Raw genomic sequence first — 72,089 nt, 5'->3', positions numbered from 1 at the left:
TAGCATCTCCATTTAAAAATCTACATACTTTACAAGTTTTGTTGGTTTCAGAATGTTTCAGCGTAACTGTCTTGTTGATATTTGTAAATAACAAAGAGGAAGTTTTCCTAAAAAAGAAGAGGTCTGAGAAACCAAAGCAATTTGGACATGATCTTATCCACTGTCTCATTTGTAGCCTATGTTTTGTGAGGAGTTAATCATTTCAAATTAAGTATTTGTTCCTGCTTGCTTGTTTTTAGCTATTTCTTTCATTAATGGCTAAATCAGAAACAGGGCTTCAGTAGTTTGTCCTTGCCTTGTCTTTTACTGCAGTAACCCTTGACATTTTGGCTTAAAAAGTCTGTGAATCTTTCCCTGCTGCTGTAGATCCTTGTTTGTTCCAGAAGATGGCAGCATGACATCTGGATACATTACCTTTAAAGCCCAGGCAGCCCTTCATTGTTGTTGCGGGTGTTTCTCTTTAACTGTTATTTTCACTCATTCTTATCACGAGAGTACTATGTGTCTAGTGAAGAAAGTAGAGAACTGTACACAATTAAATACTGTACATTCCCCTGGTGCAAGCATCCTACAGCCACACCTTCCTCTTCCCAGCTTTCTGTGTAAACACCCTTAACAACTGGCCTGTAAGTCTTCCAGATCTTTGCCTGTGTAAACACGAGTATGGGTTTTGTTGTTTTCCGATGGGCTCGCTGTACTGTGCCATTCTGCAGCTGAATTTTTGTATTCAACAAAATACCCAGTACGCTTCGGTTTTAGCACGGAGATCCTTAGCTCTCCTTCAGTTGTATCTTCTGAATATCTAGTATTTAGTTAGCCGTCTGCTTCCTAAAGGATGCTAGTTGTCTCCACTTTATTGTTACTGAAAATAATGCCACAGTGGGCTTGTGTGAAAATGTCCGTAAGGTAAATTCCTTGAAATTAAAACTAAATGGGCATCAAGTTACGTTCTGTAGTTCATACCTGATAAAATCCTTTTATAAGGATTTTGGCATCGACCCCTTACCTCCTGTTAGACTCTTCTCCTGCCACTTTAATGCCACTTTGCTTCCATTTTCTCTCACTGCCCTCACTGGCACGTAAGCTGTGGCATTGAGGGTGAGGAATGCCTCATTCATGCTTCAGATAGAAAGAACTTTTTTTTTTAATGTTTATTTTATTTTTGAGAAAGAGAGAGAGAGAAGGGCAGAGAGAGAAGGAGACACAGAATCGGAAGCAGGCTCTAGGCTCTGAGCTATCAGCACAGAGCCCGACGCGGGGCTGCAACCCACGAACTGTGAGATCATGACCTGAGCCGAAGTCAGACGCTTAACCAACTGGGCTACCCAGGCACCCCGAAGGAATTTTTTCTGAAGTCCGGTTTATTGAGGTGTAATTAACTGTAGTAAAATGCAGTGAAGCTTACCTTTTTTTTTTCTTCAATGTTTATTTATTTTTGGGACAGAGAGAGACAGAGCATGAACGGGGGAGGGGCAGAGAGAGAGGGAGACACAGAATCGGAAACAGGCTCCAGGCTCTGAGCCATCAGCCCAGAGCCTGACGCGGGGCTCGAACTCACGGACCGCGAGATTGTGACCTGGCTGAAGTCGGACGCTTAACCGACTGCGCCACCCAGGCGCCCCGAAGCTTACCTTTTTTATTTTTTATTTTTTTTTAAATTTTTTTTTTCAACGTTTTTTATTTATTTTTGGGACAGAGAGAGACAGAGCATGAACGGGGGAGGGGGGGAGGGGCAGAGAGAGAGGGAGACACAGAATCGGAAACAGGCTCCAGGCTCCGAGCCATCAGCCCAGAGCCTGACGCGGGGCTCGAACTCACGGACCGCGAGATCGTGACCTGGCTGAAGTCGGACGCTTAACCGACTGCGCCACCCAGGCGCCCCGAAGCTTACCTTTTTTAAATGCACAGTTTAAATGTTGGCAAATTCATGCTGTCATATAACCGCTACCAGAGTTAAGTAACGGTACACTTCCATCACCCAAGAAGACTTCCTCTTACCTCTTTGTGGTCAGTCCTCCTCCCTCAACCCCTTATCGGATTTCTGTCCTTTGTAAGTTTTGCTTTTTCCACACTGTCCTATAAATGGATAGAAGAGTTCTCTCCTTTTGGATCTGTCCTTTTGGAAATTTAGCAGAATGCTTTAGATGTTCATCCATGTTTGATGTCCTAAGTACTTGATTCCTGTTTATTGCTAAGTAGTATTGTTTAATGGATGTACCGAGTTTCTTTACTCATTCACCAGTCAATGGGTATTTGCGTTGTTTGGTTTTAGACTATTACAAATAAAGCTGCTATAAACATTCACATGTGGATTTTTTTTTTTTATAGACATGTTTTCATTCCTCTTGGGTAAATACCTAGGAGTGGGGATTCCTGGCATGTATGGTTGGGATATGTTTAACATTTTGAGAAACTGCCAGGCTTTTCCACAGCGGCTGCACCTCTGTGTATTCTCACCTGTAGCACGTTCAGTGCTCTGCATTTTCACCAGCACCTGATGTTGCCTGCCATTTCCATTTAAGGCCTTCCGATATCTGCGCGGTAGTAGCTCGTTGTGGTCTTGATGTGTATTTCCCTAACGACTAGTGATGTAGAACATCCCTTTTTGGGCTTATTTTCCATCCTTATATCATCCTCTTTAGCGAAGCATCTATTCACATTTCTTGCCCACCTTTTTTTTTTGTAGCTGTTGATGTTTTCCTACTGAGTGAAAGAGTTCTGTGTATATTTGGATACAAATTCTTTATTGGCTATGTGTCTTGCAAATATTTTTTTCCCCGCTCCGTGTCTTGCTTGTCTTTATTTTCTTAGCAGTGCCTTTTAACTTTGGTGTAATCTAAGTTAGCAGTTGTTTTTTTTTTTTTCTTTAATGGCGCATGCTTTTTGTGTTTTATGTAAGAAATCTTCGCCTAATTTAAGAACGCAGGGATTTTCTTTAATTTTTTTTCTAGAAGTTTTACAGTTTTAGCTCTCAGGTATTAGATCCACTTTAATTTTTGTATAGTGTGTAAGGTGAGGGGTTTTTTTGTTTCATTTTGAAAAAAATTTTTTTTCATGTTTATTTATTTTTGAGAGAGAGAGAGAGAGACAGAGCATGAACAGGTCAGGGGCAGAGAGAGAGGGAGACACAGAATCCAAAGCAGGCTCCAGGCTCTGAGCTGTCAGCCCAGAGCCCGACACGGGGCTCGAACTCCCGAACCACAAGATCGTGACCTGAGCCGAAGTCGGATGCTTAACCAACCGACTGAGCCACCCAGGCGCTCCTGTTTCATTTTGTTTTTAATGGAAATTATTAACCATTTGTTGAAAAGATTATACATTCTTCATTGAACTTCAGTGACACTTTTGTTAAAATTGGTTCACCTTATATGTGTAGATCTATTTCTGGACCTTATTCTGTTCCATTGATCTGTGCGTCTGTTCTAAAACCAACATCACAACCTCTTGATTACTATGGAAAGCTTTTTATGTTTGTGTCTCTTACCATGTTTTTTTGTGGGGTTTTTTGGTTTGTTTTGTTTCTGTTTTTGTCATAGTTTATGTTTCAAGTTCTTTTGGTGAGGGAGGCCAGTAGAAGTAAAAGATTGACCTACCAATACTACCTGTAGCCTACAATTATACCCAGACCTGCAATACCATTTGGAGCAAAGAATCCATAATAAGCTATCAGAAATGTGGGAAGGAAACCAACTTCCTTGAGTCCGTATACATTCATCCCAGTGTTCTTGCAAACTAGTTTGCTACTGTTCATGATTCAAGATGGTCACCCTGAACCACTGTGAGACTTGGTCATTGAGAAAGCATTCTTTTTGAACACCACCGTATAAAATCAGCCAGAAAACAAAGTGAGTGGAATTAAAATAAGGGTCAAAAGCGTTTGCTAAAAATTACTAAATTATACGTCTGATTCATTTCTTCTCATAAATAAGGATTTTACTAAGTTTGGCTTTAGTATAAAAACTGTCACTACCCTTACACTTGAGAATTATTTCGTAACTTGGGAAGATTTCCCTGCAGCACCTCACCCCAGGTAGGCAGATTGTAGATTCAGTAATGTGTAGGCCAGGCATTAATCTCTAGTGTGATCACTGCCTTCAAGATGCTCAGTTTTCTCTAAGGGGCTGAAGTACGGTCCAAGGTGATTGATTACGAAGGAACGTCCTGGTCCTCTCAACCCTGAAGTGGCACCAACTTGAGATCAGGTACATTTGCTGTCTTTCTGGAAGAAGAGACGCTTCAACAAAATTCACTAACAGGAGTTTTAGAGGAATGGGGATCCAAAAAGGCATATTGTATTCAAATGTAATTATTGTCATTGTTTTGTGATTTTTGTAACTGTTGGCTGAGATGAGGCAATGTAAGTTGGCTTCATCTCATACACGTGTTTGTTTTAGTATTTTTCTTAACTTCCCGTTATGTTCTAAGCTATGAATAAATCTGGACAAAGCGTGGATTCGACACTCAGGGTAGAAATTGTGAATGTATGGGGCACCTGGGTGGCTCAGTCGGTTGAGCGTCCGACTTTGGCTCAGGTCATGATCTCCCAGTCTGTGAGTTTGAGCCCAGCGTCAGGCTCTGTGCTGACAGCTCAGAGCCTGGAGCCTGTTTCAGATTCTGTGTCTCCCTCTCTCTCTGCCCCTCCCCCACTCATGCCCTGTCTCTCTCTCTCTGTCAAAAATAAACATTAAAAAAAAAATCAAAAAAAAAAAAGAAATTGTGAGTGTACATAACGGTCTTCAAGAAACTTCTCGTAAATGCGTATTCATTTCTTTTGTATCACCAGATTTATTTATAGTGTGTCTAAAGGGTTGACTCTGGCCTTGAACAGAATTGAGGTGAAATTAAGTTATAATAAATAATTGTACATACCAAAAAAAAAAAAAAAAGTGTTTTTTTTGTTTGTTTGTTTTTGGCCTTAAATTTATTTAGAGATAATTTCATAACCTTAACTTGGCTCTGGAATGGACTGTGGACTGTGGCCTAACAATTTCCAGTTTGCCTACCGTTGCACTGGTGTGTTCATTTTTGTATATTCTTTGATGCTTCGCTTTGTTGTTGTTGTTGTTAAATCATGATACAAACTACAAGTAACATAATAGCCTTGCTGAGAAGATGACCAATTACCGACATTCTCCTGATACGTATTTTTGTCCCACATCTTCAACCAAAGTCATACTTAGCCTGGTGGTGACCTTAATGTTAAGATTTACTAGGACTTGGGAAAATTTTAGGATATTGAGAAGCAAGTATTTTCTGGAACTGCTACGTGTTGCTATTTTGAGCATTGCAAATATCACTTACATGAAAATAAATGAGCACGTGCATTAAAGAAAAATAAAAGTTTGCATTTTCTGAGGGGCAGGTTGGGATTTCCAGAATTTCCAATAATCAGTTTGTAAAGCAGCCTTTCTTAGGGCTTCCTTTTCTCAATTATCCACAGCACACACAGTGTCTGATAACTTGTTTAATTTATATTCTCTGTGATAAAAGTGGACTGTGGGGGTGCAAACAGCTAGCATTTGGTTTTAGATATAATTTAAGAAAATTCCAAATATATGTATGTATATATATGTTTTTTTTTTTAAGTTCCAAATTCCTAAGTATTTGTGAATTCTTAAGCTCTGAGATGTCAGATAGCTAGCTGTTCTATTGATTTACTACATATAATATTTTTTTTATTCTCATGGCTTTATTTACCCACTTAAAATTTGCTTTTTTTTAAAAAAAAATTTCTTCCACTTGTTTTCAGTTAAATGTGGTAATTTGTTCACGGCGTTTTTATTTTTGCTGTTAAAAACAAACTACATTTTCCAGTGTTGTGGTATGTGGTAAACACGGAGTAAATGTCAACTTTTTCTCTATTTAGGCATATCACACAACTGCTAAGTAGCATCAGGTGTTTGCAAAAATAGTTTCTTCCAAATGCATGGCCCAAACAGTGAAATCGGTTTTTGTTTGTTTGTTTGTTTGTTTGTTTTAAGTGTAAAATCGGAGTCGAACAGTTGAAACTTTTAACAGAGAAAGAGAGTAAAGGGATTTTTCGGATCAAGTAAGTTTAGTTCAGATGCCAGGCACTTGGATGTAAAGTGTGTGATTTTATGCCTAACATTTGAACAACGGACAATGTGTTTGTTTTCTAATTGTTCAGAACAGAACCAGTCATCCAAAACGACCAGTCTTTTCTTGTTTTAAGTACACGTTGGGAATGAAGATTTCAGAAGTATTCCCTAACTCAAACCTGAAAAACCTGGTGTTAGTCTTGGGTGATTTCCAGTGACCCTGTGACTCCCTTCTTCCTGCCCCCTGTGTAGATTTGGAACTGGGCAGCCATTTTTGTTTTTGGAAGGGAAAGGAGACAGATATAATGAATGACTTTTATTGTGCAATATTTCAAACTCTCTTGAATGCATTCGAATGGGATGGAAAGTGTTCTGCCCTATGTCATAGCCAAAACAAACAAAACATATTCCCTAAACCTGGATGTGTGTTTCTCTCAAACTGGCAATAGTTAGAGCTCAGCTCTCAAACAAGAATTTGGTTTGACAATTTTTAGCCCTTGTTCAGCTGGATATTAGGATAGGTCACAGCCAAAGCAAATATCGTGGAGAAAAATTAATACGCATATTTACAGCTTGCAGGTGGCATTTTCTTAAATGTTTGGTATTTGTGTTAAGTAATTGCATTTGTAGTAATACTTTTAAATAGACTACTTTTTCTTGCTGATATTTTTTAAATGAACTTCTCTCCGATAATTGTAACTCCAAATGTAAATAAATTCTGTAGAGGTCCCTGAAGGGTGATAAATGTTTGAATTTAAGTATTTAAACATTTAGAAAGACCACTAAGAATCTGAGAATTCTAGGAATATCAGACCCAGCAACTATGCAATAAAACCCCCTTGATGGTAGCCTTCTGTGGCCCCCAAAGAATTCATTCTGGTGAGTATCAATGACTCCTTTATGATGATGCCTCCAACACTGTTTACTGACTTCAACCCCCACTTAGGTTGTTAAGTATTCCCACCCTTTGGATCTGTGGGGACAAAGTACTCCGCACAGTCAAGATAATTCATTTTGTAATGCACCATTGTGCTTCATGACCCTGGCAAAATATATTTTTTATTAGAATAATAACTTTAAATTTATGGTCACCCATGACCAACAGGCTCTTGGTTTGTGCCTTAACCAAGAAATACTGGAAACATAAATTTTTGAGCCAGGCAGTCTGCCTCGATAAATGGTAGCAAAGACTTCATTCAGTCCACCTTTTAGGTTCTTCCTTTGTTGTATAAAATTCAAACTTTCATCGAATGATCTGTTGGACAATATCAGACATCTGTGCGAATGGAAATAGGCCATTGGACAATTTGATTGGCCATTAACTTTTCATACAGTAAACACTACAGACAAAAGCTGCTTGCCTCTTGCATGCCAGTTACCAACGTTGCACATTCCTGCAAAGATATCTACTTCCCAAACACGGCAACGTCCAACCATATTCCTATCAACGAGCCTGACCGGCATGTTGTGAACATAAATCATTTTAAGGAGTGGGTGCTCAGTGTTTTGCAGTGTGTCTGAAATGGTGGGAAAAGGAAAGACCTCTGTGTTGGGTAAGTGGGACCATGAGGTCCATGGCTCTCAGGCTGTCGAGAAGCAAATGTGAGGTTAGATTTAAGAGGGGAGGGGACAGGGGGATGGAATGCAAGCTTCTTGGTAAAAAAAAAAAAAAAAAAAAAAAAATGGGCTCTTTTCTATTTTAAATGTTGCTCTAAGTTCTTCCACTTAAGCATTCAAACTTAAATGTGGATGCATAGAGTCCTTTCATTGGGTAGTGTAGGCATAACTGGACACACTGATGATCGAAGTTCTACTCCCCGCCCCCCCCCCCAATCTGATGAGGGCTGAAGGATTCTTTTTTTTTTTTTTTTAGAAAAATAAGCTTATTTTTAGGTTTTCAAAAATACACATTTCTCAGTCAGAACCTCTGAACCTCTTAATGTGTACCGCGGCTCCCTTTCCTCTCAGAACCCAGCGTTCCTTTAGATAGAGGTAATCTGGGCCCACAGACTTGCGCTCATAACCCTTAATCGAGGTTTCAACACCCTGTGGGACATTTTTGTCTTAAACCCACACTGTAGTAGAACATACAAAACAGCCTCCTGAGGTATCCTCCTAGATTTCGAAGTACATGGCAAGACCTATGATGTTGCCGTCTTATAAAGAAGATGAACAAGAGGTGAGGGGGTTTTCTCCGCTGACAGAGACCAGTAATAATCAGACCTGGGAAAGAGCAGAGGCCTTCCGATGCTGGGCCCGTGGCTCATTTCACTTGCCTTCAGCTGCCTCCCCCGTCTTCCACCTGGCCTCTTCAGGAGGTCAGGCCATTCGGGTACTTGTTGGCTGTCCTTGTAAAAATTTAGTTAGAAGAGCCCTTGAAAGCAGTAGCTGCCATGGGGTTTTGAAGGCATCCGGAATCTCACAGATAACCAAAACTTGCATCCCTCTTCCTCAAATTAAGTGAATGAGGAGTGTTGATTTCCCGTTTCTTCTGTAATATATTTGGGCGGAGAGAGGGGCTCGGGAACAGGAAAGAAGCCAGAAGAAACAGTGTTCACGCCGGACAGAGGTCAGGACCGCATCTGCGCTTAGATGCCAACGCTTTGAACACGCAGCCCTCTCAACCCAGTCCCCGAAGTATCTGCCCAGCGCCCTGCGGCTGTCCTGTAAACGTCTGCGTGGATTTATATCCTGTACTTCGCCAAGAGGGGAAAATAATCCCGGGCATACCCCGAGCACCTCCCAGGCCTGTGTCCTTCTGACATTTCACTGCCTCCCTGGCTCGTGCCCTGCCATGTCCACAAGCAAAAGGGCTGTTGTGGCCGGGCGAAAGCTGTAACAGTATTAAGATGTTTTCCTCAACCCTGTCCCCAGAAAGATACTCTGTTTCCAGAAGATTGTTCTCCCCTGGGCATTACATCATGAATTGATTCAGTTCTTGGAGGAAGAAATTGGACAAAATATAATAGATTACCTCCTGGGGAAACATACTTAGGTTGTTAAGTATTCCCACCAGAAAACTAAGAAACTGCTTATATATTACTACTCTGTCCACATTTAACCTTTCACCTTATCGCAGCTGAGCAGGGTGCTTTTTTTCTGTAAAGGTTTTTGTTTTAGCGGGGGTCAGGGAGAACATTCCTCCTCTATTTTTTTAAGGAATACAAGTATCCTTTGTTTTTGCCATCACCCAGACCTGACTTCAGTTTCAGGAGCCACAGGGTATGGCACCAGACCCTGGGGCAGGCTGGGATACAGCAGCCTCCAGAGGGGGTCCCTTCAACGAGCAGGCTTTGCCTCCAGCTGGGGTGCAGGGAGCCACTAGATCTACTTAATTTTCCTTAAGGGCTTTTGGCCTCTGGGGCATCATGGCCCGCAGGAAAGAGGGCCTCGCTTGTCCAGAATTCAGGAGGCATCACCTCGGTCGTGTGGATAGTGTGGCCTTGCAAGCAATCCGTGTGGAAGAGAAGGATCGCGTTTCCTCCTTTCCTGGGAACCGGTTCTCCGAGAAGGATGTTTATGATTGATGAAATAACTCCCATCCAATAAATAGTGCAGTAAAAAATGCGGGAGCTCTTTTCTTTTCCAAGTTCACAAGTTTGGAGGAGAGAAGGGGCGGGGTAGAATTGGCCATGCACGGCTGCTGGCCTTGGATCCTGGTAACTTGGAATGGTAAGCAGAGTGCATGGAGGGCAGACGAAGCGGAGGGACCGGTGATAAAACAGCAAGCCTTTCATCACCACATGCCCAGCTGGTGACTGGGAGCCAGTCAGCATCCAGCGCCTAGTTAGCAGATTAGAGGACCGTGTAGGGAGCTGGCGGTCTCCCCCGGCGGGAGCGCTGACAACCGGGTTGGTAGGGCCAGTTTCCTTTTCCGAAGCAGAAACGCTCTAACCATGTCAGCGAACCTCAGTTACCGCCTTGTCTCATAAGTCTCCCACCAGGGGATTAGTGCGGGCTCCCCGAAGCACTGAAATCTATTCCTTTATCCCTCTATCCCAGTGAAGGCCCTCCGTGGCCCCAACCACACCCCCGACTGTCAGCCTCAGAGGGCTTGGTCGGTTCCACTTCTCAGACGCGCACCTGAGGAAATCGCAGCCTCTGTATTTGCAGCCATGGGGGGAAACTGGCCAACGGGTACACGGACCTCTAGTATTTTTGCAACTTCCTGTGAATCTATAATTACAGTTGACCCTTGAACAACAACATGGGCGTGAACTGTGCGAGTGCACTGACGTGCGGGTTTTGCAGTAAATACGGTACTGGAGCTCCCGCGGTGCCATCGGTTAGCGCGCGGTACTTATACAATAAATACAGTACAATAAATGTATGTCATGATTTTAACATTTTTTTTCTCTAGCTTCCCTTATTATAAGAATACAATCTATAATACATATAACATACAAAATATGTGTCAATCGACTTTACGGGATCAGTAAGGCTTCTAGTCAACAGTAGGCTATTAGTAGTTGAGGTTGGGGGCAGTCAAAAGTTATGGTTTTTGAACCGGAAGGGGGGCTGTTGATGGCCCCTAACCCCTGTGTTGTTCAAGAGTCAACTGTAAGAAGTTTAAAGAAAGTAAAGTGCTCAGGGGCACTTGGGTGGGTCCATCGGTTGAGCCTCCCGTTCTTGATTTTGGTTCAGGTCACGAACCCTGGGACCGGGGGATCGAGCCCCGCCTCCGCCTCCCCGCTGAGCATGGAGCCTGCTTAAGATTCTCTCTCTCTGCCCCTCTCCCTCGCTCACGCTCGCTCTTTAAAATTAAAAAAAAAAAAAAAGTGGTTAGAATAGTAACAGAAGTGTCCACTAGTTACCTCATCTGCAAAATGGGCATGTCAGTGGTACCTGCTTTATGTGGCTGCTGCGAAAATCAACTAATACAGATGTTTTTGTTTTTGTCATTCTCCTGTACTTTTCTTGTTACAGGAGCTCATCTTTCTCGTGTGTTTATCCACAGTGTTATCACTGTAGGGTCTTCCCATGGGCCCTCATTTTACGTGGTCTCATTACTATGCCCACATTACAGATAAGGAAGCTGAGACTTTAAGGGACTCCTGCGACTTGCTCAAGATCACACAGCTATAATGGCAGACGTCGGAGTTTGTTGTGCTGTCGATTCCATTCTCCTTCGATGGAAATGCTGTAAATAAGCAATGATTTGCGGGTGAGAATTTCCTCTGTGCGAGACTCGCTCATGTTATCAGAAGTGCCCCCGGTGGAAAGCTGCTGTCCTCTGCCTCAGGATCACAGACACGAGGGCCCCGTTTGCTCCATGTGGGGGCATCTTCCCACTTCCGGTCTTGCTCTCACGTCCTCAGCCCATAGCCTCGTCCGACATGTCCTCAAAAGGAGATCAACCACTGCACCCCCCTCCTGTACTCCCCACTCCTGCTTTAGATGTTTCTGTATCAAATGAGGGTTAGGGCGGGCATGTGTAAGCAGCAAGGTTGTGGGCTGTGTCATCCTGTACGGAATGCACTGGCTGTTGCTAAAGTCTTATATCATCTTATTCAAAACTCTTAGCCTTTCCCTGGTGTTTAGCCATAGAAATCAAATACAGGGATGTTTTCATCACCCAAAACATATTCACCTATGGCCTCACAGTAAGGGGTCAGGTGTGCATTTTAGCCAAAAACTGGAGGAAGCTTCTAGAGGTTCCCCCCCAGAGTCTGGCCAAAGAACAGAGTTTCTTTCCATCAAGGGGGTCTTGTCCATCCTATATTAGGTTCTGGGGATAGTTTGAGTTACATAGACACTCTTCCGTCCTGCTGGGCACACTTTATCCCCAGGAAGAAACCTATCTGAGCTGTGGGCGGTTGTTGCCATTTCTGTCCAGAGGGCCAGGATTCGGAACGGGCACAAGTCCCGTGTGGACGGCTTGGGGCAGCAAGTGCCAAAAAAAATGTTCATTAAATGGCAGTTAATTACCAGACAGTGAGTAGAGCATAAATATAGTTTAGCCGCGAGGCTGACTAAAGTTAAGGGGTCCCTCCAACTCATTCCTCCAGTTCAGATAGTGGTTCCAAGAAATCTCGGGGTAAGAATGGGAGTATCCACGTCTGGGGGATGCTACCCTGCTTCTGCAAAGGGCATTGGGAACGGATGTTTTTTAAATTTTATGACCCCATATGTGTGCCATGGAACTGACACCATAAAATGTCAATTATAAACTTTTCGAGATATATTTTATGCTTGTTTGGAAGCCTTGAGATATACAGTTGTATAAAACAAACACAGGACAGGGGCGCCTGGGTGGCGCAGTCGGTTAAGCGTCCGACTTCAGCCAGGTCACGATCTCGCGGTCTGTGAGTTCGAGCCCCGCGTCGGGCTCTGGGCTGATGGCTCAGAGCCTGGAGCCTGTTTCCGATTCTGTGTCTCCCTCTCTCTCTGCCCCTCGCCCGTTCATGCTCTGTCTCTCTCTGTCCCAAAAATAAATAAACGTTGAAAAAAAAAAAAAAAACACAGGATATTACAGAATGAGAGAGATGAAAAACAAAATAGGGACTATTTTTTCCAACCTTCTCACTTTGCGTCTATCTATGAGGAAACCGATGGTCAGGGAGTTGGAGCCCCCTGCTTACCACTTGCTCGGATAAGGTCTTTTCCCTCTCTTTGGGGGGTTGTAGGATATCCTATCTCCTAAAAATGTTCTTGTTTTTTAATGCTTATTTTATGTTTGAGAGCGGGAGAGCGCAAGCTGGGAGGGGGCAGACATCGGGAACAGAGGATCCGAAGCTGGCTCCGAAAAGGAGAAGAGAGCCCGACGCCGGGCTTGAACTCACAGACTGTGAGATCCTGACCTGAGCTATAAAGCTGGACGCTTAACTGGCTGAGCTGCCCAGGCGCCCTCACCTAACCATTTGCTAATCTTCTCGAAATGACAGGCACTTGGGCTTTCTGTCTATTGGATATTCACCACAGCAATAAGCTCACTGCTGGTCACAGAAAGTGTATGATAGATGCTTGTTGAGGGAGTAAGAGGCGAGGGGCCGGCTAAGGAGTCCCCTGCAATCATTCCAGTGTTTCTCAAAGTGTGGTCCACTTTAAACAAGTCAGGGAACTTATTTAAAATGCAGGTGACAACAATCTTGTTACCTGATGACAGTGTCCCTTTTGACCCACCTGCTTCAAACAGCCTTTGGACCCCAAGACGCACTCATCTCAAGCTTTTTAAGCTCTCTGCTTCCTAATGGTTTTGTAAGCTTGGCTTAGTCCTTTGATGCCAGTTGCCAGTGGGACCTCTGTGAGTCAAGAGCATGGGGTTTGGGGGTGGCTGGGTGGCTCAGTCGGTTAAGCGTCCGACTCTTGGTTTCCGCTCAGGTCATGATCCCACGGTTTCATGAGTTCAAACCCTGCCTCGGGCTCCACACTGACAGTGTGGAGCCTGCTTGGGATTCTCTCTCTTTCTCTCTCTCTACCCCTCTCTACCCCTCTTTACCCCTCCCCAACTTGCTCTCTCTCTCTCTCTCAAAATAAATAAATAAACTTAAAAAGGTACATGGGATTTGAAGTGAGATCGGAGTTTGAATCTCGTGCCCAGTTATTTGCTGAATTAATTACTTAGCCCCTGGGAACCTCTCGGTTGCTGCATCTGTAAAATGAGGTTAGTAATAACATTTTCTCTTGCAGTAATTGTGAGGATGGAATGATGTAGTGATCACGTGTAAAGTTCTGTGTTTAGTGCGCGGCATGTGATAGGGATTGAAGAAGATAACGTTAATTTTTACCTTTTTAAAGGTGTAATTTCAGACTTACAGAAATTTCAGACTTAAGGAAAAGTCGACAGAAATACCGCAAATAACCTTCACTAACATTCCCCAAACATTAGTATTTTACTATATCTGCTTTCTCCAGATAGAGATGTATAGGTATATTTATATAGATCTATGTCTGTATAGAAGCAGATCTTTGACTTACGACAGGGTTACCTCCCAATAAACTCATCCTAAACAGAAAATGTCTTAAGTGGAAGATGCGTTTCGTTTTTGTTCTTTTTAATGTCTATTCTTGAAAGAGAGAGGGAGAGTGCAAGCAGGGGAGGGGCAGACAGAGAGGGAGACGCAGAACCCGAAGCAGGCGCCAAGCTGTCAGCGCAGAGCCCGACCTGGGGCTCGAACTCACCGTGAGATCATGACCTGAGCTGAAAGCCGGATGCTTAACCGACTGAGCCACCCAGGCGCCCCAGTGGAAGATGCACTTAATGCACCTGATGTACTGACCATCGCAGCTCGGCCTCGCCGAACTGAGACGTGCTCAGAACGCTTACGTTAGCCTACAGTTGGGCAAAATCATCGGACACAAAGCCTGTTTGATCTTAAAGTGTTGACCGTCTCATGTAGTTATTGAGTACCGTCCTGAAAGTGAGGAGAGACTGATTGTATGGGTACAGGGATGCTGGTGTGTATATCGATGGCTCACCCTCATGGTGGCGTGGCTGACTGGGAGCTGCGGCTGCCCCCACATCAGGAGACAGGATCATGCCATTTATCACCAGTCCAGGAAAAGATCCAGATCGAAAATGTGAAGTGGCCTCTGTTGAATGCATATCACCTTTGCACTATTGTAAAGTCAAAATACCCTGATGTGGGGACGATAATATCTATATCTATCTATGTATCTATGTATCTATCTATCTGTTTATCTATCTCTAGATCCATATTTATCTATCAATACATCTATTTTTCTGAACCACTTAATAAGGTTGTAGGCATGATGCCTCTGTACCCCTAAGTTCCTCAGGGTATATCTCCTAAACACACAAGACAACGTGGCCCAATGATTATATGAAGGGGCCGTAATTCATGTGGAACTTCCACGGTTCCACAGCATTTCTCTGACTCAGATTCCGATCAGGATCCAACCGTTTTTAACTGAACATGTATTACGTGCCAGGCATAGGGCCAGATGCTTCGGAACATAGTGCACTAAATTCTCGCAACAGCCCACGAAGCAGATGTTATTAACAGCATCGTGCAGATCGTGGTAACCGCAGAGATTCGTTAGTAAATTACCCGCAGGAACTTAATAAGTGGAAGACCTGGGATTGGAACCCAGCTCCGAGGACTCGAAGCCCTGTGTTCTTTCCAAAATTACACTCAAGTGTTCCTGGTTCTAGATTGCTGGCCACATTCTCTTATAAAAATGGGGTTGGGGGGGAAGAAAAACAAGAGCCGCTCTACTGGGGCCCCTGGATCAGTGTGCGCTAATGTGGGCCAACCGGTCACGTGTTTCTGTGGTCTGAGCTATAGGGCTTTGTTTTCACAAATTCTACTGCTGATGAGCTCTCCAGAACTCTCTTTCAAAGTAATCGTAATCCTTCTGCACAGCTTTGTTGCTGGCCAGAAACCAACACTTCATCTTCAAATACCTTTAGTCAGGTCTATTTTCTCGGGGAGTGCTGACGATATCGTTAACATTTTGGTGGTTAGAAACCGGAGATGTCATCTGTTGGCATGCCTTTGGCTCTGGCTAGGCTCTAGGAACAATCGAGGGCCGTCGATTTGCTCTGGTCCTCAGCTCCATGTAGTGGGCTGGGCTGACTCAGTGCTCTCATGCCTCAGCGCGGAGAACAGTAACAGCACAATCCCCTGTGGGGGGGACACATCCTCTGGAGGTTTTCAGTACGGAGGAGTTCCGGCGGGACCCTTTCGGTACAGTGTTAATTTACTTCAAATAAAATTCTGTGCTGTAGTCAGCGGTCCTGGCTTCCGGTCACGTTAGACGTTTTGAGTGCAGTGGGAAAGAATAGTAATTCACAGACCATGCAGTTTAATAGAGAACTCCAAGGAGCTTGGGAACCACCAGTTGGGCATTGTTTTGGTCAAGATGAGAGAATCTGGGACTATTTGGGGTCCCTGCCTTCAGAGCTTGGAGATGGGGAAGCAGTGCTCTCTAGAGGTTGAGAACCCAGGCTCCATTGTCAGACTGACCCGGGTTCAGATTCTGTTCCACTGCCTAGCCGTGCGACCCTGAGCAAGCTAATCTCAGATTCATCATCGAACACGATGGTGATGTCCATCTCTCCAGCGTTCCTGTGAGAGCGAACGTGAGTAAAACAGCTCGTACAGACAGTGGCCCTTAGAAAATTGTCAGAAATGGCGGCTAATGGTAATAACGATAAACTTGAGTGCGGCCAACCCCAGTTTTAATATTCTTTGCCTTTCTCCGCTCCTTCTTTCTCCTTTCCTGTTCTCGCCTTTATCCTTCCCACACCGTCCTTTCTCCTTCCCCCTACCCCAGCCCCACTCTGGATGATCTGAAGGAAGACGTTAATTATTAAAGAACATCTAGTTCTTGGCATTCTATGTAGAAGAAATCAGTGATTTTGAGGACCCTAAAGAGAACCGATTTTGTAAAGGCTTCATAAAAAGTCAACAATCAAACAAAAGCTTTTTCCCCTCTGAATCATTACATTCTGTTGTTCCTGAACATCTGGGCAGAGGGGCGGGCTGCCTTCACTGGGGCCTCAAAACACTGCTCCTTGGGCTGTAGCTATGTCTCTGTTTATGCCTCATTTGGAACATAAGCCATCATTCCAGGATTCTCTTTCTGGAGCTGCCACTAACTATGTGGGTGAATTATTTTCCAACTTTGAACTTCAGTTTTTAAAATGGAACAAGTCAGGCGAGACTTGCTGTAATTGATGGAAGTCGATGAAAATACCACTCAGATTTAATGCTTAATCGTATACTCTTATGTCGTTTCCTGTGTATCCATCTCATCTTGACAGCCAGCTCTTCAAGCAGGGGGACAGTGTCACAGTCCACAGGAAAGAGCATAAGGTTCAGAAGTAGAGGCCCTGCGTCCCAGGCCCAGCTTTGCAACCTACCAGCCTGTGTGACCTTGGGTGGGTCGCTACACCCCCGCCATCTGTACTTTCCGTTGCTATAAAATGGGGCTGTTGTGCCCTTTTATTTTTTGTTTTTTTTAATGTTTATTTATTCTGAGAGAATGCGCACATGCGAGCAGGGGAGGGCAGAGAGAGAGAGAGAGAGAGAGAGAGAGAGAGAATGAGAGAGAATCCCAAGCAGTCTCCGTGCTCGCAGCACAGAGCCTCACGCCGGGCTCGAACTCACAAACTGTGATCATGACCTGACCGGAAATCAAGAGTCAAATCGTTAACCAACTGAGCCATCCAGGTGCCCCTGGTGTATCCTTTTAAAACACAAGGTTATTATGAAGACTAAATAAGATAATAATTAACATAGCACTCGGTAAACTTAAAAGAGAGGGTCATTTTCGTTCATTGTACTGCCCACAGAACCTACCACCGTGCAAGTTAAACAGGTTTGGTGTATGATTAAAACATTTCATTTCCAATGCAAAATTTTTATTTATTTATTTTTTTTTTTAAATTTTTTTTTTTTCAACGTTTATTTATTTTTGGGACAGAGAGAGACAGAGCATGAACGGGGGAGGGGCAGAGAGAGAGGGAGACACAGAATCGGAAACAGGCTCCAGGCTCTGAGCCATCAGCCCAGAGCCTGACGCGGGGCTCGAACTCCCGGACCGCGAGATCGTGACCTGGCTGAAGTCGGACGCTTAACCGACTGCGCCACCCAGGCGCCCCCCAATGCAAAATTTTAAATGCAAAAAATATGCTTTTAAAACTAGTGAAGGCCTTGAGTAATGCTAGGTAAATAATATTGTATTGTTCTCTAGGTGCCTTAAGATTTATGTGGTAAGAATAAATATCAAAATTAAACCTGAAATGAAATACTAGTGCTTTGAGTGGGATTAATCCTGTGACGCTCTCTTCGCACAGTACATAGTTTTTGAATTTGCATAGATAAATTTTAAGTTATTTTCTAATGATAAAAAATGATCTTGTGGATAATAAAGTATAAATGCAAAACTAGTTGTATTGCTTAGAGTTCTCCAGAGAAACAGAAAATATGTATATATATATATATATATATACACACACACATATATACATATATATGTACATATATATATACATATATGTACATATATATGTATATACATGTACATATACATATATATACATATATATATATATATAAAGAGATTTATTATAAGAAATTGGCTCATGCAATTATGAACACTGAGAGTCCCAAGATCTACAGTTGTTAAGTTAGAGACCCAGGAGAGCCAATAACGTAGTTTCAGTGTCTGTCTGTGTCAGGAGGTAGAGAAGGCCAATATCCCAGCTCAAAGACAGTCAGACAGACAGGTTCCCTCTTACCCAGTCTTGTTATTCTATTCAGGTCTTCAACTGATTGGATGCGGCCCACCCACATTGGAGAGGGCAATCCGCTTTACTTAGTGTACCATTCAGATATCAGTCTCATCCAAAAACACCCTCACAGACATACCCAGATGTTTGACCAATAGCTGAGCAAGTCAAGATGACACGTAAAATTAGCCATCTTACCAGTATAATAAACTATTTGGGAAATGCAAGAAAGAAGGGGGAAAATAATTCCCCCAATCCCACTACTCAAAGATAACCATTATTAAGAGTTTTGACATGTTTCTTTTCAATCTTTTTTCTTTGTTGTAGTGTGCCACAGATCAGTTTTTTAATCACTTGTTTTATATGACTAGAGATTTCACGTTGTCTCTTCTTATTCACTTAGGAAAGTATCTAAAATTTCCATGTCTCTGATTTTTTCACTTATAAAACAATTATTATGAGAAAACCTGCTTTGAGGGGCGCCTGGGTGGCTCAGATGGTTGAGTGTCCCACGTCACCTCAGGTCATGATTTCACAGTTTGTGGGTTCAAGCCCCACATGGGGCTTTGCACTGACATCAGAGAGCCTGCTTAGGATTCTCTTTCTCCTTCTCTCTCTGCTCCTCCCACACTCTCTCTAAAAAATAAATAAACATTAAAAAAATTTTAATAAAACATTATAGGGGCGCCTGGGTGGCTCAGTCGGTTGGGCGCCCGACTTCCGCTCAGGTCATGATCTCGTGGTCCGTGAGTTCGAGCCCCGCGTCGGGCACTGTGCTGACAACTCAGAGCCTGGGGCCTGTTTCAGATTCTGTGTCTCCCTCTCTCTCTGACCTTCCCCCGTTCATGCTCTGTCTCTCTCTGTCTAAAAAATGAATAAACGTTAAAAAAAATTTTTTAAAAAACATAAAAATTATCTAAAAAAAGAAAACCTGCTTTGAATATATAGGACGCTGTTACTATAACCAAATAAAATAAGTGTGATGCACAATCCCATGTCTCACCCTAAGAAGAGAGAAGTGACACCTACATTAAGGGAGCAGAGGTGGGGTGGGGGGAGGTGTTAGGAATACCTGAGAGACACCCCAGAATCCCATCCTCCTTCTCCAAGCTGATGCCTACCTCGGAAATGTCCCCAGACAGCCAGCCGGCCTATTACTTTCGCCCCTGATCCAGCACTGAAGGTGTTAATAGCCCATCTCGCCCGCCCTGTGTCCCAAGGCTGAGGTGTGAGTGACTCGGGAACCCCCAATAAATTAAGGGTGGCAACCTCTCCGAGGAGGGAGAGGTGGCTTGTTCAGCATTTTAAGCCTTTTAGTTGGTGTCCTTTATCACCGATTGATTTATTGGATATTTGTGCAGCGGGCAGGGGGATTTGAAATATAACATAAGCGCTTCCTGAGACGTCAGTACTCTAACGTTAGTGGGCTGAACAAGGATGTAATTCATATCTGCAGGTGCTTACTCCAGTATCAAGTACTTCAATAACATCATGCCTGTGGAATCCACTGTTCCCAAGTGCCCTATTTGTATTCTGATATGCCCACGTCTTTTCCTATGTGTGTTTTCCTTTCTTAAGGAGCTCTCATTTCCTTCAATAGGATATGTTTTATTTCATCCCTTTTCCTGCATTTACTCATATTAATGTCACCGCACTCACGGGTAATAGCCGGGCTTGGAAATAGCCCGCACAGCCACGTAAATACTGGCCCGCGGTGCACGATTATGAAAGAATGACACGGGACGCAGTGGACCCAACAGTTTCTTCTGGGGTTCCAGCTCGGTGTGGCCCAGGGAGAGAACACTTGAGGGAGCAAGTCAAGGAACGTGGTGGCCTCTCACTAGAGCTGGCAGGGTTGGGCGTCGGGATGGAAAATTTAGAGTTTGGGATACTTTGTTTCCACTTGGGAAGTTCTGGGTTGATCCATAGAAGCATAGCGCACTCAAAACATCCTTTTGGGTTTTTTGTTTATGCCTCTATGGTAGCGTAATAACTGCATGTTTCCAATTGGCCAAAGCAGAAGACTTTGAAACATTTAAGCTCCTAGACCTGCAGGTGAGAGAGGGCTGTCCTTTGGGCCAGGTCCATTCTCTTTTTCTCTCTTTTTCTGGCTCTTCGCTTATGCATCTGGGAGACTGATTTGTGCGGGCAAGGAGTCCTGCCTAGGGGAAGGAAAATCTGCTCCGGACCTCGGGTGATTTTGATTTGTTTTAATCTTCTCTCTAGCCTCCAAATTTTCCATATCCATTTCCACTTTGCCTGCTACTTACCTACAAGAAAATGTAGAGAAAAAACCTATTTTTGGAGGCTGCTGCAGGATACAGGATACATTATAAGCATGTATAAAGTCACAAAGGATTGTGTTCAAAGTTACTTGTTTAGAACACAAAGTGAATTTTCCTCCAGAAACTATTGTGCAATGTGGGAGGCAGATAATTACTACCACTCCTCTAGTATTAAAATTCTGACAAGTTTATCGGGGCGCCTGGGTGGCGCAGTCGGTTGAGCGTCCGACTTCAGCTCAGGTCACGATCTCGCGGTCCGTGGGTTCGAGCCCCGCGTCGGGCTCTGGGCTGATGGCTCAGAGCCTGGAGCCTGTTTCCGATTCTGTGTCTCCCTCTCTCTCTCTCTGCCCCTCCCCTGTTCATGCTCTGTCTCTCTCTGTCCCAAAAATAAATAAACGTTGAAAAAAAAAATTTAAAATGCTGACAGGTTTATAGATGCGTTAATTCAAGTGGTATAGGTATACTCTTCCCTATAGCTGTTAAATTCTTATTTTATCTGCGAATATAAATGTAAGGTAGAGGGACCTTGTCCCACGGTTAGGAACAGCGACTCTGGAGGGAAGTCTTGAGGGTACGAAGGGGAGGCAAGGGCAGCCATTCATAGGCATAGGCATGGGCTGTTATAAGTCAGCAAACATATGTAGCGTGTTATGTATTATCTATAATACGTGTATATAATGACATATATGACATATGTTATATGTAACATAAGATTAATTTATATCTATATAGATACGTAGATATAATAGTGTGTGTGTGTGTGTGTGTGTGTGTGTGTGTGTGTGTGTGTATCTCATAAGATACTGGCTGGAATACCTGGGGTTTGCTGTGGGTGGTCAGCTTCCCATTTTAGGCTGCGGGTTTAGAAATATTTCCTTTTTGCATGAGCTGCTAAGGTGTCTGTAGGGGAAAGACAAAAACAGATACTGTGAACTTGAGCCCTGCCAAAGAATTAGTCCTGGGATCTTGGAAACTTTAGGGGAAATATGCTTTTAAAAGACGGGGTCTTGAGGAATTTTAGGACAAATATTTCTTGGTTGCGGGAGAGCCAGCTTAGTAGAACCTCGGTTTTGCAAACTCAAAGATCTTTTCCTTCTTGGAAAGGATAGTTTTCAAACAAATTAGAGTCTCTAAGAAGAATAAGCTGTTCTGCAGAATAATGTAGAAGGTTGTCTTTGTGGGTAAGTCGTATCTCCACAGATTATTTTCTTTTTTAAGAAAAAGTTTCCCCCCCCCATATGGATTTTGATAGCTCCCTCACTGAAAGTGATTATTGGTTCCTGATAAAGTTGTTCCTTGGCCAGAAGATCAAGAGCTGAGAGAGAGAGACTGAGAGGAGACCAGACTGAGTACATAAAACCTTCCGTGCGAAAGGCCCACGGGAATGTGATTCCAAACGAAATAATCCAGCCTTGAGCTGCATGCCGATAGCGCATTACTGGGCTCCACCAGATGGGAGGCATTGAGGGTGAGCTATCTTGAGGTCAGGGGGCTGAGTTTTCCCTGAGGGTGAAAATCCCTATGGTCAGTTACCCACCAAGGAGACAGATCCAGGGGTGGAGAAGGAAGATGGGGGTGGTATCGTGGTATAAAGGAGATGAGGCATTGAAGACACGAGTTTTCATGGAAAGGAGCGATGCTAGAAGTCACTCTATCTCCAGTGGTGGAGAGGACTCCAAAGGAGGTTGGATCTAGGGACAGATTTCAGGCTGGTGGACAAGAGGTGGAGAGTGGGGGCGAGCAAAGACCTAATTATATTAGGGGGCAATGGAGGCATTGAGTTTGTCCTGGCAAGGTGCCTTCTGTTGACTGAGTTCACCATAGGGTATGTTCTGAGAGTCGCTTTGAGTGTGTAAGTCTTGTATGTCATTTGTTAAGTGTATTTCATATTTGTTGTTGTTATTATAAATGGTATTGTTTTAAACTTCGTTTTCTAATTGTTCCTTGCTACTATGTGGATATACCATTGATTTTTGTATATCGGCTTTTCATCCTGAAACCTTTCCAAATTCACTTATTAGTTCTAATAGTTTTCTTGTATTCGTTCTAATAGCTTTCTTACTTTGGTTCATAAAAAATCTTCTACGTCTCTATTTAGCTTTTCCGTCTTTCCTCTAGCATCTTGAATATGTGGAATATAGTTATAAAATTTTTATTGCTCTTTTCTACTGATGCTATCCTCTGAGTCATTTCTGGGTCAGTTTCAATTGATTTTTTTTCTTCTCATTATGGGCTGTTTATTTCTTTAGTATTTTTGTTTGGCAATTTTTGGTGGGTGCTAGATATCATGAATTATTTGGCGATGGATATTTTTGCATGCTAACCGATAGCCTTGAGCTTTGTTCTGGGATGCCGTTAAGTTGCTTAAAAATAATTTGATCCTTTTGGATAAGCCTTTTTAAGTGAGACCAAGACAGGGTTTATTTAGGATTAATCTTTCTTCAGTTGTGAGGCAAGACTCTTTTTAGTATTCTGATGCCTCATGTGCTATGGGATTTCCCACTTTGGCTATTTGGAACAGGTACTGATCCTGGCCGTGTGTGTGCTCTAGGCATTGTTCCCTCCAGTCTTTTAGAGTGGTTCTTTTCCTGGCCTTGGGTAGTTTACTCATACATGTGTGTGTATATGTGTGTGTGTATCCTATACTCCATTGTATACTCAACTGAGTACTCAATGGAGACTGTCTGCAGACCCCCAGAGTTCTCTCTCTGTGCAGTACCCTCCCGTACTCTGGCCTGCAGACTCTAGCTGCTTCGACTTCTCCAGGCTCCCAGCTCCATATTCTCAAATCAGGGAAACTGTCAGGCTCACCTTGGATTCCCCCTCCCTGTGCTGCACGCCAGAAACTTTCTCCAGGCAGTGAAGTTGGGGCAATGATTGGCTCACCTCATTTCTTTCCCACCACTCAGGGATCATGGCCCTTTGTTTTCTTACATCCTATGTCTTGTGAACCTTTGCTTCATCTGTATCGTCTGGTGTTTTAGTTGCTTCGGACATGAGGGTAAATCTAGGCCCTGCTACTCTATCTCAGCCAATAGCACGAGTGCACACCCACAGTCTAAAAGCCGAAGCCCACACAACTCCATCAAGTTTCTGTTGGTGAAAACCAGTCATATGGCTCCACTTGGATACAACAGGGGCGGGGAAATCTAGTTTCCGGCTGAAAGATTGCTTCCCAGCAAGAACTCTGCACTAGGAGGGAGAGGCACGAATTTGGGTGGCCAGCTAGCTGTTGCTACCACAGTTTCTTATCCTTATCTTGCAGATGAACAAGCTGACTCCCGGTGGAGCGAAAGAAGCTTGAACCAGCGAAATTAGTATGTGGTCGCAATGGAGTCGCACTCACAGCTCCTACCGGCTTGTCTCCTAAACTGTGTTTCTGTTCTGGAGATTCTGAAAGCCATAAAATCAGCTGACCTCATCCACTACCAGAGCCAGGAGAAGCTTGGATTGTGAGAACAAACCTCTCAGTATTCAAAGTGGGATTGCATATGCGGCGAAAGAGATTTTTAGAGCGAAACGGAGTTCAATTTCTATGGAGCCTAGCTTTGTTTTCTTTGTTTGACTAAAACCTCAAGTAAGAGAGGGGAATGTAGTGGGAATAATTAGCCACAACGGGTGGTATAAATCCAAGGAGAAAAATAATTCATCAACTTTAAAGCAACTCATTTAAAACTGTGAGTGTAGTTTATTTGACCTGCATTTGGGAGCAAATATTAATGAAGAAGTAAAGGCAGCTTATGGCTTTTTCAATTCTTTCATTTCCCACTAGATGTCTTTGATAGAAACTAATTATCAATGCTCTTGATTTAATTTGGAAAAAAATTGGATGAAGGTTTTCGTCTAGTCCCATGTCAGTGTTCACAACCCAGGAGAACCAAAATTAACCCCTGATCCTTCCCCAGTAACTGCTCTAGCCAGTGAGGTCCAAGGAGTCCACTTTAGAAAACAAGAAAAATTATGATTACTATTATGGTGATTATTATTTTTTAAATAAAAATTTCTTTTGGGAATGCGGGAAGACTAGAGGAAATTTTCCCAGTGCTAAAGTTGCTTTTATTAAACCACTAAGCAGATACCACAAAACTTTCATTAATTGAAACTCATTTTTATCCCATATTCCACTTTCAAGAAAAAAGAGTCAAAGGCAAGAAAGCAAGATGCTGTCAGCAACTTACCTTAAATTCAACTTTCAAGGCCATACTTAGGATTCGTTACCTGTATCTCAGCAATGTTATACTTTGTATATTTTCTCTGCAGTCTATTTTGTCATAATCATGTTCTCCAGGATTATGTCTTTACTGCTTTTTTGGTAGACTGAGATTGGGATTCAGAGTGTAGGCTCTGGGTTTTAAACCTAGTACCATCATTATGTTTTGTGATATCATCTGTAGAGTGGGAAAATTATTGATACCGACGCTACCCATAAGGTGGTTTAGATGATTGAGTTGATACATATCACATGCGAGAGTAGTGGCTTGCCAGCTACTCTATGGAGGAAGTGCTCAATAAGCTTTGCTGTCATTTATTATTGTTATTCCTAATGATATCTTTAGATGGCACTTTTCCTTCTCTATATGCATAGCTTCAACTTTCATTTATATGCTAATACTGATAGCACTCAAAAGTAAATAGAAAATTAATGTATGTATCTAGAACTGTGACTCTTTGTTCCATGGCTTAACTCTCTGCTGGACTTTTCTTTCCATTGACCTTCACGCCCGAAGGACTCACAATATCATTTCGAAGTAGTCATTTGTATAAATAGGGTCTAACATCTCTTTAAATTCCACCACAGGACAGTATAACGGTGCCTACAGAGAACCCATGTCGTCCGTCTTGACTATTGCTGTCTTCTTCCAGGGAAGCCAGTATCCATTCATCCAGCAGATTAGGCCTCCCTTGCAAGTGGAATCCCTCCAGGCCCTGGATGACTCAAGGCCTGAGCGTCCCTCTCCTCATCCACCAGGAGACTTCTGTGACTTACTCTGGTAAGAAACTCACGACCAATAAATCCATCATGCCACTCCTCTCTGTTATTCTTGGTTACCATCCAAGATCCTTTAACTTCCTCTCTTCTTTATAGCTGTCTGCTCCAACTCCCCAACCCACCTTCCCACTGCTCTGCTTTCCAATCCTTCCATGGTCCCATAGGAAGCAAGTTCTCTGCATCTGCAACCTTTAAGACTCCCTCTATTTCCATTCCTTAACTGAGACCAGGCTCTCCCCAAAGGACACTGCTTCTCTTGGTAGCTGTCTCAAATGGATAATTCTCATTTTCTGACTCCACACATGCCCCTAGGGGAAAGAAAAGCCCTGCTTCCTTCCAGCCTTTGCCATAAGGCTCTCCCCTCTGGTTTTATCACTAGCTGTCCTCTGGACAAAAACCTTCGTTCAGTGAAGACACTGGTGTGGGACTCATCCTCCTAATTTCCACTCTAGGGCTGGCTCATCTCTGAGACCTTTACTCTATCTCTCATCGGCCACCCTTTCCATAAGCACACCATGTACCCTATTGCAACCCACAACTGTTCCATCCCAGAAAGAATAAGTGTAGACGTTCCACTGTCGACCAGGCCTCTTAATTTCACACCGAGCTCATGCAGTTACTCCTAATCCACACATTCCTTGATCATATGGTCTTGCTGTTATCGTCCTTCCTTGAGTCTCTTGAAGCCCAGCTCATCCCCTACCCACTGGTCACTCCATTTCCCACCCAGCTTAGACTAAATGGTTCACTCTTTCCATATTTCTCTTTCCAGTGAACTTCCTTGCCCCCTTTTCTTTATTCTGTTATGCCCATTCTAAAAAACCCTGGATCACTCAAGTGTCTGACTTCAACTTGCGTAGACCAGAACTGCTACATTGCTAAAGAAAATAGCATTATCACAGAGGCCGGCACACTCTATACCTAGGCTTTTCAGCCCTGTGATTCACTGAACTGATGATTTCAAAACTTTTTCATCCTTCTCAGTGACCTACAGCACCCCACGTTTCAGGCTGTCACCTCCTACTGCTCTCTTGCCTAGACCTGTCCAGCCACGTGGACCTCCTTGCAGAATCTTGAACATGTCCGTGATGGTCGGTTTATGTGTCAACTTGACTCCGCTATCATTCCCAGTTATCCAATCAAACGCCAATCCAAGTGTTGCTGTGACGGTATTTCGTAGATGTGATTAAAACTCATAATCAGCTGACTTGATTGTCTTAGATACTCTGGTCGGACTCGATTCGGCGAAATCTTACAGCAGAAGGCTGTAAGAGCAGAACTTTTGTGGCCGCAGCTTTAGCTCATACCTGAAAGTTCCGGCCTCCCTTTCTGACAGCCTGCCCTACAGATTTAGGACTTGCCTAGCCAACTTCCACGGTCACAGAAGCCAATTCCCTGGAATAAATCTCTTAACATATATCTGATTCTGTTGGTTCTGTTTTTGGGTTGAACCCTGGTGTGGATTTCCTCGCCCTGAAAGTAGAGCAGGGCTCTACTAATACCTAATAACTAAAAATGTGGAAGTGGTTTTGGAATTGGGCAGTAGGCAGAAGCTGGAAGAGTTTTGAAGGTCATGTGAGAAAAAGCCTCGATTGCCTTCAATAGATTGTTAGTAGAAACACGGATGTTAAAACTATGCCTGTGAAGGTTCAGAAGGAAGTGAGGACGCCTCGCTGGTGAAGAAAGTTCATGTTGTCTTGGAGAATACACAAATTACCATAAACAAATTGTTGGTTGAAATATGGACATTAAAGGTGCTACCAGTGTGGACTCTGAAAGAAATGAGCAACATTCTTTGGAAACTGGAGATAAAAGGATCTTTGGTATAAAGCAGCAGAAATCTTAGCAGAGTTGTGCCATACAGTTATGTGCAAAGCAGAAATGTTCAACAATGATTGCAGATATTAGCCGAGAAGATTCCCAAGCGAGATGTGGAAGGCGCAGCCTTTTGCTAAGCAAGAACTGTTAAGAAAAATGAGCAGGATTTGTTAAGATTTGGGAAATTCTCAGACTAACTAGATGGCAAAAGATGCTAAAATTAGGAGATTTACTGTCAAGAAAGCTGTGATCCAGAGAGAAAGCCAAGGGTGTGACTGGATTTAGTTTGTGCCTGGGGTCATAATTTAGAGTATTGGGTCACACAGAGGGTTCTTTGAAGAGATTAGGTGTATGACTCAGCTACGTCCACAGAAGCCAGGAATAGCGGAGATTAGCAGGAAAAGCCTGTGGAGGGGTCTGTGGTCTAATGGGTTTCTAATGGATCCCCATGACATACACAGGAGACCCGTAAAGTTTCTGAGAATGTCACTCCAGCAGAAACACCACCAGCTTGAACGGAGAGGACAAAATGAAAGAGGGTTATAGAACTCCCAAAACTCTATAGAAAGGAAGCGGGCTGATCAAACTATTTGGCTACAAACACACACTACCCTTCATGAAAAAGGAAGGGTGGCTTGGAAAGCAGAAGCTTGGGTCCAAAGCACAGAGTCTCAGGCCACAGGATCTTGTTTACAGGCCTTGAAAACGGATGGAGTTTGCCCTGCTGGGTTTCAGAATTGTCTAGGACCAGTGATGCCTTTTTTCTATCCATTTTCTCCCTTTTTGAGTGGGAGTGTCTGTATCTGGCAGGCCATGACTATCCCACCATTGAATTTTATTTAACACAGATAACTTGTTTTCTAGTTTTACAAGTCCACAGGTAGAACATTTGCATCATGATCGATCGTATCTAGAGTTCACTTTGTACCTGACTTAGACAATGTTTGAGATCTTTGCGCTGATGATATCTAGATAAAATTTTAGGCTTTGAATTGACGCTCTAATGGATTGAGACTTTTAGGTATGTTACAATGGGGGTATATGTATTTTGCATACTGGATGGATGTGAATCTTTGGGAGCTAGAACGTGGATTGTGGTAGGCTGAAGAATGACACCCAAATAGTCTACGGCCGATCTCGTCTGATCTCGGAAGCTAAGCAGGGTCGGGCCTGGTTGGTATTTGGGTGGGAGAATGGCCCCCAAATATATCCTAATCCCTCAAACCTGTGAGTAGTACTGTACAGGGCAAAGGGACTTGGCAGATGTGTTGAGGATCTGGAGATAGGGAGATTATCCTGGATTATCTTGGTGGGCACTAAATGTAATCACAGGTGTTGTTATAAGAGGAGGAAGAAGGAGATGTGACTACAGAAGAGAAAGTAGATGTGAGGATGGAAGCAAGAGGTTGGAGTGAGGCAAGAAAGGGATCATGTGAGAAGAAACTCAGGCAGCCTGCAGAAGCTAGAAGAGGCAAGGAAGCAGATTTCTCCCAAAGCTTCCAGAAGGAACTGGCCCTGCTGACTCCTTGACTTTAACCCTGTGAAACTGATCTTAGACTTCTGTTTCCAGAATTGTAAGAGAATAAATTCCCTGTGTTTTTTTTAAAATGTTTATTTATTTATTTATTTTGAGAGAGAGAGAGAGAGCATGAGCTGGGGAGGGGCGGAGAGAGAGGGAGAGAGACTCCCAAGAAGGCTCTGAGCTGGCAGCTCAATCTCATGAACCATGAACCCCATGAACCATGAGCCCCATGAACCATGGGGCTCAATCTCATGAACCATGAGATCATGACCTGAGCTGGAACCAAGAGTCGGATGGACGCTCAACGGACTGAGCCACCCAAGTGACCCCAAATTCTGTGTTGTTTTAAGGCACAAAGTTTATGATGATTTGCTACAGCAGCCACGGGAAACTTATGCAGTGTCCAACATGTTTCTACCTTAGAACTTCTGCACTTTTTCTTCCTCATCAAATACTCTTCCTCCAGAATATCCATCTAATTCCTTCATCGTACTCAAATATTTTCTCACACTTCCTATTCTCGGTGAAACCTACCTATACCTTTCTATTTGATGTTGTAAGCGGCTCTTTCTCTCTCTTTTTATTTGTAAGCTGCTCTCTACCTGCCCTGGTTAGCACTCTTCACCTCCTTCTCCCCTCTCTTTCCTTACAGTGCTTAGAACCCTCGAACATACTCTATAGCTTATTTATTGTGTTCATTGTTTTTTATCTGTCTTCACATGCTGGAGTATGAACTCCACAATGCCTGACATCTTTGTTTTTGTCATTAATGTATTGCAAGTACCCAAGACAGTGCCTGGGCAGAGGAGGTGCCCCATAAATATTTAAGTGAGGAAATAAAACCTCCTACCCAGTCACTTCATAGCTCATCCTCAGTAGATCTCGCTTCCAATTTCATAGGAAAAATTAGAAAGCATCAGAGAAGGCACCATCTATTTTTTTCATCACGCCTATTCATGGTTTTCCCGCCTTCCTGCCTTTTACCAGAGCATCGGAATTTCCCCTCCTGTTGAAGGCAAATCCCTCCACCAAGAGCATCTTGGTTTCTACCTACTGCCACCTCTTGAGGAAGATGGAATATAAATTACCCTCCTTCCTACGTTGCCCTTCTTTACCTCTCTCTTTTTCTTGGCTTTTCCCTATCAATATTTACATGTGTTCATGTCTCTTCCTGTCTAAAAACATCAGTAGTCTCTTCACCCTTGTCCTCTTCCTCTGTTCACTTCTCCTTCACTGCCAAACATTTAGAGTTGTGATTATTGTTGTCTCTACTCCTTTCATACCACCCATTCATTCCTCAACCCTTTGCCGTCTGGCTTTCACTCGCAAGCCTCCAGTGAATCTGCTCCTGCCAAAGTAGAGGATGATCTCTTTCTAAATTCATGAGACACCCCGTAGTCCTTATCTTCATTGAACTCTTGGGAGCATTAGGCAATGACTGCCACACCTTTCCTCGTCATCCGTTCCTTTTTGCAAGAACTGCTCTTCTGATTCTCTCTGCTTCTCCGTACTTTCTCAGATACCTTTTTTTCCCCCTCCTTTTTGATAGACTTTATTTTTTGGAACATTTGTAGGCTCACAGCAAAATTAAGCAGAAGCTACAGAGAGTTCCTATTTACCCCCTGCTCCCGCACATACCTAGCCCCCCCACTCCCCCATTATCAATAGTCCTCACCAGCGTGGGCATATGTGTGACAATCGATGAAACTGCATCGACACGTTATCACCCAAAGTCCATATAGTTTATATGAGAGATTACCCCTGGTATTGTGCCTTCTGTGGGTTTGGACAAATGGATAATGGCATGTATCCACCATCGCAGTATCATACAGAGGAGTTTCATCGCCCTAAAAGTCCTCTGTGCTCTGCCTATTCATCCCTCCCTCCCCTCACTCCTGGCAACCGCTGATCTTTTTCTGTCTTCATAATTTTTTGCTGTAGAGTTGCAATCATACAGTATGTATGTATGTAGCCCTTTCAGATTGGCTTCCTCTTCAGTCTTAAGTTTCCTCCATGTTTTTTCATGACTGGATGGCTTTTGTTTTTGTTTTTGTTGTTTTTTTTTTTAATTTTTTTTTCAACGTTTATTTATTTTTGGGACAGAGAGAGACAGAGCATGAACGGGGGAGGGGCAGAGAGAGAAGGAGACACAGAATCGAAACAGGCTCCAGGCTCCGAGCCATCAGCCCAGAGCCCGACGCGGGGCTCGAACTCACGGACCGCGAGATCGTGACCTGGCTGAAGTCGGACGCTTAATCGACTGCGCCACCCAGGCGCCCCTTTTTTTTTTGTTTTTTAAGCACTGAATACTCTTCCCTTGTCTGGATGCACTGCCGTTTATTTATCCATTTACCTTCTGAAGGGCATCTCGGTCGCTTCCAAGTGTTGGTAATCACGAATAAAGCTGCTATACTGATCTGTGTACAAGTTCTTCTATGGACATAAATTTTCAACGGCTTTGGATACGTACTAAGGAGCATGACTGCTGGCTCGTCGCAAGGATATGCTGATAAGGGTATGTTTAATTTTGTAAAAAGAAAAAACCCGCCAGTCTTCCAAAGTGGCTATTCCATTTTGCAGTCCCACCAGCAGTGAATGAGAGTTCCTGTTGTTCTACATCCTTACCAAAATTTGATATTTCAATTACCTTTTAGATTCCTCTCCCCACCCTGCCCCCACCTCCAAATATTGTTGTCTCCCAGAGTTTTGTCCTAGGCTAGCTTATCTTTTCATGCCACACATTCTTTGAAGCACACAGCTTCGAGGACCGTCTATAACTCACATTATTCCCACATATATTATTTCATCAGACATGTGCCAGCTGGTGTCACAGGTGCTGTGGCTAGAGCAGAGACTAAGCTGAACACAGTGCATGGGTTTTCTACCTGGGTTGGGGTCGGGGGGGGAGGCAAAACTTAAAAAAATTTAAAAGCTAAGTAAGATGATCTGGAATAATAGAATTATGTTTAAAACGAACTCAGAATAACAGTAGCCAAGGTAACTGGGCAGGTGCAGGGTTGGGAGGCTACTTGGATAGAGGGTCAGGGAAGGTCTCTTTGAGGAGATGGCAAAACATTAAAAACTGAAAAATTATCTAAGATCCTCCCTCAAGAGATGTCAAACATGGCAGTTCTCTCATTTGAAAATGAGATCAGCCGAGAAGCAAGTTCCGAACATATTCCTGGTGAGTTTGCTTCTGTTGAAGCCAGTGCATTCTAGCTTGGTATAAATACAATATTTAAACTTAAAATAATGTGAGTCTTAATGTACTTTTTAAGTTTTCGATATTTTTCCAACTACTTTAATGTGCTGGAAAAACATTGACCACTCAAAAAATACATGAAAATGTAGAGAGAGGAGTCTAGCCTCAGACTCCTGGATGGTTCTGGACAGTACTGGAGCTGAGATCTGAATGCCATGTAGAAGTGTGGGGAAAGACGTGTGCCCGGGTCTTCTGGGCCCTTGTAGACCAGAGGAGGAAGTGTGGGTGTTTTTTTCTAATTGCCTTAGGGAGTCATAGAAAAGTTTTGAGCAGGAGAGTGGTGTAATTTTTTTTTTTCATTGAGATACAGTTTGACATTTAATATTATGTTAGTTTCAGGTGTACAACATAATGATCTAAGATATGTACGTATTGTGAAGTGATCACCACAATAAGTCAGGGAGACATCCATCACCACACATAGCTACAATTTCTTTTTCTTTTTAAAAAAAAAAAATTTCTTTTTTAACGTTTATTGATTTTTGAGACAGAGAGAGACAGAACATGAACGGGGGAGGGTCAGAGAGAGAGGGAGACACAGAATCCGAAACAGGCTCCAGGCTCTGAGTTCCAGGCGGGGCTCGAACTCACGGCCCGCGAGATCATGACCTGAGCCGAAGCTGGACGCCCAATGACTGAGCTACCCAGGCGCCCCTACAATTTGTTTTTCTTGTGATGAAGCCTTTTAAGATATATTTTCTTAGGGGTGCCTGGGTGACTCAGTTAAGTATCCGACTTCTGACTTCAGCTCAGGTCACGATTTCCTGGTTCAGTGAATTCGAGAACCCCCTCTTGGAGCAGAGCCTGCTTTTGATCCTCGCGCTTACATTCTCTCAAAAATCAATAAACATTAAAAAAAAAATGTACTTTCTTAGTAACTTTCAAATATGCAAAGCGGTGTTGTTAAACATAGTCATCCTGCTATACGTGTACATCCCACGACTTATTTATCTTCTAACTAGAGGTTTGCACCTTTTGACCTCCTCCACCCGATTCGTCCACACCTCCTCCCCACCCCCTGCCTCTGGCAGCCTCCTATCTGTTCTCCGTATCTACGAGTTCCGGTTTTTTTTGTGCGTTTTTGCTTTTGTTTGTTTGCTTAGATTCTCCATATGAGTGAGATCCTACAGTATTTTGTCTTTCTCTGGGCTGACTTATTTTACTCAGCATAATACCCCCCAGGGTCCATCCATGTCCTTGCAAATGGCAAGGCTGCCTTCTTTTTTTCTGGCTGAGTGATATCCCATTGCATTTATACACATTCTCTTTATCTACACCTCCACTGATGGACACTCGGGCTGCCTCCGTGTTCTTGCCTGTTGGGAATAAGGTTGCCATAAACATGTCGCCAGGTCTTTTCGACTCAGTGTGGTGGTTTTCTTCAGATGAAGAAGTAGAATTCTGGGATCACGTGGTATTTCTGTTTTTAATTCTCTTGAGTGACCTCCACCCTGTTTTCTATGGTGGCGGCACCAGTTTGCACGCATCACACAATTTCGTGGCAATTACGGTCACAGCGTTTACTTGCCCGCAACGCCACTCCTCTGGGAGCTCCATGAGGACCGAGAGGAAGGATTTCTCACTCGGTATGTATCCCGGCACACTGGCTGAATCTCTCCATAATTTCCCTTTCAAATTCTGATGGGAGAGTGAGGTGGCTCATCACCTCGTGGGTTGACTGTTTCATGCCAGGTCACCTCACCGGTTGGGATCAGTCTCTGGATTGGCCGACCTTGGGTCAGGTGCCCATTTCTGGTGCAGCTCAGGCTATCCCTTGCTCAAGAAACGTATGATGTCACTTGAGGACTGTGGATACTGAAGTCTCCTTACAAATTGCTGGTGGTCTTGGTAAGCATTCTAAGTGACATATCCAGGGATATAGCAGCTTTGGAACAGGGCACTGAGCTCAATTAGCTCACCGTCTCTTTATGTCATAGCATTTATTCTTTCCAAAAGGGAGGATGTGGTTGGCTCAGGCTGTTTGCATTGAGTTGAGAGGACGCCCACTGAGCACTGTTTACCCACCAGCTTCTCAGAGGTGGTTGCCCTTCATCAAGCCTAGAGGATGGGCCGCCTGTTGTTTGCGTTGATATATCTGGTTCTGAACAGCCCGTGTGGGTGAACTTGACTAAAAGCACACATACAAGAGTGAGGCAACATAAGTAGTGGGAGAAACCCCCTGGGAGCTTACTTCCATCGCCTTGAAAGGAAGCAGTACAAGAGCTGAACTTTCTGGAACTCTCTGGTCCACTTACGTATCAGGCATCATTGGAAAATGAGAGTTTCTGTATCAGTGAGCCTTCCAGACAACTGAACACACTCCATTTGACATGCAAACCCAGAGAAAAACTCGAAGCATCTTATGAGAATAGTTCTAAAAGGTATCTGATACTCTCGCCTTTCATCAGCTAAGACCTTGGACATCATTTAACTTTTTAAATGATGCTTTGATGACTTGGTTATGTGCATCAGTCATGGTCCCAGGCCCACAGGGCCTACTGGGCTGTGAAGAGTCCTTTGCTCCAGCACCAAAGGGCCTCAGCCTGCTGACTTTTATGAGTTTGGGGTATGCTTTTAATCATTATCCAATATCTTTTCTAGACTCTGTGTCTTACCCTAACGTCTTTTCCCTGCCGCATCCAACTCTCTTAGGACGTGCTGTTCTGAATCTATTGTTGGCTGAGATTCCAGAAATCCAAGGCTGGGAAAGGTGGCTGTTGAGTGTGGGTAACCACTGAGTGAGGAGATTCTCTTGTCCACGAGAATTATGACTTGCCTGCCGAGATGCATGGCTTCCTTACTTCCTCACCTACTTTCACATCACGTCTTAGATTCCCGTGACATGCATGTCAACTGTGTGCCGATTCTTCGAAGTGCTAATTGAAAATCATAGAGTCAAAATTTAGGTTTGAAAAGATCTTTTCTTTTTCCATTTTTTGTATTGTGCTAAAATTGTACCTAACATCACATTTACTCTCTTAACCATTTGTACGTACACAGTTTAGTGGTATAAACTGCATTTACATTGCTCCGCCCCCATCGTCACCATCCATCTGCAGAACTCATTTCATCAGCTAAATCTGAAACTCTGCACCCTTACGCAATGACTTCCCAGGGGCTCCTTCCCCCGGTCCCTGGCAACCACCATTCTACTTTCTCCCCCCCCTCTTTCTTTCCTTCTCTCCTCCCTCCTTTCCCTTCCATCCCTCCCTCCTCCCCTCCCTCCCTTCTTCCTTCCTTCCTTCCTCCATCCTTCCTTCCCCCCTTCCCTCCTTCCTTCCCTTCCCTCTCCCTCCTTCCTTCCCTTCTTCTTTCCTTCCTCCCTCCCTCCCTCTCTCCTTCTCTCCCTTTTTCTTTCCTTCCTCCTTCCGTCCTTTTCCTTCCTTCCTTCCTTCCTTCCTTCCTTCCTTCCTTCCTCCTTCCTTCCCCCTCCCTCCCTCCCTCTCTCTCTCTCTTCCTTTCCTTCTTTCTTTCTCTCTTTTTCTGTTTCCTTAGATTTGAAACGATCTTTTATTGTTACCTGGTTTCACCTTCCATCCACATATTTTAAGTTCTTTCTAGAGCATGATCTGACACTCGTCGATTATTCAGTATTCTTTATCGTGGCTTGTTTCCTCATCTGTTAAAGGAAGTGACTTAAAGCATTGACATTGTAAGTTTTCAGGATGTAGGGATGGTAACAATAACAATGAAAATAATCATATCTTCCCTGGCTGGAGACAATTGTTTGAAAGATGTGTGAAAGGTGAAAGATGTGTGGTTTTGGACAGAAATTGCTAGTGATGCAGACAGAATGTTTACTTGGGAAGGATGGCCGAGAGTCGTGGGAGAGAGATGGGAGTCACCTTGAGGCTACTTAGTGGAGAGACAGGCCCAGGGATGGAAGGAAGCCCAACAGCAGAATGGCCATGGACTGATGCAGGAAGAGGGATGAGCCTCGTCAGCCTCTTGTACGCTATGACTCCCTCCTTTCTCTGTTCCCCTTCTCGTCTGGAATATGAAGGAGCCAATCAGGTGGTTGTGTGGGTTACAGTGACTGAGTGGGCGAGGCCCCCTCCCCACGCTTGGCCACACTGTCCTGGATTGCTTCCTATCTGTGAAGAGGAAAGCTTGGGAGGAAAACTGACCTGCTGTTCAGAGTCTGATAACAGAATTCAACAGAACTGAAGCCATATTTCAGAGGACCCAAGGGAGCTAGGATGGGGGCAAGGATTGTTACAAATGATGAAGAGAATTTTGTAGACCCTAGCAGATATTTACCAGCTGTATCTTCAAAAAAGGATTAACCTTGGTCTTCCCCAGTTTTCCTCTGCCTGGCCTTACAAACTTAAAAAAAAAAAGAGGCCATATATCTTCTCTAGGACATATTTTTGGAATAGTAGACAAGAAGAATTAGGAAAAAAAATAGCCCAAGTTAAATCAGTTATATAGTTATAAAATCATAGACCCAGAGTGTAAAGGGCCCTAAAGATTTTCTGGTTAACTACATGCCAGCTCATGCATTTCAACTGCGACATTATAGATAATAGGTTGTCTCTTTTTGAGCACTTCTAGCAACAGGGAATTCAGAACATCCTAACGTAGCCTGGGCCAGTCTCGGATAGCTCTAATTGTTAGAGATTGTTGCAAGAAACCTGATTTTCTGTAGTTTTCACTTACTGATGCTTCCTTTGTCTGGTAGAATAACTCCAACCCATTATATGTCAGACCTAAAATCTGTGGGCAATTGTTAAGTTCTTTTCAGAACTAAACACCCAAAGTTTTCAATGTTTCTTTTATTCTGTTGGTTTCGAGCCTTTTTTTTTTGTTTTTTAATTTGAGAGAGAGAGAGAGAGAGAGAGAGCGAGCGAGCGCACACACAAGTAGGGGAGAGAGGCAGAAGGTTAGAGAGAGAGAGAGAGAGAGAGAGGAAATCTCAAGTAGGCTTCAGGCTCAGTGCAGAGCCTGATATGGGGCTTGATCCCATGACCATGGGATCATGACCTGATCCAAAATCAGGAGTCGGACACTCAACCGACTGAGCCACCCAGGCGCTCTAGTTTCAAGCATCTGAACTCTGCTAGCTATTCTCCAAGGAAGTTTCAATTTGATAGTGTTTCTCCATGTAGCACCCAGCGTGGTCCAATCAGCACAAAGGGGACCAAGGGGATCACTTTCTTTACGATAGACTCATTATTTCTGATAGCAGATCTTAGGATCGCATTGGCTTTTATTTTTTTATTTTTATTTCTTTTTTCAACGTTTTGATTTATTTTTGGGACAGACAGAGACAGAGCACGAACGGGGGAGGGGCAGAGAGAGAGGGAGACACAGCATCGGAAGCAGGCTCCAGGCTCCGAGCCGTCCGCCCGGAGCCCGACGCGGGGCTCGAACTCCCGGACCGCGAGATCGTGACCTGGCTGAGGTCGGACGCTCAACCGACTGTGCCCCCCAGGCGCCCCCCACATTGGCTTTTAGGTTCACAATCAACTGGACACAAGCTACTGCTGCTCCAGGGCTTGTCTTACTGGTTTTAGGATGCAACCAACTATAATAACCTATCATATTTCACAGGGCCACAGTCCCAAAGCGTTAAGGGGCAAAGAAGGGTTGGCTTTTAGATGACATCCGTGACCAAACAGAGCCTGCTGGACAGAGGATAAGTGCAACTTCATGCAGTAAACCCAAGATGGTCACCAAGGAGAGAAGCCCTCTTCAACCTCCCCACAAGGCAAATGGCAAGAATTGGCCTTATGAGTTCCTCACCAGGAAGGGGAATAAAGTACTAGGGGCTCTAAATGTAGATTGAAACCTGGAAACTTCCTATTGGCGAGCAGGGCATGAAGACAAGAGACTGCCGAGTCATTCCAGAGGTCAGTCCTATGAAGAGCCAGCGGATGAAGTTAAAATACTGTGATGTTGGGGCGCCTGGGTGGCGCAGTCGGTTGGGCGTCCGACTTCAGCCAGGTCACGACCTCGCGGTCCGGGAGTTCGAGCCCCGCGTCGGGCTCTGGGCTGATGGCTCGGAGCCTGGAGCCTGTTTCCGATTCCGTGTCTCCTTCTCTCTCTCTGCCCCTCCCCCGCTCATGCTCTGTCTCTCTCTGTCCCAAAAATAAATAAAAAAAAAAAAGTTAAAATACTGTGATGTTATTCTCACCACAAAGCAAAAGAGTCAAGAGATTGAAACCAAATTGCTTTTGGTGGTCTGATCAGGGAAAATGGCGGAATCTGGGTTTTCAATCACTCAGGCAAGGTTTTCCTGGCTTAATCCCATCTGGTCTTTCAAAGGGGGTGTCTGTCAACACGGACTAGGGCAGACCCTTGCACTGCAAATTTATTGAAGTTGGCCCATTTGCTCAGACTGAGAAAATTTTGGGCCTGAAATTCGTTATCTATCCCTCCTAGTTTCCTGTCATCTGCTGATTTAATAAACATACCATCACTGTCATGATCTAAGTCATGCAAATGTTTAGTAGAGCAGGCCAAGGACAAATAGTTCTATGGCATGATATAAAAGCCTCCCTTCAGGTTGACAGCCATCTATTAATCACAACTCATTGAGGATAGCCATCCAAGTGCTTACTAATCTATCCAATGGTACCAGCATTTAGCTCAAATTTCCAAATCTTGTCCAAAGGATCTAATGAGAGACCCCGTCAAGTGCCTTGCTGAAGTGCAATTTAGTATGTGTTTTTGCAATTCTCTGTGCCAAAGGCAGAATGGAGGGTGGACGGGCATGATTTATTCTTAGTGAACCCATCGTGACTCTTGGTGATCACTGCTTTCCTTTCGAAGTGTGTCCACAAACCATTTCCATTTAAACCCACTTGGGAATTGCTCTAGAGACTGTCACCAAGCCTATTGGTCTTCAGCTGATGGAGCCTTTTTTCTACCCTTTCTTGAAAACTGGGAAAATGTTTAATCCTTTCCAGCCTACTGAGACCTCTCTCATTCTCCACGGTTTTTCAGAAAACACCTATAACATTTCAGCTTTCGTTATTTCTACAAGATTCTGGTGGCAGAATCTTGTGTTGACCTGGACATTTGACCTTGCTGAGGGCAATGAGGTGGATTATAATAACTTTGGCTTATCTCTTAAAATGTTTGCATTCTCTTATATGAATATCAATCTCCTTGAGATAAAATAGGAGGAAAAAAATGAACAGGATCCATGATCAATTAGCATCAACCTTTGCCCCAAGTATGAAGATTTGCTTACTCTTCTTGCCTTTGATATACCCTTTAAATGCCATTTTTATCATTTTATCATTGACATTTATCAGTGCTAAAACCCAGAAAAGTGCTTATACAGTTTTTATAGGTGTCTGACATCGGGTTATTAAATTTTTTTTTTTTTTTTTTTTTTACAATAGCATGGCTTTTGTATTGACTTGATTATGTAACATTTAACTCAGGGCTGTCTTTTATATCATTCTTCCTTGGTACTTTTTTAAAAAATATAATTAATTGTCAAACTGGTTTCCATACAGCACCCAGTGCCCATCCCACCAGGTACCCTCCTCCATGCCCATCACCCACTTTCCCCCCTCCCCCACTCGCATCAACCCTCAGTTTGTTCTCAGCATTTAAGGGTCTCTTATGGTTTGCCTCCGTCCCTCTCTGTAACTTTTTTCCCCCCTGCACCTCCCCCGTGGTCTTTAAAAAAAAAGTTGTGAAGGCATATTCCAGAGCCACCCAATCGCTGTGAGACCTAGCTCTCTTTTTTTTAAAAAAAATTTTTTTTTCAACGTTTATTTATTTTGGGACAGAGAGAGACAGAGCATGAATGGGGGAGGGGCAGAGAGAGAGGGAGACACAGAATCGGAAGCAGGCTCCAGGCTCCGAGCCATCAGCCCAGAGCCCGACGCGGGGCTCGAACTCACCGACCGCGAGATCGTGACCTGAGCCGAAGCCGGACGAAGTCGGACGCTTAACCGACTGCGCCACCCAGGCGCCCCGAGACCTAGCTCTCTTTAGCTGATTTTGGAGGTCTGAAAGTTCCTACCCCCCCGTGTAAAACAAGTAGAGCTTTTCTACAACTACTGCCATCATTTGCTTAAGCTAATGTGCATGGGCGTCTGTGCTTTCTAAAAACCACAACAGCCCAATCAGAATGAGTAGCAACCATTCATCCATCCAGTGAAGTTTCTGAGACCTACTATGTGCCAGGGTCACCGGAAACGGCTGAAGACTAAAATTTCTCCCTTCTTGTTTTGGCACTTTTCTTCTTAAAAATCCCACAAGTCAGGGTTTGATGACTCGTAACTCCCCATCATCTGATACAATATCATCTGACGTACATTGCACATATTTGCTTTATCAGGTCCGGGCGGGGGGGGGGGGGTCCTACGTCCTTTCTTATGAGCTTGTAATGTTCTGTATCTGTGCTGCCCCATGTGGTAGCCATTAGCTACCTGTGGCTATCGGACAGCAGAGATGTAGAACATTCCCGTGATCCTCGAGTTCTGTTGGACAGCACTGGTGTAACTATTCCTCAAACCCTGTGGAATTTCCAAGCAGGAAAGCTAGGTGCCTTAGACACACAGAGCTGGCACTTGCCGATGGTCTGGCAGGCCATTGGAATCACATCCTCGGGAAGTCTTTATTCCAATGGGCTTCTGAGGCTGTCACTTTTAAGGCCGTCCATGTGCTTGGTTTGGACATCCCTGTATTGGCAAGTGATTATAATGTGCATCGGCTCCTTGGATTCCCCCAAGGAACCATGGTTTGCATATCAGAGTGAGCAAATATTTTCCAGATGCCATTGGTGGTCATTATCATTACCATGCCTAACAAAATGCTGGTACTTATAGACTCTCAGAAAGTTTGCCTGAATGAACAAATGAATTAAGGGAGGTTTCTTTAGGCCCCCCAAAGCCAAAGAAAAGTGCCATGGGGTCCTTCCTTAAAAAGGAAGGAAGGAAGGAAGGAAGGAAGGAAGGAAGGAAGGAAGGACAGAAGGAAGGAAAGTCCCTCCATCTATGAATTTCTCTCCTCTATCTTTGTCTCTTTGCTTCGGTGTCAGAGAGAGCCTCAGAGATGGACTGGAACAAGGTTACAGAGGAAGGAAGTATACAGAAGGAAGGAAGAAGATGATAAAGAAAAGGAAAGGAGCATCATAGCAGAGGGAGAGTCACAGCATTTTAAACCTAGAAAGGACTGAAGAGTCCACTGGGCGTAACTCCCCAAGTTGCTGATGAAATACGAGCATTTCATTTGGCATTTAATACAAATCCTCTGGAAAAAAAAAAAAAAATGAAGCAATGAGGTCGAAAGACATAGGTTAAGCAGCGTGTCTAGAGTTACAAAGCTAGTGAGTGTCAGAGCAAGGGCTGGAAGCCAGCCCACCTATCCAGTGATTTCCCACCATCTCAGGGTGGCTGAGGAAGGAGGGAGAAGAGAGGGAGCAAGGGCAAGGTAGGGGAACGTGGGGTGGGGGGTAACCTGAGGGGAGGGAGAGAAAGTAAAATGTGTACGTCAGCTGTTGGCCTGCCTTGTGGCTTTAATCTAAGCAGAAAAAGATTTCACAGGCTCCTCACCTACTTGATCTGAACCTCATGGGGTCCCCATCCCCCAAGAGACTTGTGATTGGCAGGAGACTTGCCTGAATGCCTACCACACCCATCTGAGCGATCCCGGGCAAAGTACTGCTTTACTAACTTACACGACCAGGTTGCGTCTAGTTAAGCAACCACTTGTCCATCATAAGCTTGGTCCAGACCCAAGCTGATTTCTGAAGCAGCTTGGCGTCCCTGAAAAATCACCTGCTCTAGACTAAAAACCCACTGAAACGGAATTTGGCAAGGATTTCAAACAGAACTCTCGAGTGGCTTTGTCACATTCCCTCCCCGACTGATCCTTAGACAGTCAAGTTCTGAAGGGGGTTCTTGAAAACGTTTCCCCTTCCCTTTCCTTCTCACCTCTAGAAAGCTCTCCACGTCAAGAACGTGGACATCAGAGTAGGGAGTTGGAGGTCACACAGAACTGATTCCAAATGCAAGCTGTCACACGGTTGAGTTACCATGTGGAGGGGACCTATGTTCTCTGATACAGTATCAATAATAAGAGTAACATGCCAGGACCGTGGAGACAGTCATTGTTATGTGGGACCACAGTGCCTGGGGAACATCATGTGACCAACATACGTTAATTACATGTGCGGCTCAGAGTGATGAGGCCTGAGTTTGAGTCCTGGCACCCTTGCTTTACAGCAGTGTGACCTTGGGGCAAGTTGCTTGATTTCTTTCTTTCTTTCTTTCTTTCTTTCTCCCTCCTTTTCTTTCTTTCTTTCTTTCTTTCTTTCTTTCTTTCTTTCTTCTTTCTTTTTTCTAAAAAAATGTTTTATTTATTTATTCTGAGACAGAGAAAGAGAGAAAGAGAGAGTGGGCACCAATGGGGGAGGGGCAGAGAGAGAGGGAGAGAGAGAGTATCCCAAGCAGATTCCACGCGGTCAGGGCACAGCCCAACGTGGGGCTCAGTCCCGTGACCTGTGAGATCATGACTTGAGCCGAAAACAAAGAGTCGGACGCCCAACGGACTGAGCCACCCAGGAACCCCTTGGTTTCTCTCTATCTTCGCTTTCTTATCCGTATCACAGGAGTATTAATGGTGTCCTCGCAGATGCGAGGACAAATTGAGATCACGCACGTACAATGCTTGGCACAGAGATGGGCACATGATAAACATTAGGTATCATTATTACCGCCTAACGCTGGGTGATCTCTTTATGTACGCTTCATTGTCCTTGGGGTCACCAAGCAAGCTGGTTTAAAATCCTTGGTCAAAAACATCTGCCCAGTGGCAGCATTCACACCACACTTGCGATAAATGTCCTAACTCCGACCTAGCTTCAGCTGGGCTGAGTGAGGCCAGCATCAGGTTTTATGGGTCTGACGAAGATGTTTGAAATATCGTAGGAGACTGTCAAAGAATACTTAGACCCACTCCGAAAAAGGGCCGTTCTTAATTTTCATCTTTCCTGCAAGTCAGAAAGATATATACTCTCCAAATAAAGGCAGTTTCCTCGTCCTGAAGTTATGGCAGCTTAGTGATACAATAAACAGCACCCTGTCATAAGGACCGCATAAAACATGGCCTGACATTTCTTTAAAAGTAGAAAGAAACACGACTGCAGCAGATGACCTTTCCTCTGAGGGCACAGCTGTTTCGTGTGGTTGGAGGGACCCGTGGTTTCATACTTAGGGGCTACGATATATGACTGGCTTTCCACAAAGTGTTTCCATGAGAAATTACAGTACGTTCTAAAGGGGAGACGCCAATTCTGCGCAGTCGCATTAGGCAGGAGGACTTATTTCTTACCCCCCCCCCGCAACCTCCCCCCCCCCGCCCCCTTGATGTCTTCCAAATGATAGCGTGCTGAATACTTGTGATTAGAAACTTCTTTAGTGTGTGAAGTGTAAGCGTCCTCGGGAATACTGGGGCGTCTTCTATTTCCTGGGAGATTTTGATTATGGGCCTTTGGCGGGGTTGATGGGTCGACACCCTTGAGGGCCTGTGCATTTAGAAGGGGTCACTCAGAACACAGTGCTTCTGTGGGTGAGGCCTGGAAGCCTTTCAGGGAAAAGTGGAAATAATAGCTTTGTTAGAGATGGTAGGTGAGTCCCATTCTCTCAAAAAATGTTTATTCCTCCTGGAAAGTGCTATTTGTGCAAGGCGTTGAAAGGATCATGAAAAGTAACGTCTAGAATGTCTAATCGTGCCCGTGTTGTGTAGCTGAGATTGGATGTTGTCTTCCTTTGCTTGTTTTCCAAGTTCTCTTTAACATGTTTTATTTACTTCATAATGAAATTAAAGAGGAGGGTGGCCTCTCCATTTAATTTTTTGATTTTCCCCGTAGGTATCAGTGGTTACTGAAACATTCCTGTTAAAGCACCGGATTCCACCCACCCCCCCCCCCGCCACCCCCCAATCTCTGTCCTCTAAATAAGAATAATAAGTCCTCTGAGACGGGAGTTATCCTCGGCAGGGTGGGGTGGAGAATATTCCAATTACTGACGGCTGTCGTTCCAATATAAAAATGTGCTCTCCTCGCTCCTATCCAAAATCCTGCTACCGACCTGCCAACAGCAGGGCATCGAGAGCACGTCCCGGTACGGTGGGAGATGTGTTCTGATTTATCTGTGCTCTCTCACCTTGTCCCCTGAGTGACCAAAGCTGGGCATATGCAAAATGGCTGGCTTGGTTTAGAAATACAAACGGAGACCCTGAAACAGTTGACTTATTGGTAATTAGACCACACTGGTATTGAACCCGTGACCTCAGTCTCATTAGAGCTGCATTTGGGCCAACTGAGTTGACCAGAAACAGATTCAAAACAGTGAGTGATAGAGGTCTTTGGTGCAGGGTCAAAGGCCTATTTACACTACCCAATATCATAAGTGGCTTCTTTCTCTGCCATTTGAAAGGGGCGGCAACAGATGAAAATGGCCATATGGATAGGTCACTGCTCTCTGCTTCGTATATGTGACTTGTACAGCATTGCTATTCTGGCCAACTCCCACCTTCCTTTAACTGCATTTCCGCGCAACTCAAGGGTTAAGGGAGAGAGAGACAAGTGTTTTAGCAGGACTTCACCCCACCCCCTTTTCAGTTGCTAATGGCTAATAGTAACAAAAACACTGGGATTAAAGTCCATTTCTTTCGGAATGGTTTCCTTTGAAATGACACCCTTAGATTTAAAAATATCCGCGGTTAATCATTATGTTCGCTCTTTGCTTTGCAAGGAGATCTCAAAGCAGGTGACTTGTCTTCATTTTGCGTAGAAAAGGAGTCAGCTCCCAGTGGTCGCGCAGGATAAATGGAAAAGGCAGGTCTCGAGGATGATGAGAGACACTCAGTGTGAAATCAACAAAATGGCAAAGAAAGAGCCTCCCAGTATAACCGGATTTTTTTCATGGGATCACACTGACCTTCCAGGTCAGTGGGAAGAGAATGGATTCTGTGATCATGACTAGCCATTTAATAAAGGTAGGTTACTGCTTCAGACCACACCCAAAGTAAAGCTTAAAATGTGAAAAAAAAAAAAAAAATCTCACAGTTTTAAAAAATGGTGAGGTCATGTTTAAAATGATCTTGGGAGGCCTTTCTAAGTGTGCTGGGAAGTGCAAAAACCATAAAGAAAAATACAGAATAATTTGATTCCGTAAAAATTTATCATGATCACTTATGTATACCAAATACTAAATAATATTCAAAAGCAAACGGGAAGACCATACTTTTGGTACCTATGAAAGAGTTAATCACAAGATATTTATGATGCATATGGAAGATTTCATAAAGCATTTAGAAGTCAACAAGAAAAAGAGGAACAAGTTAATAGAAAACAGACAAAAGAAATGAACATCACTCTACATAAGAAGAAATGTAAATAAATGGCCAGTGAACCCATGAAAAACATATCGAACCTCCCTGGTAAATGTCAAGAGTTGCACATTTAAACAACTGAAAGTTAATTTTTCTTCCAAAAAATTGGCGAAGATAAAAATAAAAATGCTGGCAGTGTTGCAGGGAAATAAGTATTTTTTTTTTTAATACCACTTGTGGCCATGTAAATTGCTGCAACTTTTCCAGAGGGATATTTGGAAATACAGAAGAAAAGCCTTGAAATTGTACTGTGCTGTGACCCATAAATTCTACTTGTAGGAATCAATCTGAAAGGAATAATCAAGACTATGTGCAAAGATTTTGCGTTTAGAATGTTGATCAAAGCACCTTTATAATAACTAAAAATTGGGCACAGCTTAAGTCTCCAACAATGGGGAATCAGTTAAATGTATCATGGTATGGGTGTATGATGGAACTTCGTGTAACTTTAGCATGTGGTAGAAAAAAATTATATTTAATGTCAAGGAGAAATATTCACTATTATCTTGTTCTGAAAAAAAAGTAGCTTAAAATTATATCATAAAGTTACATGTTATAGATGCACAGGAAGATAGGGTAGAATAATATATATCATATATATCAAAGTATTAAAAACACTTTTCTCTAGGTGTAGGAATGATAGATATTTTTATTTTTATTTAAAAATTTTTGTAATGTTTATTTTTGAGAGAGAGAGAGACAGAACGCGAGCTGGGGAGGGACAGAGAGAGCGAGACACGTAGGATCTGAAGCAGGTTTCAGGCTCTGAGCAGTCAGCGCAGAGCCTGACGCAGGGTTCAAACCCATGGACCATGAGATCATGACCTGAGCCAAAGTCGGATGCTTAACCGACTGAGCCAGCCAGGTGCCCCAGGAATGATAAATAATTTTAAAATGTCTCCTTTTATCTTTTTCATGGTTGGTTTTTTTGCTTTAGAGTGAACATGCATTACTTACAGGACAAATGACAAAGCAATATAGTTTGTTTCAAGTATCATAGCTATAGCACAGTTTAATCATGGAGATTAAATAGGACAATGTAGAAGCAAGTTCCTAACACAGGATTAGAAAAATAAGGGGGCCTCGGTACTGAAGAGTTGGATTTGAATTTGAATCTGAAAAGTTACCACGTAGTCCAAGAACTCGTAGCACTCTCTGTTAAAGACTGACCTCCCTAGACGGTGGTTTGTATGTAGTCCCAACCCATTTGGTTTCTTTGGCTTTGCAGCTAGACTTTCTATGTCAGTGGTTCCTACAGAGCTCCGTAAGATGTCAGGCAAGGAACAGAGAAAAATAAATAAATTCCAGCCTGTCATCTTAAGTTGATCTCTATCATATTCATCTTCTCCACTCTACTGGGAGGCATGCTGGACTGTGACCCCTTCTTTAAGGTGAGCTGAGGCAATGAGTCTTCCTCCACAAACATTCCTGAGCTCAAGAGCATTTGCTGTATTGTCTGTCCCGCTATGCAAAAGTAGAAATTACACACATGCCTCCAAAACATCAAAGTGAAGCCCAAAGCTGGTGAACTACGGATTGATCACGGACCCCCCTGGAGTATGCTTTGGACGACCTCAGGGAGAAGCGTGTTCGCAGGTGAAGGGCGCGCTCAGGCGGGGAGGCACGGGGCTGTTTTGGAGCCTGGTTCCCCGTGGAACCCCATGGATTCCCCTGGGTCCTTGGGAAATAAAAGAACTCTATATGGGAATGGAAAATGGCACTCTGTATAAAGGGTCCCTTTAAGATTTGGGGTGTAGCACAGCACTTCTGTGGGATCACTTTGACAAGGTCAAAGTTGTGTGCATGTGCTTACACGGTGCACTAGTGGTTCCTGTAGTGGGGTGTTAGGAATTAGAGGAAGATTTTTCTTTATATCTGTGGAGTATGGTGTTGGGGGCATTGCCGGTGTCCAAAGCACACAATGGCAGTCCTTCTGGTGATGGAGAAGGAGGATGGAGAAAAGAGTTTGGAGGAGAACTCCACACTAGAGCCGTCAGGGCTTATTTCTGTGCATGGCAAAATCCCCTCAAGAGGTCCCAGACATAATTCTGGGGAGCTTGTTAGGAAGTTGGATATTCCATTAGAGCAAGCAGAGTAGAAAAACTCAGCAAAATATGGATTGCAACTATTCATGTAACTTCCCTTTAAACCCAGAGCTTAAGTGCCCTGGGAAAACGTGTCTTACATGGACAAGTGTTCATTTCTATGATTAATTCAGCTGGCTAGAGCTTGGTACTAATGAGACCAAGGCCAAGGCTATTGGCTCTATCCCCATAGGAGCTGTTAGAGTCTCATGGCTCGAACACTGAGGTGACACCCTTCACCCTTGCACATAGTGGGGATTGGGTGAGAGAGTATGATGTCTGACTCCGCTTTTAATGCTTTTCCAACCCCCACGCTTTCCCCTCTAACACAATGCCACCGCTGAGCGCACTCGCACTTGGGATTTTGTAACATGACAATCTAATCAATGATATTGTCTCCGGAGCCACACTGCACTTGAAAAGCAGGAGCTGCCCAAATTAGAGACATCGCAGGTTACTCTGTTAGCTAGTCACTTCAATGGTTACAGGTTGCTTTACCAATCGGTTTTCACAGACAAATGCAGCTTGAAAGAAACCATGCCCAGGTCACCCTGCAGCCTGAGAGTTTGGGATCTTGCATAAAATAAGCCTATGTTCCTTCTCCACCTTCCAAGAAGTCGTTGGCAATCTGTAGCCATGTACATTTGGAAAGGAATCAAGTTGGATGCTTTGCCTGGGGCCCCCGGATCCTCTGCCTTGCAGAGTTCCCTCCCTTTGGTCTGAAGCCTTCCAGCCGGGGCTTTAATTACCCCCACACCTTCTCGATCTCTGTATTTATCAGGATTGTTTGACTTGCGCGTGACTGAAACTCAACTCAAACCATCTTTACCAACTCACATACCTGGGAAAGATACCAGGTTTATCACAGAATCTAAAGAAGAGCTGCAGAGATCGGAGTCTTAGAAATCGGAACTGCAATACAACCCTACCAGAGACTTTTCACTTTCTTTCTTTCTCCTTTTCTCACCTTGGCTTCTTTCTGAGAAAGGTTTCCTCTGTGCGATAGCCAGCATCCCTAAATGCACATTCTCCTGGGTTAGCAAACACCGCCGTTAAACCACCTTCTCCAGGGGCGCCTGGGTGGCTCAGTCGGTTAAGCGTCCGCCTTCGGCTCAGGCCATGATCTCACAGTTTGTGAGTTGGAGCCCTGCGTCGGGCTCTGTGCTGACATCTCAGAGCCTGGAGCCTGCTTCAGATTCTGTGTCCCCCCCACCGGCCCCACCCCTGCTTGTGCTGCGTCTCTCTCTTTCAAAAATGAATAAACATAAAAAAATAAAAATTAAAAAAAAACACCTTCTCCAGAATCTTTATGGTAATCCAAGAGAAGGGCTCCCCTATGCCCATTTCTTAGACCAAACATTGTTTGCTGAGGGATTGAAGTACTAGGATTGGCTGGGTCCAGGCCACGTGTCCATTCCTCTGGATTGTGTGTATGTGTTGGGGGATGGGGGGAACAGGGAAATTATTTTTTTTTTAAAAATGGAAAAACATGGGAATTGTGCAGATCTAAGAAAAATAGTTATGGCAGTTCTTGACCTTGTTGTCCAAGAAAACAATGGAATCTTCCGAAGAAGCCCAGAGTCATACAAATGCAAATCAGAGGAGAAAAGAAGCCTCTTTTCGCTGAATTTGGAATTTAATTTTTTTTTTTTTTTATGAGAGAGAGAGATAGTGGGGGAGAGGGGCAGAAAGAGAGAGAATCTCAAGCAGGCTTTACACTCAGCATAGAGCCTGATGTGGGACTCGATCCCACGACCCTAGGATCATGATCTGAGCCAAAATCGAGAGTCAGGTGCTCAACTGAGTAAGCCACCCAGGCACCCCAGAATTTAATTGTTATATTGTCATAAGGACTATCATTTAGGTCCTTCTTTAATGGGTAAGAAAAGTAATTCACCGATAATTGAGGTGAATTGCCCCAGACACATTGCCCAATGAGTGCATAACTGGACAAAAACCCAAAGCTCCTACATCCAGGTTTGTTATTTTTTCCTGTGTTGGCCTGCCTTCAACAGACTGGTTCGCAGACTCAACGGTGGGAATTTAAGAGTAGTTGAAGGTCAGCCTTGATGGTCTTTACATCCCATTGCTAGGGCAACTCCCTTTTCTTGCCTCCAGATCTGTAGGCACATCTGCTTTTAGAGGTAAATGGAATATGTGGGGCCAGTCAGTCATGGACCTCAGACTCAAAGTGAATCCAGGCCTCCTTGTCTTATTGGTCAAGTGGGCTTTCTTGGGTCACAGTGTCTGGGCAGAAGGAAAGGAAGGGAGAAAACAAAACTCAAACCCAGTCTGGGGCTCCACTTCTACCTAAGATGTAGATGGCCACAGAGAACATTGCTTCTGGCCTGACAATGAGAAAAAGCTGGATAATTGACAAAATCATGACCTTTTTTTTGAGCTTATTAGAGAGCTGAGGTCATAGAGCAACCCAACTGAATTCCATTGTTGGAGGGTAGTAAGCCCCTCCCGGGAGACATGAGGACACATGAAGAGGTAGCATCCATAAACAACTGAAATTTTTAGCAAATTTCTCTCCCTCTCTCCCTTTTTTAAGTAGGCTTCATAGCCAGCATGGAGCCTAACATGGGGATTGAACTCATGGCCCTGAGGCCAAGACCTGAGCTGAGATCAAGAGTCAGACACTTCACCAGCCCAGCCACCCAGATACCCTGTTAGCAAATCCGTAAAGACCAAGCGTGGGCTGATGTTACTTGGTAGTTACTTGACCACGGACAGTGTGCTGGGCATTGAGCAGAGTAGGATCTTTTCCAAAGGGGTCAGCCTGGTTTGGACCCTTTTCCTTCTACAGCACTGAAGGTGGGTGTATCGGTTCTGAATTGTTGTGTAAAAAGTACCCTGTAATTTACTCCTTTAAGTAACTGAAAAAAGCAAACGTTTATTGTCTCAGGTTCTGTGAGTCAAGATTCCTGGTGCAGCTTAGCTGGGGATTTCTGGCTCAGGGTCTCTCCTCAGGCTCCAATGAAGGCATAGATCAGGGCTGTGATCATCTCAAGACATGACTGGGGAAGGATCATCCAAGCTCACGCACCTGGCTGTTGGCAGGGCGTAGGTCCCTACGGGCAGCTGGTTAGAGACAGAAGTTTTTTTTGCCACGTGGGCTCTCCACAGGGAAGCTCAAAACATGGAAGCCGTGGGTACGTGGGTAAGTGAGAGAGCCAGAGAGGATACCCAAGAAGGAAGCCCCAGGCTTTTGGTCACCTAATCGCAGAAGGGACATCCCATTATTTCTGCTGTGTTCTGTTCATTAAGAGTGAGTCACTGGGTCCATCTAAAACTCAAGGAAAGGGAATTCCACAGGGACATGCATACCGGGAGGCAGAAACTTTGGTGGCCACCTTAGTGGCTGCCTACCACACAACAGAAGACTGTATTTGGGGACCCATGGCTAACTGTTACACCCTTGGGATAGGAGGTCGTAAGCAGGAGCGAAAAGCGTTACAATGCCAAGCTGTGCAAGGAGCTTTGATAGGAAAGTTGGAGCCGTTAAGTATCAAGGATTTGAGACTTGATTGGGTTAGGGTACAAATTCACCAACAGCGAGGGAAGAAGGAACACGTGTCACATGCTTCATGTTATGTCATTAAATTATCAAGTAAACCCATGAAGACAGTATTAGCCCCATTTTACAGAGGAAGAAATGAAAGCCTGGAGAAGTTGAGTATCTTCCTCAGGATTACAAAGGTAGAGTGATGAGGGCTGCACAACTCTGGAAATACACTAAAAACCATTGGATTATACAACTTAAAACAGATACAATCTATGTTTGTAAATTATATCTCAATGAGCTATTAAAAAAAAAAAAGAACATGTAGCGGAATGGAAATTTCAGACTTCGTTGTTTTTAGCTCGGTATTAGTCAGCTCAGGCTGCCTGACTAAAATGCCACCGAGTGAGTGGCTTTGACAACAGACATTTATATTCTCAGTTCTGCAGTTTAGCCGTCTGAGACCAAGGTATTGGTATGTTTGGTTTCTCCTGTGGCCTTTCTCCTGGCTTGCAGATGGCTGGCTTCTCCTTGTGTCTTTTTTTTTTTTTTTTTAATTTTTTTAACGTTTATTTATTTTTGAGACAGAGAGAGACAGAGCATGAACGGGGGAGGGTCAGAGAGAGGGAGACACAGAATCTGAAAGGAGCCCGATGCGGGGCTCGAACTCACGGACCTCGAGATCATGACCTGAGCTGAAGTCGGACGCTTAACCGACTGAGCCACCCGGGCGCCCCTTCTCCTTGTGTCTTTATACACAGCCCCTCCTCTGTGGGCACACATCTCTGGTATCTCTTTGCGTGTCCACAGCCCCTCGTCTTATAAGGATGAAAGTCAGATTGGATTAGGACCCCACCCCTACGGCCTGATTTTAACTTAATGACCTCTTTAAAAACTTTATCTCCAAATATGGCTATATCCTAAGCTACTCGTGTTAGAACTTCAACATATGAATGGTGGGGGCGAGAGGGGTACAGTTCAGCCCATAAGAGACGCCAAAGCTTACGCTGTTTTGTATATACTTTTTCCGACAATAGAAATCTATTGTATTTGTTAATGAAATCTGCTGATAAACATTATCCTGGCTTTATTAGTATAGCATTTGTTTTGTTCGGTTAAAACAGTATAGGGAAAATTCTAATTCATCCAGATAAGTATTTGCAAATGGTAACCATTTTAAATTAGCTCCTATTGCAATCTCTAGATACTCTTCAAATAAATTGATGCAAAGCCCAAAAGAGGAATAGTTGGATTTAAAACAAAAATTAAATTGAATTACTACCAATATTTAACATCTGTTAATATCATTTATCACAGAGAGAGAACTTAAATAAAAAGCATCCAGAATGCATTAAAAAAACGCTAAAACTATTTGTAATGTGAGGTTATCACGAGTTTTGTCGAGGAGACACTCATAGGCGTAGGTTTTTAAATATTTATCTATTTTGAGCGCGCGCGCGCGCGCGAGAGAGAGAGAGAGAGAGAGAGAGAGAGAGAGAGAGAAGGGGCAGGGGAAGGGCAGAGAGAGAAGGAGAGAGAGAATCTCAATCGGGCTCCGTGCTGTCAGCACAGAGCTGGACGTGGGGCTCGATCTCATGAACCATGAGATCATGACCTGCGCTGAATCCAAAAGTTGGTCACTCAATTGACTGAGCCACCCAGGTACCCCAGGCCGAGGTGTTTAAAAAGTCCAGGCACACGAGTTAACTTGTTGCTGTTCTGATCTGTTAAAATTTGACATAGGAGACATTTGAGCATGTGTTTCCCTTGTTTTAAAGGTAAAAATAGTTTTTAAAGGTCCTTGAATCAAACATTTGTGGGACCCCAGCGCAACTCAGGGTTCAGGGGTACGTGGTTTGAAACTACCTGCAATGTACCGTAAAGCTCTCACACCTCCGGGGCCATTCCCAGCTGACCTGGGGGGACCTGTCTGGTGTAGACATGATGGGCAGCTAGATGCGGTTTCAGACCCTGGCTCCTGGGCTTGTACCAGCTGCCTACAGAACAGAAAACCCACTGAGGGAAACACCAGGCGTGTGCTGCAAGAAAAAATTCCTAAACACTCCTTTCTGGGTTGGAAGAGTGACTGGAGAATCCCTACTATCTGCTCTCCAGATCAACCACAAACCTTAGCATTCCTCAGGAAGAATCGAATGTCACTTAAAACTGTCTTTTTGTCTGCTTCCTCCCTCAATTAGAGAAGCCTTTGTAGCGCTAAGACCAAAGGAGCCCATAAAAAGGGCTTATTTACCATTTGGCACTCAGACGAAGCCAGAGTCTCCCGCTCTCTCCCTCGTTCTTGTTTATTCTCCCTCCACAGCCCTCTTGCCTGTCTTTTAAGCCAATTAAGGAAACGGCAGATTTTGTTCAAGTGCCGCAAAAGTTGTTCTTTTTCGAGTATTGAGTTTTTCAGTCAGCAAGGAGAGGCCAGCCAAGACCCCGTTATCTCAAAGACAAACAAAAGCAGCTAATGGGGGGCGGTGGTGGAAGGAGAGAGGACATTCTGGACGCTTTAGTAATTCTTTGGAGGAGACAACATGATTTCATGCCGACTGAATCTGACGGACTGGATCCTTCCGGTGAGGAAATCTCCCTATCACACAGTCCTTCTCCACTGGATGGCAACAGAGAGCCACGGACGCCTTTGTCCCCGTTCTGGAATAACTTCACCTCTTACCTTGCTGAAGTTTAAAATCCCCTCTGTTGATTGAATGGAATAATACCAAGAAGTTTGCTCAAGAAATGTCTGCTTCTTGGCTGTTTAGACCCTACTGCCCACCCTTTGCCCTCGTCCCACATCTTCACGTGCGACGGTGGCCATATTTGTATTTTTCATTACTAGGAACGTATACTGGGTATGTACTGGCACTCACGTTTTAGCCTCCGGGAGAAACTGCCAAGCAGCATTTTCCTCTTTCTCTTTTGTACAGGAGGCCTTGTGCTTCTTTGAAAATCTTTTTTTGTGGTTCGTTTTCAATTGAGAAGAACCGAGTAGACAGCCTCGCTGGGTATGAAATCGTCTGTCGACTCCCTGCAGACAACAATTTGACCTGGCTCCCGTCAGACTCTAGGCCAGGGGGCTCCTGGGAACGTTGTTCCCTCCTGGCTTAGTCTGATGACTGAGAGGGCAACTCGGGGTTTTGTGGGAAGTGTGGGAGAAGAGCTGGAAGGCTCAAGTGCCTTCCAGCTCAAGGGAGACAAAGCCTGAGGTATAAAGGGTACACCAAGCCCTGTGGACGTTGATGCTGTCCTGGGATATAATTCATGATGTAGTTCCAAAAACAGAAAAATTGCTGAGAGGGAGCTGGAGCATGATGGGGAAGGAGGAAAAAACAGGGGCTTCCTGTAGCCACGTTGCCAATTTGAAGTGGAAAGCCCTTTGGTTCTGTGTACAAGGGGTAAGTGTTGGTGCCACTGGCTTGCCTCTCATTTAGGAAGGGAGAGAAGGGAAAAGATAATTAAAGGAGAAAGAGAAGACAAAACAAAGAGGAAGAAAGTTTTGAGTGGAAGAGTGATAGAAGGTTGTCATAGTGCAGCTTGCCCACTGATGCTTTTAAGACAACCCTAGCTGGAACCCGCATAGCCTTCAGCTGTGGGATCAGTGGTCACTTACCTGGCCCTCTGCCCGGGTTGTGTGTAGGGCACACCAAGAGCCAGATTCTGACCCCTGGGAAGTCAAGGTGGCCATGATCTGGCTGGGGGAATCCAAATGGCTGATGGCTGCACAGCTCAGAATCCCCTGGTCTGGGGCTCAGAGTACGAGCTCAGAAAATGTCCCCAAAGAAGCGTCTGCTTAGCTGGGAACCAATCTGAATGTTCCCCTGGATTCCACCTCACGTAGTGTCAGCCACTGATCGTCCCTTTAGCCTGGAGCTCCAAGGGAAGGGTGGGGGCCAGGCAGGAGGGCCCCTGGCTGAGGAGGCATACATGAGCAAGAGACCAGGAGAAAGGAGAATGCTGGGGTGCGAACATTCGGGAGGCTCTTGGGTGGAGAAGCCCAGATTCTTCAAGGCAGGGACTTCTCTGGGGACATTTGTTGAATCAAACCTAATATAATCTCATGTTGGATCAAATAACACTACTTTGTATTTATATAACCTTATATAACAAAACGAAAGCGTGTTCTTGGCTAAGAACACACTGAAAGACAAGAGAGGGAACTCGTAAGAAGATGACAGAATTTGGTCTTGCTTTGGGACCAAATAAGAAATCGTTTTTGTGTCTCCACGCCAATGATACCCACTTATCGTGTTTGAAGCATTTTGGATTTTCTGAATGTTTTGGTGGCCAACGTTTCTTCATTGCATGACTAGTAGTATTGAGGTCAGGGGATGACATAATATGTGTTCCTCAGACCATTTGATATTCCTGACTTGATCGCTGAATTATTTTTGTTCGCTTCAACCCTCAGGAAGAATAATACTACATATTTGTGCAAGACTTAACACGTTGGGAAGCCTGGTCATACCCACTACCCGCTTTGCTCCATATAGGAGTTCTGAGGTAGGGAGGGCACTCCTGGTGGTCCTAATTCACCAAGTGCAGCTATCTGGGCCCAGACACAATTGAGTAACTTATCCCCGGTCTCCTGCAAGATGCCGAAAGAGTAGGGAAGAGGTCAGGTCTTCCGTCTCCCAATCTAGCGCCTTACTTTTTGGCTTGACATTTTATAAAAAAAATAAATGCTTTATGCTTATAAGATGCCTTATTAGGCATCGCCCATTGATTTTACTTTTTAGCTTCGGAGTCATTCTTAACTTTCTGTACTCTATAAAGTAACCCCAGAAAATGTGACATCAGAAAAATTGTCATGAGGCGGGCCATGGGAAAACCGTAGACGGATTCCTTCTTCTCGGTGCTAGAGCAAGCCTCCTAACGTGGGCAGTCCTGGCCGGGTATTTACCGCTTTCCTCCTGCTGTGACAATTGTTTCGTTTTTCTTCGACATGGCTTTTGTGCATCTCAGAATGACGGACGAGACAGTCAGCGAAAAGAATTTCTGCTTAAGCAAAAGAATCTGATGGCTCGAAGTCAGAGGCTTTTACCCGATGATTAGAAGGGGGAATACTTTTTAAAGGTGAACCCGTATCAGGTGTCATTATCCGGAAGAATTCTTTGAGTATGTCTTGATAATTTTCGATGTAATGAGTTTGGGAAATCTCTGAAGCCATTGAACTACACTGACAGGCAGCAAAAGGGTTTCAAAACTCTTCCTCCAGCTAGCCACTTTTTGGTTGCTCTCCTTGTTCTAAATCACCCAGATATCCAGTGGGATTTAAAACTGGCCCTAATGGAACCTCTAGCAGCAAGACTTCATTAGACTAACCCTCATTTAATCTTCTCTTGTAAGATATTCCTAACACCGGGTCCCTTGGCAAACGCCCTAAAGAAGTTTCATTTCAATAATATTGCTTTGTATTTATATAACCTCTATATCTAAGGAGCTTAAAAACACTTATGGCCCATGCTTCATTACTTAGTTTAACCAAAAAAGAAAGCCAACCCATTTCATATTAACAAATTTAAGCTCTCCCTTTGGAGATAGGTAATAATCATAACACTTTGTCTGTATGACACGTTTCTCTTTCAAGAAGCTCAAAGTAATTTGAACAGCTGAACTGCTGGAGGAAATAAAGAACAGATAAGGAGAGTGCTTGGTTTAAAGTAACCCAGCAAGGGGCGCCTGGGTGGCGCAGTCGGTTAAGCGTCCGACTTCAGCCAGGTCACGATCTCGCGGTCCGTGAGTTCGAGCCCCGCGTCGGGCTCTGTGCTGACTGCTCAGAGCCTGGAGCCTGTTTCCGATTCTGTGTCTCCCTCTCTCTCTGACCCTCCCCCGTTCATGCTCTGTCTCTCTCTGTCCCAAAAATGAATAAACGTTGGAAAAAAAAAAAAAAAGTAACCCAGCAAAATGGGGGCAGAGTGTAAATCGTCGACAGGACTTCTGACTCTCCTGTCACCCCTCCATTAACCCTGGTTACAAGTATGATGACAGCGAACTTTTTTAAAAGTGGAAGTTGACATCCTGTTGTGGTTCCTTGTTACAAATCTGTGCAGTTTAATTTTTTTCTCGACTAAAGGGAAAAGTCTCTAAATCCTGCCTTTGCTTCTGGATGGGAGGTTGACTTCTTTATCTTTATGTCCTGGTTAGTTCTGCTAAGGTGTTTGCAGAGATAGTGCAGAACGTTATGCATGGTGAAGTCCCAATTAACCCAGGACTTTGGAGTGAGCATTTTAGTTCTTTGAATCAAGTAGTTAAATGAATGTTACCTAGTAAACCCTTCTTGTTTCAATGCTTGTTATATGTCCCTCTAAAATCTGGAGGCTCTGTCTTTGATGATTCAGGCTCTCAGAGTTCTCCCCATCTGGGCCGTGGCTCTTCATTGTCGGAACTGCTGATATATCAAATGTGAGAAGTGGGAAATGGCCATGTTCTGATCTCTGGACGTACCCTGGAGAACCGCTGTGTGTTTGACATTTACTTGTCCCTCGACCCCTCTTCTCTCTTCCCTTGGTCCAGTTCTTCCAGAGGCTTGGCTGAATGACTCCTAAATTCACATGAATTTGACATGAAGAGGTACGTAGGATGTAGGGACTGTCTGTGGGTACCAGGAGCACTGCAAGTTGCCGATCTGGGATTCCCAACCTTTGTATGTTTCCCCTTCGCACCTTTCTTGGGAAAACTCGGAATGCATTTTGGGAAAGGTAGAACTTTGTATTGCTCATTCTTTCTCTGTATTGTATGTCTTTCGATTGAAATACATTTGACATACAACCTTGTGTAAGTTCATGGCATAGAACGGTGTTGATTTGATACATTTGTATATTGCAATATAATGCCATTGTAGCATTAGTTAAAACCTCTATCCCATCACACAATTATCCTTTCTTTTTTGTGGTGGGAATAGTTAAGATCTAGTCTCAAAGCAAGTTTGATGTTTATATCCATATTGTATTTTTTAAACTGCCGTTGATGATTGATCTTATATCCTGTGCCCTGGAGCTGCACAATTTCTATATTTATCATGGAATTTGGGGGTGGGGGGAGGGAAGTAATACATCATCAGTCCCTTATGAGGAACACTCCAGTGCCCCCTAAGAGAAATCTATCTCCCCAGTTCCCTTAAAAAATGTGAGCTGGTGCCTCAAACACAGCCCGACAGGTAATTCCTTGCGGGAAGCAAGTGACCACTCTTGTATTCTCAGGGTGAGTTTTCTTGCCCCAAAGTAGTCTGATTTAAGCTGAAGGGAAATGGAAGCTGAGAGATCAGTTGTCTGGAGACTCCAGGCTTCTTAGAGCAAATATTCCACAGCAGAGACCTCTGGGCTGCTTGGCGCAGATATGGCAACCTGAACTTGGCCCCCGTCTCAGAGCGCATATGGTGTTCCAAGTCAAGATCACACACAGCAATATACCATACTGTGCATGGGGAAAATATTTATGGGATAATAAATGTGAGCAAAGCATGTTTGTGCTCTGTGCATAATTGGCAGAAGAATATGTAGATGAACTGATTTCTTCTTTTCCCTTTTACAGAGCTGTGGCCAGATGCCCTCTCAGACATGCCTAAGAGCAAAATAGTCTTCAGCTCCAGGGCAAGGGATGAGGCCAGGGGAAGCGGCCACTGTCAGCTGGCTTAGGACTAATGCTTGTACAGGACACAGGGAATTCTATGTGTGGTCTGGCTGAACAAGGAACACGGAATGTTTTCCCTCTAAAACCGGATTGTATGTTTTTTTTCTATATGGAGTGTAGATCAACTCTGTGAAACAGGCTTTATGTAGACTCTTGCAAGCACCAAGAATAAAGTTAGCATGATAAGACCATTGTCTTGGCAAATATGGAAAAAATCCAGGCGAAGCTGCCCAATTCAGATTAACTTCTATGTTTGAGATGTCAGTCTCATTATTCGGGGATTTTTAGACAAAGAACTCAGAAAGTACTTTTTCACCCATACACTGCATTAGATACTGTATGATCATTCCAACATTACTGCAATGTCAAACAATTGCTATTGTGCCTTTATTTTTCAAGAGCTCATAGATAGAACAAGAAAGAAGTCTCAAAAAACAAACGCCAGAGGTTCGATTTTTTTTTTTTAAATTTCACTTTTGGTAACTCTTGTACGAGTGTACTAGTAGAGGGGCAGATTTGCGACATAAAAGAAATACGAGTGCTCAATCATCATTTGTACACGTGTTGTGTAGACTTTTAAATAAAAGTTAGAACTGGGGTTGCATTTCTTTTCTGTGAAACAAATCTCTTGTAGTTTTCCTGCCTGCTTGCTATTGTTCTGTAGTGGGTAGATTTCTCTTCACATTCTTTTTGCATTATTGTAACAGACAAGTCTAAGACACTGTCTAATGTTAATTCTACACGCTCCTGCCAATTATAATCAGAGCTAGTCAAAATAAACAAATTAAACAAATAAACATGTCAAAACATCTCTGAGTTAGCGAAAATAAGCCAAGTCTGAACTCTCCCGGTGTTTCGGCATAAATGATGGGCTGTGGGTTGTAAAACGCTCCATAACATTTTTTCACCTTTGCTAGGGGGAAAGTGGGTCAGTTTAGAATTACAGTGCAGTTCAACTTTGCGAAAGGGGTCTGTGACCGAAACCAAATCAAACCCAAATGTTGCTGGCTTTACCTAGGGTAGTAATGATCTGCCGCGTGCTCTAAATGCTTTAAAAAAGAAAGAAGGAAAGAAAGGAAAAGCAGTTGATTCTTTGCTGATGTGATGCCAGAACCCCTAAATCACTGGAGAGGTTGAACACAACGCAGGTGAAAATATACCAAAGGCGGATGTACATTTCAATATGAAACATACTGTCACTGTGACATTTCCCAATCAGCACATTTAAAATACTAGGCAATTAAGTTAGAAAGCTCTATTGGCTTCAAGAAGGAATATAAAACATGACTTTGCTACCCAAGTAGGATATCTTGGCCAGAGCTATGTTTAAATAATGAGGGGTATGAGGTAGAAGGGTGTGTGTGCGCGCGTGTAGTGGTATGTTAACCTCTAAAAATATGGAGAGAGGTTAGGGGAGAAGGCTGTCACTTTGGCAGGTGGTTCTCGTAAAAAGGTGATCTCTTGAAGTTCAAGCAATTTAAACATATCTACACCCACTCCTGGGCAGCATGCCGCAAGGCAGGTGATTCGTGCAAACCCCTGGGCGTTCTTTACATCACGAATACCGATCTGGCACCAGCTCTACGGCTGGGCACAGGCTGATGCAGGTGATCAGGGCTCAGTCTATATGCCTTCGAGGAATCGCCCTTGGTCCCCACAGGGACGTCGAAATGCTGGGTTTCAGGGGGAAGTCAGTGATGGGCAGCAAGGAGGAGCAAGGGAGACCAGGCTCCGACATCTCTTACTGTTGGAGTTTCACCTTTCACTTGTCAGGGAAGGGGATTCGGGTAAGGTTATACTCCAAGGAGAGGGGCTTCGCGCAGGAGTGAGAGGAGGGACCCTGGAAAGGGGCTGGCGGTGGAAATCATTGTGCCTTTGAAATGTTGTTTTCTGAGGACAGTATATAGAATCTTGGTTATTAACAACCTCTCACAAGACAGTTATTTTTGGAGTGGCCTCTTAGGAGGCAACCTCTTGGAAGTGAACTCATTTATTTTGCGTCTCACTGTCCTGCCATTTCCTGCGGAGAGAGGGGAAAAGTGAAACCACATGTTTTGAGGAGCGAATGGAGGAAATCCCTTCGAAGACAAATGACGACTCCTCTCCCCTGGCAATTAGTCAAACCTGGGCTTCAGGCCAGCCCAGGTGTTCCCGACTGTGTATAAATTTGCCAAAGAACAATGAAAATAGCAGCTGATTGTGCTGACAGATTCTTCTGGTAATTTCCTGTTGTTTGGCATCTTCACGTTACTTTCCCACAATTATGGCTGCTGATGAAGTCTGGGGCCCTTCGAAGCAATTTTCTAACTCTCTCCTTGCCCCTTTCTGTCATCCCAGCAGCAAGCAGCCCCTTACCCCCAGCCTAAAAGAAATGAAACAATCAAAATCTGAAACCGAGTTAAAAAATATTTCAGAGTTGTGGATATTTTTTCCCCCTTTCCCAGATGTTTGAATTTAATCCCCTTGCAAAATACATATTTTAATGAGTCTGAATTTAAAAGAGGGAAAAAATGATTTGCACCTGCATCATATAGAGTTTCTTGGCAACTGTAAGCTGGGATTCAGGTTCCTTCAGATTCTCCAACGTACAAGTTGGAAGATTTCCTTGTGTTGTCCGTGAGTATCTAATCTCAATGAAGCCGGGTCAGCTGGTCCTGCTGCTGAAAGGGATTGGACTGCCGCCCAGCACTGACCCAAAGGGGCAGCCCCAAATGGGATTGGGCGCCATTTTGATGGCTCTGGCCTAAACAAGCGCCTCTGCTCACCTACTGCTCCCCGTTTCCATCCCTCAGTTTAGGAAAAGGAAACCACTATGATGTGTGGGTGGAAGTTACATTTGCACCCAAAGCATTTGGGGTGAAATGAAAATAAGGGGAATTCCACAATTTTCTCAAATCTCCACATTATCCAATCTGTCAGGAAGCGATGCATATTTTCTTGGTTAGAGCAACTATGTAAAAGATTTTTTTTTTTTTTTTTTTTTTTTTTTTGGAGGGTCTGGGGAACTGGGGCTATTGTTGAGAAGCTGCCAAGAAGCTGGTTTCTTTCTCTTCGCTTCTCCCTTTCCTGGCCTCTCAAACCCCCAGAGGAGAAAGTAGACGTGAGCGCTACAACGTGGGTTTACAAAAGAGTTGCTTAGGATATATTAGACTAGAGAATAATGTATTGAATTTTTCTAAACAGGGCTCCGTGTCCCCTATTAATCAGGACTTCTAGTCGGGAGAATAGCAAACCAGATAGAAAATTCCAGGATAATCCACAGCCTTTGAGAAGAGGGGAAATCTCAGAGCCCTATCATGTCTGAAAAATGTTTTTGAGGTTGGCTTTGAAACAACTGTCAGTCTACTCTGTTCTGGATATACTTGCAGTAGAAAGGCTGCGTTTCTTTTCATTTTAAGGTGAGAACTGTGGGAAAAAAACTCATTCAAGTACAAAAGCAACCGGGAGACGTTTTTCTAGATTCCCAGACTCTTAAAAATAATAACGAAACATCCAGGGGGAGGTAGGATTGGAGGGTGTCGGAAATGACACGAGACATGGAAAATGCTGGTTATTTGTGACCTTTCGATAACCCTTCCGCCCCCACTTACGTACTCTATCGTGGATAAAAGGTGCTAGTTAGGTTTTTAGAAAAATACCTTTAATTCATGTTAATTCATACTCCCTTCATCGAGGAAGCCGTTCACTTATTAATTTTTTATCGGTTAACCTGTTTATTCATTGGTTTACACATCGTTGAACACCCTCCGTGTGTTGGATGTACTTCAAAGTATTTTCCCTATGCTAGTGACCATAGTTTAATCTCCTCTCTCCCCTTTTGCAACGCTGCTCACCCTAAAGGTCCAGGTCAAAGAGCACCTCCTCCACGCAAGCCTCCTTTCTTTACATTCCCGTCCTTATTAATCTTCATTTTCTCTATCTACAGCACACACGCATTCGCTCCAACGTATTGAGCGAGCACTTCAAAAGTGCATTTTGTGTTACAGGGAGGGAATACTGTGTTGATTAACACAGTCATGGTTCCCCGGCCTGGCGGATCTTGGAAGAGAATGGAGGCAACAGCCAGTGAGAAAATTAGGTACGATCTGGTATGCGAGATCCTGTGACGTGGGAGGCCACGGACCAAGGAAAGCAGCCCCGATGGGTAATGATGTTTAAGCTGAGGCTTGAAGGATGGGCAAGTAGCCAGGTGACTGGGTGTGCGGAAACGCTCCCGGAGCAGCATGAGCAGAGCAGCATGCTGGGAAAGGACTCGGGGAACAGGGCAAACTTCCGGGCCACACGTGGAGGGCAGGGAGGGAGGAGAGCGGTGAGGAACAAGGCCCAGAGGTAAGCAGAGACTCAGTCCTGAATGGCTTTTAAAACCAAGTGAGGAATGTGGACTTTAGGCGGAGGCGGGGCCGTGAAACGCTTTCAACAAGGAAGGGCCACGCCTGGATTTGTGCTTTAAAAGCTATCTCTGCCTGAGTGTTGGGGAACTGACTGGGGGCTGAGGCAGTGACAGCGAAGGTTGGCTGAAGTGGAGGTCACCTGATTTTGTGCTCGGCATTCAAAGGTTTGCTTTCTTTCATTGTCTGCGGGTATTAGCCTTTACTCTGTATCCTGATCACAAGCATCTCGAGACCGGCCACCATATTCTCTCCTCCTGTGCGCAACTGACAGTGGGCGCTCAGCAAATACGAATGGCAGTTGGATTGTATTTTTGTGCTGCTTTCTTTCCTGTCTGCCATTTCAACACCTATGGCAGTGCAATAGCCCTTTAGGGGGCAATAAACGGAGGGAGAATTTCGCTGGGTGAGTCTCATGACAGCAATTGCTGAACCTCAACTTACCAAGACAAAATCCACGCTTGCCTTCCTGCTCTCTTAATTCCCAAGCGAGAACGGTTGTGATTTTATGTGCCATATGCAGTTCCCGATATTAAGAGTCGAAGTACTTTTGCCAAAAGGCCGGGCAAGTTCTGCTTGGGGTTGAAAGCGGGGCTTATCAGGTTGGGTGGGAGGAGAGTGCTAGTACCGTGTGAAGGGCCACGGAGGCATAGATTGGTAGTTAATTCTCCGGTACTTCCCTGGAAAAGTGGTTCCCCTCCACCACCCACCAGGCACATTCCACAGTGTCCACCGGGGAATGTGACCCCGTTAGCACCGAGTATTTATGACCGACATTTGCCAGTGATTATATTAACAGCCAAATGATTATAACTCTACATGCAACTGTGTGTGTTCATCAGGGCGAGGTTGGTTAAGGACGAGAGACCATGCTGGAAATGAATATATTGTCTCTTGTAAATTGCATCCCTGTTACCAAATTGGCAATTTTGGTGATATACTTGTTAAAGGATGTAGAGGCAAAGAATGGAGTTCACTGGGAGGAACGTTGCACGGGTGAGGGTACTGAGGTGCAAGAAAGGGTTTGGCTTGGGCCACACATCTAGACAGCATAGTTGAAACTAAAACGAGGTCTCTTGGCTGCCAGTTAAGTGGTCTCTCCATGGTGCCCCAGGGCTTTTCCTCTATGTGTTTATGACCTTCATACAGTGCTTATTGGAAACTGAGCCTCAGGGCTTCATACTTATCTAGATATTTCCTCTTTCCTCCACTGCCTCGCTATCTCCCTGGGCACCCAAGGCTGCTGGTCTCCACAAAGGGTTGCAGGCAATGCCCACATTCTGTGGTTGTCCCTCCCACAATCGCTTGTCCCAGGAGCTCAGATCCAGAAGCCCAAATTTCAACTACGGGGAGGCTAGGGCATTTGGTGACCCTCCAAGCTTGTGCTCTGTTTTTCATAATGACCTCTTCCTCCACTCTCTATAGCTCCTTGGGTAACCTGTCTTAACTTCTGTCTGTCTTCACACGCTGGTAGCTGTGCTTCCCAATCTTTCATTAATTGGCCACATTCACAAATTTTGCAGTAGCCATATACATAGTGTATGCAGTGAGATCAACTGAGTGTTTTTTAAACTAAATACATTTATTCGAAAACTTTATAGCCGTACTATAAATAGATAACCAATATCACTGGCCAATAAAAAGCTGAAAGCGAACAATGTTATTAAGTTCTAGCTAGATTCACTAGCGTGCCGAAGGCTCTAAAGTTGAGCCTTGCTCTCTGTTTGTCAAAAAAGGTGATCAGCTAAAACCACAATGAGCTATCACCTGTTACAATGGCTATTATCAAGAAGACAAGAGATAACAAGCGTCCGCGAGGATGTGGAGAAAAGAGAACCCTCGTGCGCTGTTGGTGGAATGTAAATTGGTGCGGCCACCATGGAAACCAGTATGGAGGTTCCTCGAAAAATTGAAAATAGAATTACCACAGGATCCAGCAACTCCTTTTCTGGGAATGTAGCCGAAGGAAACAAAAACCCAATGTGGGAGAGATATCTGCACCCCCATGTTCATAGCAGCATTATTTACAATAAGCAAGACATGGAAACAACTGGAGTGTCCATAGATGGATGAATGGATAAAGACGTTGTGGTATCCATACGCATTTAGCTGTAAAAAGGAAGATATTCCTGCCATTTGTGACAACATGGATGGGCCTTGAGGACGTTATGCTAAATGAAAGAAGTCAGACAGAGAGAGAGAGACAAATACTGTATTTGTATCACTTAAATGGGGAGTCTAAAAACCAACCAACCAACCAACCAAGAAAACTAATGGTTACTTTTTTAACTAATGGATGGTTATCCGACCAACCTAAAAAAACTCATCTCATGGAAAAAGAGATCAGATTTATAGTTACCAGAGGTAAGGGGGCTAGAGGAGGGTGAATTGGAGGAGGGCGGTCAAAAGGTACTTATAGTTATAAATAAGCACTAGGAACGTAACGTCTAATATGACAATAGCTAACACTTCTGTATGGTGTATTTGAAAGTTGTTAAGAGAGTAGATCCCCAGAGTTCCTATCGCAAGGAAAACCACATTTTTCTTTTTCTTTCTTTTTTTTTTTTTTTTTTTGGCATTTTTTAAGGCGATGATGGATGTTAACCAAACTATTGTGGAAATCATTTCAAAATACACTGAGTCAAACCATCATGCTGTGTGCCTTCAACTTTCATAGTGTCGTACGTCAGTTATATCTCAATAAAAGTGGGGGGAAAGGATGATTTGCAAGTGGTAGAGAGGTTGTAAAAGCAGACTTTTCAATGATAAATGACAAAACAATGCCTGGCCGAGTAAGTACTCAATAAAGGTTAACGCTTATTATTGTTACAAGAATGATGTCAAGGGAAAAAGAGGACCATTCCAAGATGTTTGAGAATCCATGTCGTCACCGTGTCCTGCGGATTGTAAACCTGATGCTAAAGGCATTCAAATCAAGGGAAAGATCACTGAGAACCTGTATTTTCAGGAAAAGAATTATCATAACACCTTGCATTTCTAATGTGCTTTATTTCCCCCTCAGCTTGTGAAATTATATTCCATTTATGGTTTATGGGAAATATGAATAGGATTCATCACCAGAAGGAGAAAAGTCGGGAGAACACTGGCATCTCTATTTTGCTGAATTATTTATTGTTTCTTGCCGAGTAGCAGACTGCGTGCCTCTTGCCCTGCTATACATGGATTGGATTTGATTCTGTCCCCATGCAGTCTGGTGAGCTTATTTTAATAAGAACAACTTAATATCGCAATGATTCAGTGAAGCTTTTGCGTCCCTCTAGGACATTCCGCACTACACGCTCTGCACTAGCCTGGCTCTTCTGATTATTTTGGATGAGGAAACTAAGTTATCTTCCTAGCTTATGTGAGTAATCTTAGCATTGATATTTAAATTCAATCAGCGTGTGTGTGTGTGTGTGTGTGTGTGTGTGTGTGTGTGAAGTACCAAGACACTATGCTGGGCACCTTCAGGTCCATTATTACAATTAATCTTCAAAATAATCTTATGAGGTAGGCATTATTCCTATAAACTTATTTAAGAGATAAGAAAGCCAAAGAGAGGTTAAGTAACTCACCCAGGGTCGCCAGGAAGCAAAATGTAGGAAACGAGATTGCCGGCTGATTTGTGATTGAGTCCATACTCATTTCTAGCATGCTGGGCTGCAGGAGACTGTGGTTGGCAGCTGTCTGTCTTTCTTCCTCCTGGAGTCCTGCCTCTGTCTTTCTCTTTCCTCCCTTTCTCTTTTCCACCTATGCTTCCCTTCCTTCTGCTCTTCCTTCCTCCCTCCCTTCCTCCTTCCTTCCTTCCTTCCTTCCTTCCTTCCTTCCTTCCTTCCTTCCTTCCTTTCCTTTTTTTTTTTTAATGTTTATTTATTTTTTCAGGAAGAGAGAGAGACAGAGCGCAAGCAGGGAAGGGGCAGAGAGAGAGGGAGACAAAGAATCCGAAGCAGGCTCCAGGCTCTGGGCTGTCAGCACAGAGCCCGACGCGGGGCTCGAACTCAAGAACTGTGAGATCGTGACCTGAGCCGAAGTCAGTTGCCCAATGGACTGAGCGACCCACGTGCCCCATTTCCTTCCTTTTCTGTACTTTCATTTTTGTAGACTGCTGTGTCTCTGCTACAACGTAAAGTAGCAGGGACATTGCACAAAACTGAATCAAATTTATCCTCTTGGTTATTCAACTATCCGTGGAAAATAGAAAAGAAGGCTGAGTCCCCATCACTGTGCCAGGCAGGTGGCAGGTGCCACCCATCCACGTTTCAGACCTTATTCCAAAGAGCAGTTCTCTGTGCTGGGCATTTTCAGCTCCACGTTGCAGGCAGGGAAGCAAGTCTTCAAGAGGCTCTATGACTCCCTGATTGTATAGCATCAATGAGTGGCGGAGGCAGAATTTGAAGACACATCTGCCCGACTCCAAATCCCATCTGTTCCTGGTTGCATTATTTCTCTTCCTAATTAAATATTAGTTCGGGCCAGAATTTGGACTGTAAGAGAGGCCTACTGAAGACCATTTAATGGGGCCCCCCGGGTGGCTCAGTCAGTTAGGCGTCCGACTTCGACTCAGGTCATGATCTCACAGCTCGTGAGTTCGAGCCCCGTGTCGGGCTCTTGTGCTGACAGCTCGGAGCCTGGAGCCTGCTTCGGATTCTGTGTCTCCGTCTCTCTCTCTCTGCCCCTCCCCAGCTTGTGCTCTTTCTCTCAAAGATAAATAAACATTTGAAAAATTTTAAAAAAAGAAAGACCATTTAAGAAGAGGCAGAGGGGAGACACTTACAGTGCTGGGATGTGAGCAATTCCTCCCTCGTTGGTACCAGATGACCTAAATGATGGAGATAATGTAAGGATTGGTCAGGACATCTCAGCCCCAATTGTGTCGGGTGGGCTGAGCAATGAGAGCCATTGCATCTGGCCTGCCATGCACTGGCTGGTTCGGGACTGCGATTTCCCTCTCCACTGACCTCCCGCCTTCCCTTAGGAGGATATGATGCTGTTTGCTTTCCATCCTAAATGATTGTGGTTCTGTGAGCTGTTAAGGAGTCAACATGTTCCAGGCTCCCATGTTAATGGCGTGGGGATTAAAACTAAGCGAAGCAAGCAAGCCTTTGACAATAAATGAGTCTATTGGAAGTGAGTAGTGAGTGCAGAAGGGAGTGCGTGTTTCTTGCTTGTTTATTGACTCTGGTATTTTGGGCAAGTCTTTAAACTTTGGTTTGCCTCTGTTGTCCCTGCTATAAAATGGGAGATAACAGTAGCACGTGTCTCTTAACACGCAGAGGCGGTGAGAGGTTAATTACTTAATGCCTCAAAAATTCTTCGGGCTCCACGGCCAGGTCCGGCAATCGGAAAGGTTTTCTTCCCAAACCTTATCAGAGTTCTCTCCTGCTTGCTGAGGCTCAAATCTTAGTGGAGAATAGAAGAAACAAAAAAGGAGGGTGAAAAAAGGAGAAGACTTGGGACAGGAGAGGTTCACAGGAAGTTGCTGTCAGGAACGTTTCACGTTCTCTTAGATAAAGAGAAGCATCCAAAAGAAGATGCAAGGAGGGGCGCCTGGGTGGCGCAGTCGGTTAAGCGTCCGACTTCAGCCAGGTCACGATCTCGCGGTCCGTGAGTTCGAGCCCCGTGTCGGGCTCTGGGCTGATGGCTCAGAGCCTGGAGCCTGCTTCCGATTCTGTGTCTCCCTCTCTCTCTGCCCCTCCCCCATTCATGCTCTGTCTCTCTCTGTCCCAAAAATAAATAAACGTTGAAAAAAAAAATTAAAAAAAAAAAAAATTTAAGAAAAATAAATAAAAAAAAAAAAAAAAAAAGAAGATGCAAGGAGTCCGTTCGCCCTTGTTTTGCAAACTTCTATGCTTCAACTACTGCTCTTTGGAGAGAAGTAGATAAGCGGTCTAAACGTGTAGAATGCCAGTGCTCCCATCGTCTGGGGGTGAGGAGCATATTCGTTTTTGTAAATCTTTGAGTCTTCAGAGTAGACCCTGGTGCTTCCTGTCTCCCTGTGCCTCCCTCTCCCCTCATGTCATTGCTGGCCAGCGCTGGGGATATAGGCCACGCCTGAAGGGAAGAGCGTCATCAGCCCCGGGGACTTTGTTCTGTGGGACAGTTTTTCACTTAAGGACAAAGTCAGATCTCCTGCGACAGACTCCTGAAGCCAAGGTCCGGCTCTGCGCGGCCCCCCTCCCGCCACATCGTCCCCAGATTTCTACCCAGCCTGGTGACTGAAGGGTGAGGCAGAAAAAGAGAGCTGAATGCATTATCTTCTCTAATCAAAGGGAAACATATTTTGCTCTGAAGTTTTTGACGGTTTTTCAGACAGAATCAACAGCATTTTTATCACAGGACCCTATGAAGTCCCAGGTTTATTCCATCTTCACCTCTTACGCAAAGGATCCACCACTGTTTTGTCATAGAACATGAGACAACACAGCAAAGACGCTTAGATACCCTCCCTCGCCACGGTTTTGCCAAGGTACTAAATACCTCCACGTCAAAGAGGTTTTGGCAAAATAATTTGATGTCTCTGATATTCACAGCATATGAACATCTGCGTTCCCACAGGGCCAGGTTTTTCACACTTGATCTTAGCCAAAAGGCCGAGAAGCGATGGGGCCAGGTTTTTCCTTATGACCAAGAACATTTCTTTTCTGTCCCTCTGTGGGTCCGTGGACAGTGCATCAGAGGGGGAATGGGTGGGATTTGTGGTAGTGGCGGGAATGGGGAGGGATTACATGGCTGACCCAGTATAGCATTCCTAGGTTCCCATATATACTGGGAGTAGTGCTTCCTTCTGGCTGCTACGGAGTGAAAGGTATTTTTTCTCTCCGGCAGAAGAATAGGTTTATTAAGCCTTTTTTTTTTTTTTTTAATTGTTTTAAAGTATCATAGAAACCATTTTTTTCCCCCTGCACAAGCTCTTTTTAAGAATTATTACAGGAGGAGCCTAGATGGCTCAGTCAGTTGAGTGTCCCACTTTTGATATTGGCTCAGGTCATGATCTTGCGGTCGTGAGATAGAGCCCAGTGTTGGGCTCTGGGCTGACTGCATGGGGTCTGCTTGGGATTCTCTCTCTCCCTCTCTCTCTCTCTGTGCCCCTCTCCCGTTTGCGTGTACACACTCACTCAAAATAAATAAATAAACTTAAAAAAAATAACTGCACTGTCAAAATTGTTTTTTTTTAAAAAGAATTATTTATTATGTTTCAGGCGTACAACATTGTAATTCAACATCTGTATACATTATTAAGTTATCACTCCCCCCAATCTAGAGTTACCATCCATAACCCTATGACTGACCCCCTTTTATCCTTTTTGTCCATCCCCCAACTCCCTTCGCCTCTGGTAACCACCGATTTGTTCTCCGTACCTACGAGTTTGCTTTGTTTTCTCTGTTCATCTATTTTGTTTTTTGTTTTTCTTTTTAGATTTCACATATGAGTGAAATGGTACAGTATTTCTCTTTCTTCTTCTGACTTACTTCACTTAGCATAATATCCTCAAGGTCCATCTCTGTGGTCACAAATGACAAGATTTCATTCTTTTTTTTATAGCTGAGTAATATTCCACTGTCTATGTGTCTATATATAGATCACATCTTCTTTGTCCATTTGTCCACCAATGGACATTCAGGTTGTTTCTATATCTTGGCTACTGTAAATAGTGCTGCAGTATACATGGGGGTGCATATATCTTTTTCAATTAGTAGTATCATATTCTTAGGATAAATCCTCAGTAGTGGAGTAGTTGAATCATATGCTTCATTTTTTGAGGACTCTCCATAGCGTTTGCCATAGTGGTTGTACCAATTTACAATCCCCGCAGTGTAAAAAGGATTCTCTTTTTTTCCACAGCTTCTCCAAAATTTGTTATTTCTTGGGGCGCCTGGGTGGCTCAGGTGGTTGAGCGTCCGACTTCGGCTCAGGTCATGATCTCACAGTTCGTGGGTTCGAGCCCCGCGTTGGGTTCTGTGCTGACGGCCTGGAGCCTGCAGCCTGTCTCAGGTTCTGTGTCTCCCTCTTTCTCTCTCCTCCCTCGCTCGTGCTCTATCTCTCTCTTCTGAAAAATAAATAAATGTTAAAAAAAATTAAAAAAAAACCTTGTTATTTCTCGTCTTTTTGATAATAGCCATTTCTAACAGATATAAGGTGGTATCTCACTGTGATTTGATTTGCATTTCCCTAATCAGTAATTGAAAATCTTTTCATGTTGGCCATATGTATGTCTTCTTTGGAAAAAATTATTCAGAGCCTCTGCCCATTTTTTAATTGAGTTGCTTGGGTTATTTCATTGCTGAGTTGTATGAGTTCTTTATATGTTTTGGGTATTTACCCCTTATCAGATATGTGATTTCCAAATATTTTCTCCCATTAAGTGGATTGCCTTTCATTTTGATGATGGTTTCCTTCATTGTACAGAAACTTATTAGTCTGATGTAATTGTATTTGTTTATTTTTGCTTTTCTTTCCCTTGCCTTTAGAGTTGAATCTACAAAAACGCCCCTAAGACCAATGTCAAGGAGCTTATCCTGTATGTTTTTCTTTATGGTTTCAGGTCTTTAATGTAAAGTTAACTCTTTAATTCATACTGAGTTAATTTTTGTGTATGGTTTAAAATAGTGGCTTAGTTTCATTTTTTGCATATACCTGATCAGTTTTCTCAACACCATTTATTGAAAAGACTGCCATTTCTTCATTGTAGGTTCTTGGCTCCTTTGTTGTACATTAATTGTTCATATATGTGTGGGTTTACTTCTGGGCTCTCAGTTCTATTTCACTGATCTGTGTGTCTGTTTTTGTGTCAATATCAAACTGTTTTGATTATTAGAGCTTTGTAATCTGCTTTGCAATCATAAAGTACGGCACCTCTAGCTTTTTTCTTTTTTTCAAGAGTTTTTTTTTTTTTTTTTTGGACTATCCGGGATCTTTTGTGGTTCCATACAAACTTTAATGTTGTTTTATTACTAAGAAATATACCCCTGGAATTTTTAG

This window comes from Lynx canadensis, chromosome B1, assembly GCF_007474595.2.
Source record: "Lynx canadensis isolate LIC74 chromosome B1, mLynCan4.pri.v2, whole genome shotgun sequence".
In the NCBI taxonomy this organism is placed as follows: Eukaryota; Metazoa; Chordata; class Mammalia; order Carnivora; family Felidae; genus Lynx; species Lynx canadensis.
The sequence above is the reverse complement of the archived record's forward strand: the minus strand, read 5'-3'. Positions refer to the sequence as shown.